The sequence below is a fragment of the Lichenostomus cassidix genome, chromosome 1Aa, assembly GCF_008360975.1.
Source record: "Lichenostomus cassidix isolate B80296 chromosome 1Aa, HeHo_3.0, whole genome shotgun sequence".
NCBI classification, from domain to species: Eukaryota; Metazoa; Chordata; class Aves; order Passeriformes; family Meliphagidae; genus Lichenostomus; species Lichenostomus cassidix.
Genome location: NC_139480.1, coordinates 21,020,250 through 21,092,338, shown reverse-complemented (window position 1 = coordinate 21,092,338; position 72,089 = coordinate 21,020,250). Strand labels below are relative to the sequence as shown.

The window sequence follows — 72,089 nt, the reverse complement described above, 5'->3', positions numbered from 1 at the left end:
TCCGTTTTTCCTTTTTCTTTCCATATCTCTTGCCATGCCTCCAATTGCCATTTTCAAAATTATGGAGGAAGCATGCTCCATCTGTTCTATTTCCTCCTGCTGCCTCTTCCCTTCATTTCAGTGTTTTGCATAGAAGAGGCTTGCTTTTTTCCATGTTTGCTTCAGGACATTTTTCTGTTCAATAACTCTCTCAGGGACACAACCATTGTGATTAAAATGTTATCACCTTGGGCTCAGGGGCTCTCATCAGTGTCAATCCTTTCCGCACATGTATGTCTGCTGAAGTCCACATTTTTATGTGGACATAAAAAGACACCCTGGAACCTTTTTTTTCCCCTCTTTAATCCACATCTGGTATTGCTTGGGTAATGGGAGATGTAAGTACATGAGGTAAGAAAAAGCCAAGCCTAACCCATGAAGACAGTCTGAATCAAGCTTCAAGCTGCTTTTTCCTTCCCACTGGCTCTGAACCAAAACAAAGAGTAAGTAATCTTTTCATGTTATGTCTCACTATTGATGAAGAAATTTTTTTCCTAGCAGACATCACACAATCCCTCAACTAACATCCCTCACTGTGTTTCAGGTAAAGGCTCCTGCCCTTGTGGTCATGATATCAAGCCCCTCAAGATTTGAGCCCCTCAAAATTTGAATCAAACTGAAATTTTTTTGTTGTTATCAGTGGCTATAGCTGGACTATTGTGATTAAGCAATTGCATTGTGAACATTGTGTGCTTGGCTAATCTTTTAAGGGAAATGGAAGACAATCCCAAGCTGAACAGGCTTGTTTGGATGAGAGCCACCAGGAGTGAAGCCAGCAGAACTGAGCAGTAACTGGGGCAAAGGTGATTCTAGCTGTGGGAGATTGTGACCACCAACACATTGACCACCTACTCAAAATGAACCCAACTCAAATGGAGGGAAGAACTGTGCATGCAGACTTATTAGCATGAGTAGTGAGAGATATAATTAGGAAATAGGAGTTTCAGTACTAATTAATGAATGTTATACAATATGTAACCAATGAATGCTTGATGCCTTTGTTAAAATGTATAAATAACATAAAGTTTTGATGGTTGAGGAACCAGCCTTTTGTGAGTTACCTCCCAGCTCTGTACTTGGCACGAACTAAAATAAAAATAGAAATACCTTGTCTTGGTGTGTGAATTGACACTGCACACATGGTTACAAGCCTGTGTTTGGGACAAGAGCTGGAAATGTGATAAACGTAAATGAGAGGCTTCCTTGGTATATAAAGATAAAACTGGAACTTTCCCCATGAATCTAAATAAATGTTCTTCAGCATTTATTTTTCAAAAGAAAAAGATTCTCAGAGCATCCTTAATATAAATTTGCTGCTGTTCTGTATTCTAAAAATTTTTTTTTACAGATTTTATTGGAAAGTAGTTACATAATCACCTGCACCACATATAAAATACGTAACTGTATCTTGAAGGAGAAAATAGATTTGTTCTAGTAATAAAAATTCACTTTCAGAAGAATTTTATAAATAAATACAGTGCAGCATTGTCCTAGGTTGCAATATTGATGTAGTTAAGTATTCTATTACCACCAGCTGTGGGCCATTAGCTGCTATCACCCACTCCGGATGACAGGCAATGGGCCATCCGTTAGCTATTATCACTTGCTAACGACCCACCCCGCATGACAGGCAATGGGCCATCAGGGACCCACCGTGTGACTCATGGACTTATCTCATCCCATTGTGGGATGCTCTGCCCAGGAGGGAGGAACCAGGTGTTCCCACGTGGATATAACCTGGCCCTGGAACTGCCTGAGCTAGCCCTGTCTACTGGGTTCCCAGAGGACGAGAGCTACCACTGGATTTTCAGCTGGAGACCAGACCTTCACAGGATCACCGCCTCAACTGGACTACTTCAGTTGGACTGCTACTACCACCCTAACAGGGTGTTAGGTTGTATCTGACTTTGTCAGTGCTTTTCCTTGTATTATTTCACTTATTTTTAATTTCAATCTTGACTTGTGGTCTCCCACTGGTTTGTTTTCAAACCAATACATATTTTGGCGCCCAACGTGGGGCCCGACCTGGGGAAACTCAGAAATCCTAGCACCATGATGCTCGGCTTATCTATATGGGTACTGTATCTCGCTCTCTATATTTTTCCTCAAATGGGATACTATCTGCCCGTCGTATTGCTCCTGTTGCGACCAGGGAATGGCATGAGAATTGCCCTATTGGTTTATTATGCCTATGGCATGGTTACCTGTGAGGCGATGAACACCATTCGTTATATATACTCGACTTTGTCTGCCTGGCCTAACCTGAGCTGCTTCGTCTGGGATCTTATCAGCAATCGCACCCACCCTCTGGGGCTAGGAGGAGAGAGCGGTTTCTTCCAGCCTTTCAGGTCAGGCACAGCCATTTTTGACAACATTGAGTTCTCTCTGGATGCTAGGGATGGCATAATCTTTTTGTTAGTTCTGTTTTCTTTGACCAGCACCGTTTACCTCATGCTGAAGAACAGAACAATACTTTGTCTTCGTGAGGAGGAGAAACGAAGCAAGTCAGCAGGCAAGAGGAAAAGAACCAAAGGAGCAGTCAATGTCTCAACACAGACCATTGCCGAATCAGAACAGCCAAAGCCAGTAGCGGTTGCCCCCGTCCAGAAAAAGAAATCCAAGAGCAAGTCAGTCCGCACAGCGACTGATGAGGATGCGGCAGGACCATCTCACCAAGCAGAAGAGACAGAGCCAGAGATCATCACTCGCTCTCTATCCCTGGGGGAGCTGCGGGACCTACGGAGGGAATTCACCCGGCAGGCGAATGAGTCCATCTTGACCTGGCTGCTCCGTATCTGGGACGCCGCAGCTACTGACACTATTCTGGATGGAAGTGAGGCCAGACAACTGGGATCCCTGTCTCAGGATGTGGTCATTGACCAGGGGATTGGGAAAACCCAGGAAACTCTCAGCCTCTGGCGGCGATTGCTGCTGAGTGTACGGGACAGATAACTGTGCAAAGAAGACCTCCAGATGCACCAAAGGAAATGGAACACAATAGAACAAGGTATCCGATGCCTGAGGGAATTGGCCGTACTAGAGATCATTTTCTCAGACAACGAGAGATTCCCCAAGAGCCCAGATAATGTCCGGTGCACTTCACAAATGTGGCTAAGATTCGCACGGCTCGGACCAGAGATATACTCTCGTTACCTGGCAACACTGCAGTGGAGGGAAGGCGAAGACCAGGTGGGCGTGTTAACAAACAAACTGAGAATTTACGAGGACACTGTCACCGCTCCACTACGCACTCAGGTCTCATCAGTGGAAACAAACCTGGCCGAGCAAGTCCGGAGCTTGATTGAAGAGAGCCTCCAGAAACTAAGGAAAGAGTTCAAAGAAGGATTTTTCCATGTCACACCGAAACCAACCAGAGTCTCTGCCATCAGGAGCAGACATCCCCCAGCCAGGGAAAGAAGACAAACCCCGCGACGTGACCTCTGGTTTTTCCTTCAAGAGCATGGGGAAGACATGAGGAAGTGGGATAGGAAACCCACCTCCACCTTAGCAGCCCGGGTACGTGAATTGAAAACAGAAACATCCACCTCAAGAAGCTCACCTAAGTACAACACTGCCCCAGTCTCTTGTGGACAGAACTCCAGACAGAATGGAAGCGATAATATGACTGATCCTCTTGAAGGGACCTCAGGAACACATTTACAGGAGAAGAACATCGTGCACCAAAAACAGGATTAGAGGAGCCCTGCCTCTAGCCAGGTAGAGGAAAGGGATAATCGGATCTATTGGACTGTGTGGATCCGATGGCCTGGCACGTCTGACCCACAAAGATACACGGCTTTAGTTGACACCGGCGCTCAGTGCACCCTGATGCCATCCAGGTATGTGGGGACCGAATCCATTTCCATTTCTGGGGTGACAGGAGGATCCCAGCAGCTGACTGTACTGGAAGCTGAAGTGAGTTTAACTGGGACCGAGTGGCAGAAACACCCCATTGTGACTGGTCCAGACGCCCCATGCATCCTCGGCATAGATTATCTCAGGAGTGGATATTTCAAAGACCCAAAGGGACATCGCTGGGCTTTTGGGATAGCAGCCGTAGAGACGGAAGACATAAGACAACTGAATACCCTGCCCGGTCTCTCAGATAACCCGTCTGCTGTAGGACTACTGAGAATTGAAGAACAGCAGGTACCAATTGCTACAGCAACAGTGCACCGCCGGCAATACCGCACTGACAGAGACTCTGTGGCCCCCATCCATAAGATGATTCGGGAACTGGAGAGCCAAGGGGTGGTCAGCAAGGCTCACTCACCCTTTAACAGCCCTATATGGCCAGTGCGTAAGTCCAGTGAAGAATGGAGACTGACGGTGGATTACCGTGGCCTGAATGAAGTCACACCACCACTGAGTGCTGCTGTACCGGACATGTTGGAACTTCAGTATGAGCTGGAATCCAAGGCAGCAAAGTGGTATGCGACCATTGATAGTGCCAATGCCTTTTTCTCCATTCCTCTGGCAGCAGAGTGCAGGCCTCAGTTTGCTTTCACCTGGAGAGGTGTGCAGTACACGTGGAACCGACTGCCCCAGGGGTGGAAGCACAGTCCCACCATCTGCCATGGACTGATCCAGACTGCACTGGAAAAGGGTGAGGCTCCAGAACATCTGCAGTATATTGATGACATCATTGTGTGGGGGGACACAGCAACGGAAGTATTTGGGAAAGGAGAGAAAATCATCAAAATTCTCCTGGAAGCCGGTTTCGCCATCAAGAAGAGCAAAGTCAAGGGACCTGCCCGAGAGATCCAGTTCCTGGGAGTAAAGTGGCAAGACGGACGGCGTCAGATTCCTTCTGAGGTCATCAATAAGATCATCGCAATGTCTCCACCAACTAACAAGAAGGAAACGCAAGCTTTCCTAGGCGCCATAGGCTTTTGGAGAATGCACATCCCTGAGTACAGCCAGATCGTGAGTCCTCTCTACCTCATAACCTGCAAGAAGAATGATTTCCACTGGGGCCCTGAACAGCAGCAAGCCTTCACCCAGATCAAACAGGAGATCGCTCATGCGGTAGCCCTGGGACCAGTCAGGACAGGACCAGAGGTAAAGAATGTGCTTTACTCTGCAGCTGGGAGCCATGGTCTGTCCTGGAGCCTTTGGCAGAAGGTGCCTGGCGAGACCCGAGGTCGACCACTGGGATTCTGGAGTCAAAGTTACAGAGGGTCTGAAGTCAACTACACTCCCACCGAGAAAGAAATCTTGGCAGCTTACGAAGGAGTCCAAGCTGCCTCAGAGGTGATCGGCACAGAAACACAACTTCTCCTTGCACCCCGATTGCCAGTGCTGGGGTGGATGTTCAAGGGAAGGGTTCCCTCTACCCACCATGCCACTGATGCCACGTGGAGCAAATGGATTGCCCTCATCACACAGCGCGCCCGTATTGGAAACCCGAATCGCCCTGGGATTCTGGAAATCATAACAAACTGGCCTGAAGGTGAGACTTTTAAATTATCTTCAGAAGAAGCAGAGGAGAAAGTAGCACGTGCCGAGGAAGCACCCCCGTATAACGAGCTGCCGGAGAGTGAAAGACGCTCTGCCCTCTTCACCGATGGTTCCTGCCGAATTGTAGGCGCAGATCGGAAATGGAAAGCTGCAGTATGGAGCCCCACACGACAAGCTGTACAGGCTACCGAGGGACAAGGTGGATCGAGTCAGGTCGCAGAGCTTAAAGCCATCCAACTGGCTTTGGATATTGCCGAACGAGAGAAATGGCCAAGGCTCTATCTCTACACTGACTCCTGGATGGTAGCCAACGCGCTATGGGGATGGTTAGATCGCTGGAGAAAGGCTAACTGGCAGCGCAGAGGAAAACCCATCTGGGCCGCTGAGATTTGGCAGGACATCGCCGCCCGGGCAGAAAAGCTGACTGTGAAAGTTCGACACGTGGATGCACATGTACCCAAGAGTCGGGCTAATGAAGAGCATCGTAACAACGAGCAGGTGGACCGAGCTGCCAAGGTGGAAGTGTCACAGGTGGATCTGGACTGGCAGCACAAAGGAGAATTATTTCTAGCTCGTTGAGCCCATGATGCCTCTGGTCATCAAGGGAGAGATGCGACATACAGGTGGGCTCGTGACCGAGGGGTGGACTTGACCATGGACAACATCTCACAGGTCATCCACAGCTGTGAGACTTGCGCTGCAATCAAACAGGCCAAGCGGGTGAAGCCTCTGTGGTACGGTGGACGATGGTCAAAGTACAGGTATGGGGAAGTATGGCAAGTTGACTACATCACACTTCCCCAAACCCGCCAAGGAAAGCGCTACGTGTTGACCATGGTGGAAGCAACCACAGGATGGTTAGAGACCTACCCTGTGCCTCATGCTACTGCCCGAAACACCATCTTGGGTCTGGAAAAGCAAGTCCTGTGGAGACATGGTACCCCTGAGAGAATCGAGTCTGACAATGGAACCCATTTCAAGAATGGCCTCATAAGCACCTGGGCTAGAGAACACGGAATTGAATGGATATACCACATCCCCTCTCATGCACCAGCTGCCGGGAAAGTTGAACGGTGCAACGGACTACTTAAGACAACTTTGAAGGCACTTGGCGAGGGAACCTTCAAAAATTGGGAACTGAACTTAGCAAAGGCCACCTGGATGGTTAACACAAGGGGTTCTATCAATCGAGCCGGTCCTGCCGAGTCCGAACCTTTGCACACAGTGGATGGAGATAAAGTCCCTGTGATACACGTAAGAGGTTTTTTAGGAAAGACTGTTTGGATTAGTCCCACCTCAGGCAAAGGCAAGCCCATCCGTGGGGTTGTTTTTGCCCAAAGACCTGGTTATACTTGGTGGGTGATGCAGGCAGATGGGAAAACCCGTTGTGTCCCACAAGGAGACCTTATCTTAAGTGAGAACTGTGTAGATGGTAATAGAATAAGGGGTGGATAATGTCCTAGGTTGCAATATTGATGTAGTTAAGTATTCTATTACCACCAGCTGTGGGCCATTAGCTGCTATCACCCACTCCGGATGACAGACAATGGGCCATCCGTTAGCTATTATCACTTGCTAACGACCCACCCGCATGACAGGCAATGGGCCATCAGGGACCCACCGTGTGACTCATGGACTTATCTCATCCCATTGTGAGATGCTCTGCCGAGGAGGGAGGAGCCAGGTGTTCCCACCTGGATATAACCTGGCCCTGGAACTGCCTGAACTAGCCCTGTCTACTGGGTTCCCAGAGGACCAGAGCTACCACTGGATCTTCAGCTGGAGACTAGACCTTCACAGGATCACCGCTTCAACTGGACTACTTCAGTTGGACTGCTACTACCACCCTAACAGGGTGTTAGGTTGTATCTGACTTTGTCAGTGCTTTTCCTTGTATTATTTCACTTATTTTTAATTTCAATCTTGACTTGTGATCTCCCACTGGTTTGTTTTCAAACCAATACAAGCATGCAGGATCAGCCTTTTGTTTTTTTTAAATGCCTTCTCCAGTACCACAGAGGTGTGTCCTTTATATAGCTCCAGTCTCTGGTCAGCCTAACAATGACCCCTGTTATTAACTGCTTAGCCAAATGTTTTGCCAGTTTGCAAGAGCTGCCAAAACTGTCGTAAGAATTTGTGGAACTCTTGATATAACCTCATACAGACTGATACCCTTCTGTGTAATGGGGTGCTGTTTCAGATAGCCTACCAAATCCCTTCTGAACTCTGTAACTCCAGTCTTTGTTTCACCCTGTGAATTTTGCCAAACCTTCACATGCTGCAGGAGAGAGAAGGGGGCTTTGCACATACTGTGCAGATTGCTTCAGGTGTTCCCATCTGCAGGGTAAGCTTGTATTTTGTGTATCAGCTGTGTGCTTCTCTGAGCTAGCGTACACTTCAGAGGAGAAACAGTGATGAAATACAGAGACAACCTCCTAGCAAGAGTCCCTAGCAGGTAGCTATGGCAGGAGAGTTGCTCAGTGCTCATTATGAGAACTAATCCCACAGGGACTCGCTCTCTGCAGACTAATAACTGTTCCTGTGGCTGAAGTATCACACCAATTAAACACATATTCTTCTCTGGGACTGAGACTACTGCTAGGGAAAAACAACTCTACCACTGCATTTGCTGCTGCAGAGTCCCCTTCCTGATTCCAGAACATCCCAACAGCATGCACACGCATGCAGCAAACAACTAATATTTAAACTAAGTGAAAAAAATTCTGTTAGTCCCTCTATGAGCTTCTGCTCAGCAAGACCTTAAGAAATTGTGTAGAGTAAAAACATTTTGCAAGTTTCACTAACATTAGCAACACAAAGGACAAAGGTTTTGTTTCTTTTTTCCTTCTTTAATTCAACAAAATAGATGCTGCTAAATAAGCACCCATCTGTCTTCATAGTAATAAAAAAGGAGGTCAGATTTAAAGAGCTGCATTTGCCCTTGTGTTTCTTGGAAGACTTCTCTGTCTCTGAGTTGACAGTGCAGCTGTCCACTGAAAATTATGAAGAAAGATTAATAAAAGCTGGGATCTTAAAATGTACAGCAAGTCCTAAAGTTTTTTAAGTAAGCATGGATCATGCTCAGATTAAATAGCTGACACATTTTTGCCTTATGGCTGTAGTAGTTATCAAGTACAAATTGTAAAAAAAGAAATTTAATAGAGGAAACTGAATCAATCTGACTTCAGCCACATCTTGCCACAATTTCTCCTAATCTCCCATGATGATCCAAGAGGCTCGGTAATATAGAGTGTGACTATTATCCAGCAGCAAAAATATTATCACACACTTCAAAGCTACTGGCTGCCTTTCCTCTAACAAAGTCAGAGCTCTAACACACACCCTGAAGAAAACAGGATGGCCCCTTTCAAACTGAGATGATAGAGACAGATGAGGCAGTAAGATGAAACCTGCAGGAGCAGCACATACAGAGCTGCAGTAAATCCAAGCCATAAACAGAATGCCTCCTGTACTCCAAATCTTCCAAGGCCCCTGCACTTTCTGGAAGCATGGCAGCAGCACTGGTGCAACTCTGACCTTGCAGACCTCTAGGGAATCAGAGAAGCAACGATTCCGTTGATTTTAAAGTGACTTACACCGCTGCAGCTACGCTTTGCACATGTTCAGGGAGGAATGAGGCAGCTAGGGAGGCAGCCTGGTCCAGCCTCAGGCATGGCCATCTGATAGGGCTGCCCACACACTGCTGCAGGACTCCCTGTTCAGGAGCAGTTAAGCTTCTGACACCATCACTCACAGTGAAGTGCTCCTGATGGGAGCTGTGCTGAAAACCTGCCTTGTGAACCAGGGGATTAGCAACTACTCTGTGGGTCCCAAAACTGATGTCTTTCACATAGTGTATTAAAACATTTTTAGCTTATTTAAACTAAATCCATGGGGAACTGCATGCTGTGGCTGAGTTTCCAAAATATTAAATTGAAAACCAGTTTAATGCAACACTAGAGCATGATCCAATATTGGTGCACACAGTTAATCAAACTGCTCAGATTAACTCTGTTCTACAGACATGATTCAAGTGTTGATTTTCTTTTTGAGAGCTTAAAAATGGCTACAGATTCTGAAAAACAGACCTTGTAGAAATAAAGAAGTCTTACCTAATGTTTTTGTTCTGAGAACTGAGAGAACTAAATTTGAACAAGGAAAATGGCATTTAAAAATATTTTAAGTGTCACACGTCTGGACTGCAGTAGATGTATTTATATGCATTGTGCTATTAGCACCATTACACAAATGAGCAACTGAGGCACAGGGCAAGACAGATTTGGTTTCAGTTTGGTTTCAGTTAAAACACCTGCATCGAAGTGTCTGAAGTGCAAGATGGCACCTGCTCAGTGTCTGCACTCTCATTACAGCGAGCAGAGAGGTGTAAGGGTCAGAAGAGTGACTGAGTTGGACAAATGCAAGATTCCACTTTGCGCTGCATCCCCCCAGCTGCTCAGTTACACATGGTGTGTTTCTCAGAGAGCACAGCTACCTCTCCTGACCACTGGGCCATGGGGCTGTTGTATGGGACACAATCCCCATGATGTTCCTATAGTTTCTGTACACACTGCTGAGACACCCTGTGCAGACAATCTGCTCTGATGGCCTGGTGACTCTCTGGAGTCACCTTCAAAAAAGCACTAAGAGAGAGCCTGCTTAAGGTTAGACAAGATGCTTCTGTCACACACAGCAGCAGCTTCATTCAGGGCTCTGTCCTCCTCCTAACAACCTGAATTTATTTTACGGCAAAGAAAGGACAAGACGGTGAATGTACAAACAGCTTGACTTCTTACTGTTTTTGAGAAGGCAGAGAAGGAGTATTTGAAGAATAGGCCAAAAGTTAAGAGGCTTAGTGCTGCAAATGGCTTGGGGAAAGACAAAAGGAAGCGTATCATCTAGTTTTGGTGGAAAGCCAGGAACTATGAAAATCTGTAATTATTTCATATTGTATCACTCTTCTTGAGGATTTTAGGATCAACAGAAAGGCTGCTCTGACTGGAAACACAAGGAATGCAACTAACAACTTGATCTACCACAATATTTGATTTCAATCAGGAGGTTGAAATTACAGCCTTTCAGGAAACAAAGATACTTTGTGTCTACAAATAATAGTGTGACAATTCACTTCTGCTTGGCAGAATACACAGGTCTCCCCAAATCCTCCCCACTGCAGCACAGCTGAAGGTTAACTCAGGTAAAACCTACCATCCAGGGCAGGCTTTGAGCCCTGCTCTGAGCTCATTCACAGGTATCATCTCTAGACCGGACAGGCAGCTTGACTAAGGATATATATCCTATACATAAAATGTTGGAATGATGATGATCAGAATGGTTGCTGCCCAAGGTGTGCATGATTTCCTGAGGTTTGTAGCCAGGAGAATGAGCACATACAATGGACCAGGCAACGTGCCCAGCAACAAAGAAAGACTGCAGTATTTTTTTGTTTTCTATGCCAGCAGTGATCTGTGTTGGGCTGATTTCTTGAAGAATGCATCTTGGATTAGCTATCCTTTAACTAGCCACCCACCTCACACAGTGCTCATGAGAGCAATCAGCACGGCGTTTCTCAACTGGTCATTTAGGATCTCTGTTGTTCTTCACCTTAGTACACAGGAAGACCACTTTTTTCCCCAGAGGAATCCACATCAGGACAACTTCTGTTCCCTTGAAATGGCTCATGTGTTAAAGAACAACTGTGTGCTGTAAGCTGCTGAAGGTCTGTGTTAGGCAATTGTGCTGTACTTCTACCACGAGGTTTAGGGGTATTGTTAGTGAGGACAAGAATGACCAAATAGTTATCTAGGCAGGACATTAATGTAGTATGAGTCAGAAGGGTATCCCAGCTTCTGCAGGGCAAGCATAGAAGACATTAAAGCACAAAAGGGGTCATTTAACATTACAGAGTGATTTCATACTCTTTTTCTTCTACCATCTGCAGGCCTGAGCACTGTGAACACAAGTGACAGCAGAGGGGTTGGCTTGCTTTCCAAAAACTACCACACTTCTTACCTGTCTCAGAGATAGCAAGTGGGTTTCAGTAACAATTCTCTAGGGATTAGATACTAGAAGCTACTACAGGTGAAAAAGACTACTACTAAGTAGCAGGTTATCTGCTTTAACCATGGGCCTTTCACATGCATACACATTACCCTCAGGAGATGAACCACAGAAAACATATTTTATGTTAACTGAGTGTACACTGCTCATTTCATTTTGAATTTAAAAATAAAACCATATTCTCTACTGACAGTTGAAGAGCCATAATTCTGAAGAACTGTATTCTGAGGATTATTTCTTCTCTTTTTAAATAAGCACTGTTTTAGTCTAAAGGACTAATCAAACCATAAAAATCCTGTAGTATTATCTAGAAAACAAAGAGAGAAGAAAACGTGCAAGCTTCTCAGCAGTTTGTCAGTCTGTGCTCCTTGGATCCTGAACATCTGGGAAAGACCCATCTACCAATAAAGTGCTCCAAATCCAGCTCAGATGCTCCAGCAGTTGCCTGGTTTTTGACATCAACATCCAGAAGAGCCAATTCTCAATTTTGTTTGCCTGCCAATGTCATTTAAGCAAATACTTTGTATCTGATATATGATACAACCATGATCATATTTCTTAAGCTTCAAACATCAGATTTCATTGTGTCCCCCAAGTGGTACATACAAAAATATAATGTTGTTAACAACTGCTTTTTAAGTCAAACTTGCACTCCTTCATCTACTCCTCAAGTAATAAATTTGGAATTCATATTGCACATGTAACCAAACTCAAGATGATTAAGCTTCAGGGAGGAAAAAACACATACGTGAAGCAATGGCTCAAGAATGTCACTCCAGAGAGATTCCAAAACTCCTTTAGAGCACAAGCAAAAAGGCCTTTAAGTATATTTGTTGATAATAATAGATTTAAAAAAAAACCCCACAATAAATTTAACATATCAAGCTTCCTAATTTCAGGCACTGTTTATAGATGGGTAAATCCTGCAGTTATTACCTAAAACTATGTTTGAGAAAAATTCGAATATCTGATAAATTACAACTCCAATTCATTTTAGCAGGTTACACCAGCAAATACTGTAAAATTCAGCATAAAACAGATTTTGTCAGAATCCCACTAATTACATTTGGGCAATGATCCTATTTCTCAACATCTATCTGAATTGTTTTCCAACCTGTGATTTCAAACAGCCAATGATTTATTTTTTTCAAAGCACAGTATAGCAGACATGCAGTTTGGCAATTAAAAAAAGAAACAAACCAAAAAGGCTCCTTCACATCTGGATAAACATCCTCAAACTTTCCAAGACTGTCTTCGAGAAAAGTGTCAGGCTAGAGTCACTGACAAGGTAGTTAAAACACAGATATTAAACCTCCCCAGTATACATTCCAGCTCTTACTCCCCCATCCTTTCCATCTTCTCACTCCCAAGAAAACTCCAGGCAGTAAACAAATACATAGCAACAGTAGTCCTTACTGCAGTGCTACAGGATAACGCTGGTCCTTTGACAGACAAAGGCTAAGTATCTTCTAGGCTTCCCTAAACCATTTTCACTTTTCTATAAATAAAGCTCCTTATCACTGTACTTAAGCTTCAGGAACTTTAATTAGACGAAGAATTCCTATAATGATTAGATAAAGGCTGTTGCAGCAGGCTGCTAACAGTCTTAAAAGCAGAAGGATCTTTCCTCCTTTTTCCTCTTTACAAGAATCTTACTTGGGAAAGTAAACGTTGTCGAATTAAAATAAAGAAAAAAAGGGAAAAAAAAGAAAAAAAAAAGAAAAGAAAAAAAGAAAAAAAAGAAAAAAGAAAAAAGAGAAAAAAAGAAAAAAGAAAAAAAAGAAAAAAGATAAAGAAAAATGAAAATAGAAAAAAAGAAAAAAGAAAAAAAGAAAAAAGAAGAAAAAAGAAAAAAGAAAAAAAAAGAAAAGAAAAAAGAAAAAAGAAAAAAAGAAAAAAGAAAAACCTCCTTTCAAAAGCATATTTTAACCTTCTGCTTATGAAGTGAAAATAATTATATACCTTAGCTCATCCTGAAATTAACAATTCCAACTTTGCCTCAAACTTAAGGCCTAAAAACTAGGTAAGTACTAAACTTCAAAACAAAGCATACACCAGCTAACGATTTGAAATGCTGGACTCTTCGGATGCTTTAGAGGAGAGAAACAAACTTCTGAAGTGTTCAGAACTCAAACTCTACAACATGCAGGACAATGATTTACACCTGCATAACCAAGGTTAAGTTAGAACATTCACTGACAAGAGTTAACTATTTAGTACTTCTTCTAGAATGTTTATTAATGATCCCATGTTTGTTTGACCTTGAAATGTTGCTGGTTTATTGCACTTGCCTGCAGCAGTAGCTGTTTCCAAGGAAGCTGCTTAGCAGTGGTGAGATCTGCCAGGAGGACAGGGTGTCACATTCTAACTCATTGTGTTTACTCAATAGCACAATCCAATTTTCCAGAGACATGAAACTACTGAGATTTGACAGTGGCTATTTACTGCTTTGTGAACTTGGCCAGGTGACCAAAGTTACTTTTAAAGTGTGCAATTAATCTACAGATCTATTTTAAAACCTGTGCCACAATCAGCACTTAAAAACCACACAGTTTTACATTAGTTGGGTCAAATTAATTTTATTATGCTTCATGATGAATTGCCACCAGTGCAACATCCTATTCACTGTACATTTCAAAAATTCACATACTAAAAATTTCAGTTCGATAAATGGAAAACTGAATGATTGAGAAGTTCTTACGAATTTCATACGTACAAGTGGCTAGCTGATATTGTCTATGCACATAGAGTGTTGAGATACAAAAGCCTCATGCTAGTTTGTTAATTGCTAAGGCTATCTGGACAGTCATTTAACCAGAATATATAAGAGGCCTTCATTACAATGTTTAGCAACAATGCACCAGTATCATGAAATGCTATCTTCTGCTCGGAGTGCAAGTGGCAGAGTGCTGAAGCATGCAGTTATGACTAACTTAACTGCCATCGCAGTCTGTATGCCTGAAATTTATCATGAACAAACACTGCTTTAAAGTAAATATTAACCTGGACACCACAGGTCTGAGTGTTCTTTTTGTATGAAGAAATAGAAAACCCAAAAACTTTCTTTGGCCAGTATCTACAAATCAAAATTTTATTCAATAATGTAACTTCAGAGCTCCTAAAATCCAGAATAGAAGTTTGATTAATGAACTGTGATGCTTAATTATTAACTATATTACAGAAATTCCAATTCTGGGAATATATCAGCTAAACATATCTAGTAAGTAGCATGTTAGGAAAACCTCTAGGCCTCATCTGCTTGATTTTAAAATGCTCTATATGCAATAAAAGTGAGTGAGCAGTGCCAGAAGTTATTGAAAGCCATACAAATATTTTCCTTATACACAAGTTGTTAACTCCACTGCCATTAGCTACACCAGGCTGCACTTGCACTTGATCCAAAGCTCAAGCCATTACAGCAGCAAAGCCAGCAGGAAGTGTTTCCAGCAGCAGAGGCCAATGCGAAAGTTACTGCAAGGAAGTGAGACCACTTGGCAATTTTCTTCTTAAGTTATGTGCTTAAATTACTCTTGGAAGGAAGTTAGCATCCTCTGAATAATTTAACTACAACCTTACCTCTCCCACTACTTTTCAGCAACTTTCTTTTCTTCTCATACAACTAAATTAATTTGCTAAAGACTAGGTTATAACTGGGTTAGAAATCCAAGCCGTATCATGCAGGTCCAGCCTGTCAAGATCAGGTCAACAGTGGGTTTCAGTCAATACAATTCGATAACTTAAATTTTGTTTGATACCCTGACTACAGTCAAAGACCCAGGACACTATGTATTAACTACACTCCAAATGTAACTGACTTAACTAAACATTCTGTGTCAGATAACGTGGTTTTTTAAAAGATTTTCTACCTGAAAATTACAGTAAGTACAGTAATTAATGCTGAAGATATTAATTACCCACATAGCATAGATTAGTATTTCATAATAGGCAGATGTGCCAATGTTTACTGCACTACAAAATACAACTTATATAAATGTGCAAGCTGTGAAATGAAAATCCCATTTTCTGTCCACTTATTCAAATACTATTCTTGTGAATTAGGCTCTTGATCTTCATCACAACCCTCAGTCTTAAAACCAACATATGAAGACAAAATACTGACATAAAGTTCAGTACTTATCCAAAGTGTGTAACTCTGAGTTAATGACTTTCCAACCTAAAGGATGTAGGATTGGTGTTTCAGCATCTGTTGTGTACCATAAAGCAAAGACTGCACAGTAATACCACTTGTGTTTATTAGTACACCAATGTCCTACAAATTTTAAAAAGTAATTAAACTCTATTGAAGCAAGCCTTAAATGCAGCCCTTCAGCCTAAAAATCACAAATAATTGATTTTAAAAATAAATCAAGCTGTAGCGATTGCCAGCCTCCAGTACAGCCCCCAGTAACTTCAACATCTTCGTTCTGAAAGCAAGAGCAGGGAAGAAAAAAAAAAAACCGAAACAACCAAACAAAAAACAACCAACCAAACAAAAAAACCGAACTCCAAAAAACCCTCCAAAACCCTCCCCAAAACCCCAAACCCAAACAAATCAACCGAAAGACTGAACTTGTCTGCATCAAAGTTGCCTTTACCACTATGAAAATGTAAAGCCACCCTGTTTAACTTCAGAAAGAGGTCCCCAGTGGAAGAATTTAATTACTCCTGCTGTTCAATAGCAGTCAGTACTACAGGTAGGGCAAGGTAATTTTCACAACTAGCTGTGCATTTCTGTAGTGCTTTTGTGTTATGTAAAGCATACTGCTAAGATTTGAACTGCAATGTTTTGATGTATTTGAAACCATGCAACAGTATAAACCAGCCTCAACATTCATATAGCATTGCATTTGAAATGAAGGGGCTAAACAAACTAAGAGCTGCATCACTTAAAGAACATAGTGCTATACTAGGCTTTAATAAGAAAATTTAGATACAGAAAAAGTAGGGTATGAAAATAGTGTTTTCCTTCTTGCATTATAACTAAATTACATTAAGGTTTTTGTCAGTCTCACATATTACATTTAAACTCCCTTATTGATGGAATGGAAAGTATTCACATGTACATGATCATCCAGGTGTAAACTTGCACACATTAACAGGGAGTAGCTTTGTAGAGGATTATGACAAACCTTTACAGATTAAATGAGGTATTGCACAGATTAATAAAAAAGCAAAAGGCAACAAAAATATACAGCAAATTGGTAGAACATTTACATGATAATTTTACAGAATCCATAGACAGAAAGCAGTGTTTAGTATATCATTCACCTTAAAAAATATATATATAATAATATATGATCAATCATCCCATTCGTCATCATCCTCAAAGTCTTCTTCATCGTCTTCGTCCTCATCTTCATCTGTAAGACAAGAAAAGCAAGTCACTTGCATGCACAGAATTACCATGATGAAAGTGTGACTGATTTCTGTCACAACTTTCTGAAAAAAGAACAATCAGTTCAAGGTCGTCATGACAATACATTTGGTAATACTCTATTTTAAGACTGCTAGACATGACAGCCAGTTTAGATAGTTACTAGCTGGAAGTTAAATCTAATTTGTTTCTTTTCTTACTCATTTCCCCATGTAGGAAAAACGTATCTTGTTTTGTATTAGGAGAAAAAGAATCAGAAGCTCTCGTTTAACAGTTACTACTTATTACTCTTTCTTAGACAATATGAGAGTTGCCAGCTTGTTCCAGAGTGGGTTTAAACTTCACGAACAGATTAATTTCTGGAATGTAAGAACTACTTCCCCAGGTTTATTACATAAGGGAATTTGTTTACTTTACAAGCAGATAAAGAAACATTCCCCAGAAATAGGTTTGGTAAGCAAAAGACCATTGTGGATACTGGAATACTGTAAGCTGTGTAATGAACATGAACTTCAAAGTCAATGCTTGTTGTGGACTTTTTTCAGCCTTTTGCCTTTTTCATATGTATTGTACATTAAAAAATGCAGCCTGTCAAAATCAACTATTTTTTTGTTAGACAACAGCATTTCCTTCTGATAGGAAAACACTGCATTTAGCTCCCTTCTACTGTTTATGTAAAGTACCAAAACTGGCAATTACTACACTGGCCAGCATATCAACAAACTGTACTGCACTTGGTCAAATGCTCTGCAGACTGCATACCCAGTTTTGGTATCAAGGCAAGCTTTACAAAAAAAATGTATTAACGCCTAAACAGAAGAGATGTACCCAAACAGCTGCATTGCAGCTACTGAACTACATTTATTACAGGCTGGTATTTGAGAAATGCAAATCCTCTTGCAGCCCTAATTTTTCCCAGCACTTAAGCATGGAAAGTTGATTCAGTCCTGGCAGAGGCCTAGTCAAGTGACACTGGATATCTGCTCCTTATCCAGCAGGTGGTAGCCAAAGCCCAGCAGAAGCCACAGCTGGGCTGAATATTGACAAGAGATTAGCTTCAACAAACAGGAGGCATGAAAAGCTTTCTTTCCAAAATATTTTGACAATTTATTTCATCAGACAGCTCGTAAATAAAAACAAGTCAGCTGCAACAAAAAGAAAAAAACTTTATAAGGATATGAACCTTGATTAGTAACTTAGCTGAGGGTTACTTCAAATTGCTACACCCCGGCAATTCAAAGCAGCATGAAGGAACCATTCAGCCCATCACCAGGGCGCTGCCAAGAGCATTCTGCACTGCACTATATTCTGCAATTCCTGCTTTTCTCCAACAGTATTTTACGATAAATAGAAGTGTTAAGTCTTGACAACCTGACACCTGTGAGGTCAGAAAAATTTCCATCAGACGCACCTGAAGAATGAATGGCTTTGCTCCTTTTCTGCATAACTTCCATTAACGCCCCCACAATTCCTGAGGTGGGCGCAGGTGTGGGTGGTGCACTCTCCTGACCATCAGATACCTTGGGGAAAAGGTTACAATAGAAAGATGCAATTAGCAAAACAGAACCTCTGTATTTTGAGACAAATTTCCTTGTAAGATTGTTTTATTTTCTACCAGAAGAAAGTGTGAAACAGCTTGTTCCTTTAGCTCAAAGTGCAAAATCTTTATTAAAAAGAAGTCAACTTTTTACTATATAACAGAACTGTAGATAACCATAACCAAGATTAAATATTTCAGCTTTGATGAAGTGAGCACTCATCTAAAGGAAAGCTTATTAATATGGTTGTACAGGCATAACTTGTGTGACTGCATAACCACTATTTGTTTCATCTTTGGTATATACCACAGAATATTTTACATTGTTTGGGTTTGTTAGGTGATACTGCTTCAGGCTGATAATGCCTTCTGAAGTAATTGACTTTGATAATGCATACCTCTAATGGCAAATAAATATGAACACACCCTCACACTTTTTACAGCAGAAGCCTGAAGTGCAGAGAAACAGAAAAAAAAAAAGGTACCAACATGCAAAATTATTTTAAAGAAATTATTTTTAAGATATTCAGTGAAGTCAGTAAGAAACAGTAATAGCCTGTGCTGCAGCAGGGGCAGCTAAGGCATCTCTCACAGGCAGCACTTGTTCAGCCACCTTCTTACATGCCTCAACATCTGCAGAGTGCAGGTCCATTTTAAGATGGAAATAAAAACAAACTAATAAATCTAGTGTTTGCTTTCCACTAACATTACTCCTGAACTGATCCCCTGCAGTTGTTTAGATTATTTTACTGAATATTCCTGAGAGCAGCAATTTTTCATAGTTGCAATAGTTCTGTACAGCCATGATACTATGGCATCATCATTGTAGGATTCATGCTTAAAGCTTTACTCAAAAGTCAGAAATGAGTTTGAAAGGGTAATTTCATGCACCAATAGTCATCTGTGTCAAATGTATGTTCTTTGCATTTTCTCAGCACTACTGTTTAGTCATCACTTCAGAAACTAAAACTTACAATCCAGCCCCCAAAGCAGAGCGACAATTTACTGTTCACATTGCATTTGCATGTCCCAGAGGGATCTGGATGAGAAACAGTTTTTACTCACAGATTTCAACTGTATACCCTGTCGTATCTGGTCTAGCAGTGCATCTCTTCCTGAGCAGGACACTGGTCGACTGTTCTGTTCTACCTTCTTTAACTGAGCTCCTTCTCTGATTTGATCCAACAGCGCTGCTTTGTTTCCCGCAGGAACGGGAAGCTGGTGATCAACCTCTGAAGGAAGGCCTGGTGGTGGAGGAGGCCCAGGAGGGGGTGGAGGAGGCGGAGGGGGTGGAGGAACAGATGACCCACTTGCTGGTGGCGGTGGGGGCGGAGGAGGGCCGGACGGCGCAGAGGAGGAATGCACTGGTGGTGGTGGAGGATACATGCGGTTTGGAGGGGGCGGGGGCACTGTTGCACCAGGTCTAGATGGAGGAGGAGGTGGAGGTGCCGCTGTGGGAGCTCTTGAAGGAGGGGGAGGTGGTGCCCCTCGGCCCCTTGCAGGGGGAGGAGGAGGGCCCGAGCTATGGGGAGGGGGGGGTGGAGGTGGAGGTGGTCCTCCTCTGCACGGTGGTGGCGGAGGTGGAGCTGAAATGAAACAAAACAACTTTGAATTAATTACCTGCCACTCAATACCCACAAGTCTTTTAGAGACTAGCAGAAAAGGAAAACAGGCTGTGCCCTTGCCTTTTGCAAGGATCTCTGTGCCTGTGCAAATTTTACCAATTCTGGATTAAATTGGATACAGCTGAATATAAGCTATGCCTATATGGCAAACCAAGCTGAACATGCCATCTATGTCAGCTGTGTATTTTTTGAGTCAAACACTGCAGGAAGCAAGTGCAATACATAGGCTGATAAAAATTCAAAAGAATCCTGTATAATTTTGTTGAGCTGGGACAGAACAAAAGAGAAAAACTTTTCAGAAAATACACTTAGAGTGAAATACAGAATTTCCACTTTATAATCTATCCATTATTTTATTAGGTAACTACAGAAGCAAGTATTTTTTTAAGCAATATCTTCTAGTAACAAAAAAACCAGCCCTACTAATGCATTGCAATGCAGCATAAACTGACTCTTCATCTCTTTTACTGAAAATTACTTCCAACCATATTTTTACGGCAGGGACCATTGAAAGGAAACAACTTTAGGGCTACACACAAGATCATTTCTCTGTGAAGTGGCCTTGAAATGCACTTGCTTTGCTAACGGCATTTTAAATAGCACTGTTTCATTTCCTCTTCCATTAAGCATCTAATGGTTTATAGTACTTTAGGTTGTGTGGTTGCTGCACATAACTACTTAATAATCCAGATGTCATCATATAACTAAGAAAACTTATGTTTAATTTTACATCCCTTTATAACCAAAAGGGTATTACACTCAAGAAGATACTTCTTTACCTCTTCTATTATCCCCTTCATGTTACTTGCAACGAAAGCAGACTGGCTGCACTGGTATAGAGAGGGGACATCCCTCAAAATGGAATTTTGGGGAAGCAGGAGTCACTAGCACTCAGTGCCTCCTTCCCTGCTTTAGACAAAGATACCACTCCTAAAATCATGTATTACGTTCTTAAATTCCACGCACTGCTGTTTTTTTCCTACCCCTTCACAAGAACAACACGGAGAGAATCGCCTCTGAAATTTCATCTATTGTCCAAGAGACATGCAGCCAAACATTCTTGATTTTAAAAACTCCCACAATTTTTGGCTGATATGGCTGTAGTTTCCCTTGCGGCCACTGGAGGGCAGTATTACCAAGTGTACCAACAGCCAAGCACTAGACACTCAGCGTGGTCATGGCTCCAGCGTCTGCACTGTGTGGATTCTGAACACAAGGTTTAAGCTTTCCTGCGGGGAAATCGTTTATTTGCATTATATCTAGAGAGATATGCCACATCCAATCTGTTGAAACAGCATTCAGCCTGTCTGCACTCAGCTGAAGTGAAATGAGGGAGGAGCGGCAAGGAGAAAGCACCATTAAGTCATCCTCTCTCCCTTCCTCCTCAAACAGATGGTACAAGCAAAGCAAGAGAATAATTTAGTTTTTTTTTTTTAAATAAATGCACATTAATCTGTACAGTGCTATTAACAAAAAAGTTTGTACAGTCTACTACTGATGGTACTGTCACCAAAACCAGCCACCAGTACCAAATCCAGGGAAAGGGCAGGCTAAACAGGAAAATAACTTCCATCTCAGCAGAACGGCTTGTCTGCAACTCTCTAGTCTGTATCCTAGCAGGGTGAATACATAAGCACAGAAATTCTTGCAATAAACACAGAAATAATGTGTTTCAGTTAAGAAAGAACACTTCAAACAGCAGTCAAGCCTATACGTCAAATAACGCAATTGTGGATAAACCCACTGAAATACCGGAGTATTTATATTGTATCTACCTCTATCAAAAAGCAGAGGTAGACTGTCATCATGCATGTCACAGATGAGACAGTTTTTCCTTTCACTGCATACATGCAAGCGGCCATAATGTGAAGTTAACACATACAAAATAGAAAAATAGGCATTTTAAAAATATTTTTAGCTAGTCATAAGATTTCAAGGCAAGTCTTCTCAATCTAGTTTTACGGTTAGCAATCTGGGATCAATGACTCTGTAAACACTTAAACAGAGTTAAGATTCTACAGAGAAGCTGACAGATTTCTTACTCAGAAAAAAATCATAATTGCAGTTTTGCTTGCAATTTAACTAAGAAGTTTGAATATAATTTTTAGTATTGCAGTCAAACAGGTGCAGACTAAGGTATCATCTAGGAAAGAAATCACACAACAGCATGAATACTTTGAAGCATATGCTTAGATGCCAGCTCAAGTACATACCGCTCCACCGAGGGGGACCTAAGGAATAAAGGTAACAAGTCATTGTACCCTGATTCTGTATCTCTTCAGTCACTGAACTATTTACTCACTGGTTTCAAACTGCTGTAATTTCAACTTGTATGATTTTTCTTGAGAAGTGTTGTAAGCAAATTTTTTGAAAGTTTGATACTGCTGGTTTAATTTTAAACTGATTTGCTATATTCCACTAGATAATCATAGGCTGAGAACACATTTAAAGGTTAGGCAAACAGCAGCTTATTTGAGATTTTTTTGCAGCAGAAGCATGCTCAAATTTAGTATTTTTAATTTCAAATTATGAAAAACCAACTTTAAAAAATAACATAAAATTTGCAGGTCTGTAGCTGTTGCAAGGCTGACTACATAGTGCTGCCAGGGTAAACAGGCACTGTACATTCCTGATAGCCACGTGCTACCACTACAGCTGACAACAGCATTATGGCTTCCAAGATTTTAATTTATTTATAAGATTGAGATTATAAATAAATATTTAACATACACGGTCTGAAAAATCTGTATCAAACATACTGCATAGCTTTGCAGTCAGACTAAGTACTACTGGAAATTACTTTATTGACATAAATATCCTTATTCCTTAGAGACAAGTATTCTCATGGGTCATGCCTGAACATTTTTGCGTACAGTGTATTGAAACATGATCCAGTGCAACTGCAGTGACATGAAATCCAGAGAAGAGAATCAAAAACTGCTCACCATCAACAGTTTCTACTCTAATCCTTAAGACAAAAAATGCCTGTTAATTTTTACATGGAAATGAAAGGAATCCCACCTTGTCTGCGCAGTTCATTTTTAACAGCTTCCACACCTCCTGTTTTCTCAATGAAATCATATATGACCTTTGAAGTTTCTTTGTCTTTTAGCTGAGCCTCTGAAATTCCACACAGATCAAACAGATTTTTCAGTTCTGGGTCTAAGTTGTTCACCTGCAAGTCAGATACATTAGTTTTAAGTAGCTTGAAACATGAAGGTATTTTTAAAATATCATTTGTATTGGGGGGAAAAAAACCCACAAACCGTTGTGGCATACATGTCTCTGTGTTGATTTTTCAAGTTGGAAAGTATTGCTTGAGGGGGGGCAAGTACCCTGCATGAAAAACTGAACGTTTTCAATCTTTTCCCCCCTCAGTCCCAGATCCTGCCCATTCCCTTCTACTCCAACATCTCTCTGTTTACACCACATTACCAAATCCCAATTTATAAATAAAAAGCTAACTGTAAAATAAAATAGTTAACGCAAATCTTTATAATTTATATTAAAAAGCCTCCAAAGTTTAAATCATTGTCTTCAGTAACTTATTAAATTACTTACATCAAAACCTGTGTTTGGATCCCAACCAACATGTCCAATGTGTCTAAAAAAGCAGAAAAGTCCAATTAATCAGCATTAAAAAAATCTTGCTAACTAAAATACAAGGACACCAACTGGAAATTACTACCAGCTTCTAAACAATTCTTAGTCCTCAGTGCCCCACTTGAGAATGGAATTATAAAACTTCTTTACCCCATTTTTTGTCTCATGTCCAGAAGACCAAGTGGAGAATTTATTTCTCCCCTTAGGTTACGGTCTGTGTCAAAACATGAAGGCTTCATGCCACCCTGTGGCGCATAAGGATAATGATGGAAGGACTGCACAGAGATCAAGGAGACGTTTAGCCTTTACACAGCAACTGGACTTTGAGCTATTGCCAAAGTCTTTGGTGCCATGCAGCTGGAAAACATCCCCCTCCCTGTCATCACTGTGTGTTCTCTTATCACTCTTCTCCCATTCAGGTCTTTCAAAAATAAGTCAGGACTGTTTTCAGCTGCCATGTTCCTAACCTTCTAGTAGCCATTTCACGTGGCTACTAAAGTATTATTTTATGTGATGGTATATAACCAGTCAGAACACAGATGAGTTTTGTGCCCCTTGAAGCTACTTTAATGCTACTGCTATTGGATATGGAAGACACAGTCATAACGTTACCAGAACTCCATGTTTTTGATTCTTTTCACCTATGGTCAGTTCTAGAAACAAAACAGTTTTCAGGAAGTTCAACTCAGTTATAAAAAATACCCAGTGAGCTGTTACTTGCCAGTGGAGTTTAGGCTAAGGTTGCCGAATTACAAAGACAGTTTGGCTGCTCAACAGACCTTGTATTCTTGCTTGGGTCTGTTATTACCAACAGCACAAGTTTTCTTCATAAGAATATTCAAGTACAATGATCAGTTATGGTTTTGGTGTAACTATGACCAGTTAAGTACTCAGTATAAGAATTAGGTCTGGTTAAAAGGGACATTATGCCATAAAAAAGGAAAACAGGAAATTGCCCTATTTTACTTAATTAAATACCTTTAACTAACTACCAAAATATGGGATTATTTATTTATTACATAATTAATTAATGCTAAGCTACAGCTTGCTTCACGTGAATTAGACATGCATTTCCTAAGACAGCCTCATAGCTGACTGCAATGTATTAACTGGCTTATGTAAATTGACATTAGTTTACCACTAATACAATCTTACCCACATATTTGTGCACATCTGTGTGACTCAGGATGCTCTTTTAGGAGGCTGTGAGCACACAACTCAGAATTCAGTGGACCTAACTGATACTAAAGTTTTATGCACCATAGTTTTAGCATTATTTCTCATTTATTTTTCATCCTTCAGAATTAGATAAATTACTTCTACACACTGACTAACACATGTTTTTCAGGTCTTTTCAATGCAAATGCATACTTATCAGGTAACCCCAAGTCTTATGCTACTTAGAAGAATGTACACAGTAATAAGTTATATTTATGTTAAGTACAGATTGATTTTTTTTACTGTAAACACTGAAATTCCACATCTAACAGAAGGCATTTAAAAATTTCATCTACTGATTGCAGCTTTGATCTGACATAAACAGTGACCCGTGTTGGTCTTCACCAGTACCACAGCACAAGTGATATACAAGTTATCCTACTGGTATATTTGCCTAACAATAGCAAATGCCAGTTTCCATATGTTTGTACAAAACCACCAGTTAAAGTATCTTACATAGAAAGATGACACATAGCTGCTGCACTGTACAGAAGACTTAAATAGACCTTAAGCCAAAAAGACTTTCCACAGACTTCTTTTATACAGGTTCACCATTTACAATTTAATGTTACATTTAATGATACTAGAACATACCTTTTGTTTGAACTTCATTAAACATTATAGCACCTTACTCTCAGCTTTTCTAGGTCACTATCTGATAGATGTCATAAACAAAGTCTCAAAGTAATTTTATATTTATGCTGCTGCACAACCCCTTCCACAAATTCTGAACAGTCTGACACAGTAATGCAAATTTTGCCCACATATGCTCAAGTCTGCATTAGTAGAGCCACAGTGACCAGCTACCAAGCACTCTTAATTTTTCTTTGTTTCCCTCTTCCCTCTTTCCTGTATTTTTCTGTTTGAGTGACACTAACAGATGCAGCACTTCCCTGATACTCATATCAGTAACAACAAGGTTGATGCCTGAATTTTCTAAGCACAGTCTGGTTAGCGAAGTGCTTTAGTCCACCTCTCCTTTTAAGTTCTGTCCACTATTCCATTCCATAGAGCACTGTCTCAAAACACTGCAGTGGTGTTACTGTAACTGGTAAAGTTGACATTACTTTTATGGAGTTTTATTCTGGGAAAACACATCAGTGTAAGTGATGCACCATACCAGTTCAAAAGAACAAGACATTCACTTGGCTTATAAATCTCACACTGGTTTTCTCATGCTTCACTGAAACTGATCTTTCCTGTAACTAACTCAAGCTTTTTTAAGTTCCTGTTGCTTCAGCAAACTTATTTTTGCTGAACATTTATTTTAATAGGCAGAAAATTATGCCACCAATGAATGTTCAGGAAAGAAACAGTTAACTGAGTCAAGTGATCAAAACCAAGTTTCATGAAAGTGGTACATCATAGCTACTCCAAAAGATTAAAGATACAGAAGAAATGACATTAGGAAAAATTCCGGAAGAATGTATACATGCATGCAGTACTTTCATCACAAGATACAGATCCTAGCCTGCACATCAGAAAAAGTTTGCAAACAGAAAGCCAAAGATGAAATTATGAAATTAAGGCATTTCAGTAATTATGACAAGTCAGGACCCAAATGTGTATTTCACACGACAAAGCACAGCTAAACATGTGCAGGTGTAAAAATAACAGTGTTAAAGAGCTGACCATTGAGGCTGAATATGAGTCTCCACTGAGCTGACAACTTCAGTAAGGCATTTCCATGCAGCTAAATTATTTTCTAAGCTAATTTTGGATAGCAAGTTACTTCTTGTTTACAGCTACAGTTAAATCCTGATCTGTGTATAAGCTAAGCTTCTTTTAAACCCCACAGCATTCCAGCTAGCATTTACTTAGTTCAGGTTATACACATTCAGGACTTAACCATTTTCAAGTATAACTGACACAAAAAAAAAAAAACCCAACCAAAAAAACCCCACAGAACTAAATGCCAACACCCCCCACCTTCTCCCTCCCAACCAACAAAACTCCCATCCATCCAAAACCAAACCCAAACTCAAAAATGTACTTACTGGAAATTAGATGGAGTTCCAATATCTGCCTTTGTCAATCTTCTCTTTTTAGTTTTTCCTTTCTTCTTTTCTTTGGTATATGAAATATTGTTGACTTGTGGAGTATAAAATCTGTTAGTTGTAATTTCTGGATTTTTGATATCAACAGTTGCCATTGGTAGATTTGGGCCTGTAAAGGTAAAGTACAGGATTTTTACTACTCTGTTTCAACAATGCCATATTTAGTCCACAAACTCCGGGCGTTGTTTCTGAGCTGTACAATACTTGTACTCTATCCATAGCTTTACATGCCGCATGCATCCAGATGGGTTCCGGATGTCAGATGCATAAAATAAGTTATTTGATGGAAAAAAAAAGAACTGTTTCTAGAGCAGAGCAACATAAATATTTTCTGAACTACAACTTGTTTTTTGCCACATGCACAGAACACATGGAATGATGAGACCCATTAAGATGCAGCACAGCTACAATCCTAGACAAGACCAAAGATGTGACTTTCAGAAACAGTTAGACCTAAAGAGCCAGCAGGCAGCACACTGAACTGATCTTTCAGGAGACAGAACCTTTGCTTAAAAAGCCCCAAGTGGGAATGCCTTCTGCCATCACACACAGAACCTGAACATCACAACAACTTCAGAAGGCTGATCTGGACACACTACTGTCTTCATATATAGGACAGTATCTGTGGAACTATTCAGGATTTCTTAGGTATTAGTCTTTGACAGGTATTCAAAACAATGAAGTCCCAGATAAGAAACAGCTTGAAGAAACAGTAAAAACAGCACCAGAAATACAATTCGTAATTGTGTTTCATCTATGTTCTCAAACTTTGTCCTTAATTATAAACAATTATGAATTATTCCTCTAGTTATTTAAAATGCATCTGAATTACACTCCTGCCAATTTTAGCATTTTAATATTATGCTACTTGTGTAATACTAGCAAGCAAAAATCCAGAACATGTTCCACTCAGGTTTTTTAGCTCTGACAGAAGATAACTCTTGACATAAGCAAGCAATAGCAGTACTTAAATATTACATGGCAATTTATGCATTTATCATATACATATAGACATATACATACATACACACATACACACAGGTGTATTTTTTAAAAAAAAGGATAAATAATTTCAGTTTTGGAAGAATGAGATTAAGCAGTTAATTTAAAACCAGTTTGGTCAGAAATAGCTTGAAAACATTCCCTACTTCCCTGTCAGTTAGGACTCAGTCTTTAGCAGATGAACTAAAGTAAGACCCAGTCTTACTGGGCAGATGATAAAAAAGTCTAATTAGACTTTGATAAATCTGAACCTTATTTTGACACTATTTTTTCAAAAATGCATTCCGAAAGGACCAACAAGCCTTATGACCACAGTCCAAAATAAAAATCAGAAAGGACAAGTAGACAATACAACAGATAACACAGCTGACATTTGTAGTTGAACAGCTTAGTGGGAAGCACCTAGTACTGGCCAGGACAAGAAACAAGGGAAGAAACATGACACTGGGCTAGACAAAACTCATCCAAAACATGACATCTCTGACATTACTGTAAGAGTCTTAAAGGACAAGATTTAAAACTGCATTGAAACTGCAGGAACAGATTTCTAAAATGTTTTCTGCTAAGCAGAAGTCCTTTGATCTAAAAATGTTATGATCTAAACAACTGTCCCCTGAGAATACCAAAACATAAACTGACTACCTATGACTACACGAAACAATTTGCATTGTTAAAGTTCCCCTTAAAATTGGGCTTTGAATTGACTAATCAGCAAATATTATCAACTGTAAACTTAACAATAAGTTCAGTAAAATCTTCAGAATGAATTGAAAATTACAGTCTTAGTTTCACTGGTACAAAACTAAAAACACTAGGAGGTAATCTTCACTTTAACCACCTATTACATTTTTTGTTATATGCTTCCCATTTTCACCTATTATATTGGTATTTAGAGTTTCAATAACTGTACTGACATTCAAAAAATAAATGGGTACCTTTATAATGCTAGTAAGTTTTTTATGCTCTTCTCTCAATTTCTAAGTCTTTGAAAATGCACCTTTTTGCATGTAAAATTCTGAACTAACCAAACAGAGTCAGTTGTATGTAAAGCAGCAGCCATTTGCAAACTGAAATTTTATTCAGCTGAGCTAAAATTTGATTGATAGCCTGATTCCTTGACAATAATATTCATATGAGAGGTCACAGTAAGCTTAAAGATAAAAATTTTTCTTACCGTCTGGTTTAGACCTTAGATGTCCACGAGGGATAAAAGAACCTTGGAAAGAACTGTACTCTTCTAGAACTGCCATATTTATATCCAGTAAAATTTTTCCCATCATAAGACATGCACCTTCCCCATCAGGTGTAGACAGCTCAATAAATGAAGATGAGAGAGGCATATAGAGCTCATCATTAGGAAGTACCTGACAGTACAGTGGCCTTAAGCATCCACTGTTATCAATATCTGTGACACCCTCAGAAGGGGCTCCAGCAAATGTCGTACAGAACATTTTGAACTGTTAATTCTATTCTGTATTTTATTTTGAGCCTCTCTAGGTACTTGTCCGAGACTACAGACAGCCCTACAAGAAATGCAAACTGTTCTAGTTAACAGCTGAAATAAAATTTTGCCACATGGTTTTTCATGATTCCCTCAAAACCTAATACTCTGACAAATCCTCATTTCATCTCGTACTTCACTAAGAGGTCAGTTCAACCACAATAACTGTTCTTTATTTGCATAGAGACCTAGCTATTACAAATGAGTAGAACACAAATCCCAGGAAATTACAGACTAATACATTTTACATAACTGTTAATGCCAATTTGAGTTTAATCCTGCAATTCTACAAAAAAAAAAAACCTTAAATCCGTATCACTGAAAACGTCATACAAAAGACAGAGTGCTTTTTCCATGCAGCTTCAATGTATGCAGAAAATCCAGACTAACAAGCCCCAGTAAAAAAAAATTCCCCACAGTATTTCAACCATGGGTCATGTGAGTACAGAAATGTGACTGTTCTTGTTATTCAGTTTTAGAGGTAATAATGTATTAACACCCAGCACAACAACAACAAAAAAAAAGCAGGCATTCCATCTTTTCTCCCCAGCAGAATTTCACTGCATATGGAGAGTAAAACAAAAATGATCTGTTATTACAACAGGTGTGGGTTTTTTCCTTCCAGTTGTATGCTGACTGTATGTATCTGCTCCAGTCTTAATCCCAAATACTGAAATGTGAAATCTGTGTAGAGTATAATAACCTGAGGCTATAATCCTTGCCCTGACCACATCTCACCTGCGACTACTGTGGACATGGCCACACAGCTTTTTACCAGCAGAGAAGCCAGGCATTACAGAATTTGACAGAATAAGAAAAGGAAAATTGACAGGTTTTGGAAGAGTACCAGGGAATGTCCCAGGGAAACACTTTACTGAAAAACAGATATGCTGAATCCTTTGAAGTGATTATAAATCTGAAACACTGAGCATAAACCCTATGTCTTCAACAGAATACTCACGATAAATTCAGCATAGGGACAATGACTGCAAGCTTAGTATGAGAGCATTTTTCTCAGAAAAATATTGTTGGCCAAGGTCTTACAGCATGAATTATGGAGAGTATTTTAAGCACAAAAGTTTTTGCAGGCTTAGTTTTCTTAAATCTTATTCTAATCCAGAAGATACTAAACCAATAAATTGTTTGTGTTACAACAGCAACAAAGGCTGAATTTTTCGTGGTAGGTGGCACTACACGGTCAGCACTGCTGTTGTAATTCCCATTTCTACTGCAGATACTGCTATCAGGCATATGCTGTTTAGGTGAGCAGAACAGCTAAAACCTTCTGAAAGCTCAGAAAAGCTGGCAAGACAATTACAGAGAGTATTATTAGGTGTTTCAAAACTTAACAGCCCAGTCAAAGTTGAAGCTATACTAAAAATGCCTGGCCTAAACTGATGGTTGCCTGAATTTTCTCAAAACTTGACATTTATGAACAAGAAAAAGCAATTTTTTGAGAAGTATTACACATGAGGGAGGTTTTACCTGAGTATATAAAAGGAATCAGTAGTTTCCATAATTCAGGATTAGCTATGAATTACGTATTGTGGTGACCTACAGAGATGGCTGAATGACCTGGTTAGTACAAATTTTAAGACTACTACTTCAAGCAATAAGGAAATTTCAGAAGATCAGTTGACAATACCCTTGCTCAAGCAGCAAACTCACAGATGAAGTGATACAACCCATGATTTGGATCACTGACAGAAATATGACAGGAGAAATCACTTTTTAACTTCAGTGTGAATTCAGAAATCAAAACCACCAAACTTGATAATTATTGATGTGCTTGCTTTTCTACGATTTTAGAACAGATGGTAAAAAAGTTCTGTATCAAACTGATACATAGTTTGATTCCTTCCATCAATTTAATAAGAGGATCTCCTGAGGAACCTGTATCTTCATGCTAGTGAGACATATTCCTGAGAGACAAGGAGATTCAAATAATTCTTCACTCAAAAAGAGTTTAACATTGACAAACATATGACATAAAACTAAAAGACTATGTTATGTGGTTAGCCAGGTATACTGAAATTCAATTCTTATGTTCTATTAAATCCATCATCATTATGCCTGCCATTAATACAAATGGACTAACTTTGTACAGTGATCCTATGCATGCCTGTTCTGAAGATCAAGCAGCCCATGCAAAGTACAAAGTTTTCTTCTCAGTTTAAGCTGAAGTGCCCTCTTGTCCTATTTGCAACAAAATATGCTGCTCCAGAAACATTCTTTACAAATGCCAGCTAACCCACAAAATTTTCAAGCCACACTAAACAAATACCAAAGAACAGAAACAAAAAAATCACTGTAAACTCCAGCATACTACTTTTGTCACTATATGACTCTCCTAAACAAATCTGAAACAAAGCTATATATAAACAGTAAGTGACAGCAGACGGAAAAAATAAAACGCAGTATGCATGCAAAGAGCTTACCATTTGGTGGGTCTCGTCTTTTTTCTGTTGAAAAAGAAAAAGAGCTATTTAACCATAGGCATTACAGGAAAAAATCATCCTAAATTTTATTTTCTAGTGAAACATTCAATGACCTTGACCTGAAACTTAGAAATCTATTAATATCTTTAAAGTCTACTTGTGCAGTTGAAAAAAGGTATTACAGAACAAAAAACCCAATCTGAGATAATAAGCACTGATTTCAAGTGTACAAACTAAGCAGGGGCATAAGGCAATAGCTACTGACTTGGTTTCAGGCATTTCAACTATTAAGTAGAGTGAAATATTCAAAAAGCATCTGTTTTAGTACAGCCTATCAAAGTAAGATTTTTGAAGCATCATGCTTTCTGATGTCCACTGAATTAAACTGTTCCTTCATTTTTATCTAAAATGTAATTAGCACTTTTATAGAGTATTGTTCTCTCTCAGAATAGAGGGCAACACACTTCACCTATGTTATCCCACAGATAACTGAAACATGTGGAAAGAACTACAATCTTCCTGATATTAATATGATATTCTATTCATAGCACCACAGTATTTCACAGACCATGAAGAATCTGGCTTGATGATTCAAAATGTAAACATTTCACACCTCAATATTCTCTGCCTATAATAGTGAATTCCCATTTAAAGGAGATTTCCCTCACTTAATATTAATTCCTATCTACCCCCAGTACGCATTTACAGTATTTGTGTATCTGTACACACACATTTAAGAGATCTGGATTTAGTAGCACCCATAAAGGCAAACAGTTTATCATCTCACTACACCAAAAACCACAGAAGGTTACATGCCTCCTTTTCAGTTCTGGGGTGTTTGTAGTCCAACAGGGGCTCCCAAGAGTTGCGTTATAAGAATTTGTAACAGGCATTTCACTTCCCAGTAATCCCCAGAGGAACTGTTAACTTGTTATACTTTTCCAGACTCACAAACATAAAAAAGGAGAAGGTGCCTTCACAGATGGTGCTGACCTTGTCCTAGGAATACTTAAAACCCCAAAAGTATACAATCGGAAGGAAGTATGCAAGTCAAGTCAGCCTCATGTCACTCTGCTGATCTTCAGGCAGAAATAAAGGAATCTGTCAAGACCATCAAACTTTCATGGGAAGATGACCAAAATCCACTGAGAATCAACTTTTGATGAACAAGCCTTCCAAAGACAGACAGCTGATTTTTAAGTCACAGCAGGTTAGTCTCAGGCATAGAGGTGGAGAACCTCTGCAAGAGTGCCTCAGCACAAGGTATCAGGTCTAAGGTGAGGAAAGAAAAAAAAAAGGAACAAAAAGGAAAAAAAAGAAAATAAAAAAAGGAAAAAAAACCAGCTTTTTGGCCAAATACTGTGCTTTCTCTTCCTACAATATTCATTTTAAGAAACCCCATCTCATACTGTCGCCTAGGAATAAAAAAATCAACCCCCAACTCAACCTTTGGACTACTAGAGATTTAATCAACAACTCAGAGAGCAAAGAAGAGTGCAGGACTGGTTGCAAGTCATGTGGCATAGGACAGAAAGATGGCAAAAGCAGGAGGTATTTATAGAAAGTGTTAGGTGGCCTTGAGTCAAATAATGAGAATCCATTACAATTTTGATTAGAATAAACAGTTCAAGAGAAAAAATAGTGGGAAACAAACCAAAACATTTTATACACTTCCGGTAATTTTTACTGGCTAGATTCATTTGTGGCCCAAAGAGACTAGCTCTGTTTTTCTGTGGTTCCCACTGCTGACAAGAAAGTATGAACTTTTGTTCCTGAAGTGCAGATGATCTGACTGGAGAGTGGTAGTTTTTTCAATTTTTAAAGATGAACATGCCTTCTGATCTAAAACAGATGAGTATCGGCAGTTGCGTATGTACAAAAAACACAGCTCCCTTCAATGAGCATTCCTAGAAATGAAAATAAGCTCTGCCAAGACTTGAATCCAATGCAAGCTGAGCAGGTTAGAGATGCCCTTGTCACTCAGGCAGCAAGAACAAAAGCGGTTACCAAAAATGAAATAAAACCCAAAACTAATAAAAAAAACCCCCTGTCCATATGAAGTATCTATCTTGAAACTTATCAAGTCCAATTATGAAGGGACTCAGGAGCTAAGAGCTTGTGGAGGGAAAGAGCAGTTTCATGTAAGGTTAACAGAGCTCCCACCCATGAGCTACAAGCAGTACATAAAAATTAGACAGGAAGCCTCCTACTTCAGAAAGAGCTACTTGCAGTTAAGAACAAGAGACTGCTGCTCTTTGAGGGCTGAGTGCTCAGCATGCAGAGAAGGCACTTGTGTGTGTACACATATTAACATTTCTGAGACAAGATGGTGAAAATAAAAACTAATGGTATCTATGTACAATACCCAAAGCGAGACTGTACTATAGTGACAAGTACTGACAAGAGACACACTGCATTCACCCTGCTTACTGGGGGAACTATTTGGGATTGGTTTAAGAAGTAAATGGAGAGATTATTTAAGTAGATCTACAGACAAAGTAATGAATTATAGCATTTTCTTTCTAACCTAAGGCTAAAAATGTAATTGACAAAAAACCAAACCAGAAACTCAAAACCTCCAAAACCCACAAAACAAAAACCGCAACCCAAATCAAAGTTGATCTAGTTGAAAACCTGCATTATTACAAAGATTAGGACAACAGATCAAGAATTCTTTCTCTGCCTTTGTCCCTCATTTTATTCTCTACTTGGTATTTTGTACATTTGCAAGCTCTTGTTCGTTCTCTATCTGAAGCCAAACTTTCACCTCTCTGGAACTCCATGATGCACTTATTCAGGGGTTGTCTGTATACTGGAGTGCATTTTATGCTGAGTGAGGAAGAGCAGAACACTGTTGTGTCTTCTCTTAGCTGTCAGACAGTATTTTGTGTACTGACTTCAGCACCAAGTCACAGCTTTGTGAGCCAGAACTGCTGTTACTGCTACCTTTCAACAACATAAGTTTTCAATAAGACTCCTAGAGAAGTCTCCTAGCAAGCCCTGAAAGGCGTAATAGGCAGCTAAATAATCACACAGAAAACTGACTTGAGTTGAAAGCATCTCAGGTGGCACTGCTATGAAATGAAACATAGTTCGGAAGGCATGGGAGTAAAAATCCCATTAAACCGGAAAGGCATCAAAACTAGCAGACTATTACCTTTGTGACTGAGAAGTTAAGATGTATTAAGTTGTATTAATATTGAAAATAATATACAACTTTATATTACTTGTATTATATATAAATCTAAGTATAAATTAATGTTTTATATAGGCACTTAGAAATAAGTAAAAGCATAAACATTACCACCATATCAGCTTCAATGTGAACAACTGCAAAACCTATTATTTTAGAACCACAATTAAATAGTCACAATGACAAATACAGAACTCCATCTGGTGGCTTGACTAAGGAATCTCATAACTGTTTTAAACTTGTTTTGAGACTCTTAACAAGGAGAAAGTTGAAGTGTTTTGTTTTGAGGGTACTCTTTTGTTTGTTTCATTTCATTGTCTTTTTTAAATTAAAGTTGTCTTGTAGTTGTAAATGTCTGGGGAGGAAGAGTTGCTTGTTAAAACAATATATGAAGTAACACGAGCTTTAGCACACAAACCAAGATATTAGTTCAAAGAGTAAATCAGATAAACTTATGTGGTCCTGTGAAAAAAAAATCACTATGTGGAAAAAACCCACCGTAAACAGAAGGTTTGACTGAACCACTATTTTCAAACAAAGTTTGCTATGGCCAATAATGCAAACATGCTTCCTCCCAAGTCATGTCTGTGCATTGTAGCTGTGTTATAGACATGTAACAGAGTAAAACTTCAGGAATAGTAGATGCAAAATTATTTTTTCCAATGTGAATGTGAGAAGCTTTATTAATGACACTTGTTAGTGATCCTCCTTCTCATGAAACCGTATAAATTTATTCTGAGCTGAGGGAATCTTAAAGAAGTCATTTAAGCTCCCTCAACAAGTGCTCTGCTCCTGAGTCACCATGCCTTGTTGAAATCCAAGTGAATACACACTGATAATGCACATTCCCAAGAACAGTTGCATGGGCAGCTCCCCAGGACAAGGGTTTTCTCCTTTTACAGTAGTCTACACTGCATTGCTAGTGCAATGCAATTCCAGAATGCATTACACAAATGCACCCTGTAGCTCGCACCCAAGTCCACACTACATCCTGCAGCAAGCCGGAACACATCTATTTGTTCCCAGCCTGTGTTTTGCATCACTTTATCATTCACAGACATATGGTTGTCAAGACAGGCTAGTTGTTTATGGGCTCCCTGGAAAATGACCAAGACAAGATCTGTAGGAAGCCTGAACTCCCTTTAAAGCACTGACCATGTTCCCAAGACATCTTGCAGCTGGCAAAAAGCATGCTGTGCTTCACTATCCTGTGCTGCTAAGGACAGTATAGGCACATTATGTCTTCTGTTCTTGGCCTGAGCCTAGATCACTAGTTCTGAATAAAAGATATTCCTCTACTAACTGCTGGATCAATGCCAACAATTCATTCACATGAACTACTGAACATACCAGATGGTAAAATCTTTGTTACAACCCACTTGGGCTGAATTTAACAAACCAGTTATAAACAGCCCAGGGCTAAAAGAGGGTTTATTCAAATATGAAAACAACTTAGAGAAAGATTTCTAGTTTTCCCAATGTCACCTTACCATTTTTGTTTCCTCTGATCTATATTTTCAACTCATAACCTTGTGGTCTCAGCTTACATTGCGACTTACAGAACAGAACACCAAGGTGAGTTGTTTCAGAAAAATACTAATTTTTGCACAATACAGAAGCATGGTTTAATAGCATAATTACTTCAAAATACGAATATGGCAGTAGTAGCTCCAGTGGCTTCCTGCCTCCCCCCCAAAACAACATAAACAAACCTGAATTTAAGATTAATTTGAATATTTACCAGATTTTCTCTGCCGTCGTCCAAGTAAATCTGTTACTGTTTTGCGGAATAGTTTAGCTTCTTCTTCATTAGCAAAATTAAGACCAACTTGACATGTCTGAAAAACATTAATATTCCGCCACCCATGACTAAGAAAATGTTTTAAAGGCTTTCTTAAATGTCGTCTTACACCTTTCTAAAGGTATAACCAGAAAACAATCATCACTGCAAATCTGAAATCAAGTCTTTGTGAAGTATTGTATCTCAGGAATGTCTGGCTACTAATCAAGTTTCCAGAGATCATGGCTAACAGATATAAGCAAAATCTTGTAGCTTCAAATCAAAGAGGGGAGAGGAAAATTTGTGCTTTAAAAATACACGGTATGTCATAAACATCATCTGCAAGTCAAAATGTAATTTCATTAAAGGAAGTTGAAAATAAAGAACCACATTTTATGCTTCTGTATTACACATTAAATTCTCTAGCTGAGATACCAAAAAAATTCCTTTCATAAATAAGCTTTTATAAATAATTTACAGAATTCATTAATAACCTCAGTTACATTAAAAGAAGATACTGTTCAAACCAAAGGCATTTTAAAATAGGTATTCAAAGACATTGAGACTCACATCTCCAGCAAAGGTATGAAAATATCCTCTAGGACTATTATATACAAAGTTATTGTACAGCTCTTGCTCCCACAATAATTTCCCATCCTGAAAAGAAGAAAACAAAAAATCAGAAGACTGAAAAACTTCAGATGAAATTGCAGAGTTTAACTTATTTTACAATAGAACCTACTAAGAATTGGACACAGCAGAGTAACCATCTCCCTTGCTATTAACCCAACAGAGAAGCTCAATCAAAATCAAAATACACCAGAGCTTGTGGAAGAGCTGTGAAAAAGCCTATTCAACTGTCACTGTGTTCTGTTCAAATTCCTAGATGTTTTCAAAAATCTTCTTTCAAGTTCTACAGCTCTGCAACAGTGATACTGAGAGAAGTAATAGTCACCAGTCACAGGAATACAGCAATGAAACAGCAAAAGCAATAAAGGAGGCTTCCAGCTTCCTGTTCTTACCCCAGGCTTGACTTGAAAACAGTTAACAAAAATAAGAGAATAAAAACTCCTATTTTTAAGAAGTTTTGTGTATTTATATGACATTATAGTTCAGCACCCAAGGCAGAGGGTTCTCACAAAATCTTAAGTCAAGTGGACAAATCACAAAGTCAAATGCAAATGCTAACTGGAAATCCTTAACAAATCTGAGAGACTTCGAGCACTGAATGCTGACAGATAAGGAGCAGTTTCCTGGCTGCAGAGACAACGGGAAGCTATCCAAAGTCTCAGCACAGTCAGTAGGACTTACATTTCTCAGCATAATTTTTGTTATGAAAACACATCTTGGACACTTCATTCTCAGTTCCCACACTCTTGAGTGGAATATTATAATGGGACAAAGATCTTCAGTATGAGTGTATACATTGTGGAGGAGGAATGAAAGAAAAAGCCACCAAAACCCTCCAAAAAAGTCAGAACACACAACTTGTTTATCCTGTAGTTCTCACATGCACCACCATACTGATCAAGATTGTTTCCACTCATACAGAAGGACATGCAAAGGAGTGACACCTGCTAGAATTTTGAAAGCTACCCATATCAGTAACACTGTACTAATTTCCACTAATGTGACTGGCCAGACCTATAGAGGACAGCTTCTGAGAGCTGTAAAAAATTTGAATCTGATATTTTACCCACTAAAGATAACATATATGAAATTGTCTAAATTTACAATACCTGAGAAAGTTGCAATTGCCCATCAATATGCACTGCAATTGCACTGCTTAAAACACAGCCACTTAAGAATTTCCAAGTGCATAGCTACAACCTGTACTCATTGAATTCAAAATGGAGAGTGAATACAACCAAACTTAAGTCTGAAAAAGAAAAAAGATGCTTACCTTAATGTCAAATATTCTGATAAAATAAGACCTCTGTGGATTGTCCTTTACAAGGCAAGCTACACCACAACATTTCTTTGACCACATGGCATTGCGATCTGCTGCATATATCTGAACAACGGCTGAAGACATGGTCTAAAAAGAAAAGGTAGCAATTAATTTTGATGAAAAACTCATAAATTCTATAATTGATCCTTTCCCAAAGCATCTCCTAATTTTGTTCCTTGTTCTATGCAGCAACTTTGCTGTTTTCCCAGGTAGTTAACACCATTAAGTTCAAATGACCTCAAATCACTCCTATGCTTTAAATTTTCGCTTCTGTGCAAGATTTAGACACCTTAAGAACCCAAATGAACTCTTCATTCTTTTCCACGAAAATCAGCAAATAGATTCTGCCTGTAAGAAGCAGATCAGTAACAATGGTGGTCACACAGAGAAACACTACAATGCAAGGAAATTTCTGTTCAGTACTTCAAACTGGATACAAACACAATATTCAAGCTGGAACTGCAAATTACACAGTGCCTGGACACACTCCTGGGAGCTGGAATTCAACTAGAATACATTGCTTAATTTTTCAAGTGGTTTCTGGCACAGTTTTAACCTATGCCAACTAGCAAACTCTGAAAATTCCTGGGCATGGTTTGAGAATTCACATGAGCTAGGCTCATTCCCAGTTGGCAACCAGAAATTGTCCTGTTTTCGAACTGAGAGATTTTAATAAGAGATTAAGATTATTCCACACCAGATTGCTTCAGTCACTGGGAACATTCTTGAGCGTATTTTCTAGTATATATGTATCCTAGCTTAAGAGTCCTATGAGGAAAGGAAAATGGAAGCCTTCAAAGAATATTTATTTGCAGCCAAGTCATAAGGACATAAAACTTAAAAGATTTGTAATGGGGCAGACCAGAAGCTATCTAGCCTAGGATATACTCTCCAGCAGCACCAGATGTCAAGAGAAGGTAAGAACACAAGAGTACACCATTGCAACTATGGAAGCATATCCCCAGGAACTGCCAGGCTGGAGCTCAAAGCTCCCCAGGCCAGCATGTGTATTTTTGCACATACTGCATTTTTCCTTTGTGAATTTGTCTAATCACTCTTCAGACCCCCATGAAATTCTGAGCATAACAACACTGGACAGGATTGTGTTTCACAGTTTACTTCTGCACTGTGTGAATTATCAGCTCATTTTATCTAGACTTTTGCCACCTACTATTTTCAGCTGATTGTCCCTCCTTACTCTTACACTAGGAGATGGTGTTAATGGCTTCATAGTTGTTTCTTAATGCTGCACATGTTTTTATAGATATTTGCCACACTTCTTTGGCCTTTAAGTTCTCTTTAGGAAGTTTAGGAAGCAAAACCAGTTTTAAGTCATTCTTGTACCAAGAAACAAAGATTATGCTACATGTTACCCTCATCACTCTTACACAGATATTAACTAGTTCCACTATGTCCTTCTTTGAATGGGGATGAGACTTATCCTTACCTTATATGAATACAGTTTGTTAGCCCTTTGAACATAGTAATAGTTTTCTGGTTTGTTCTCTACTTATTTCACTATCAGTCAAGAAGTTTTATTTCCTTTTTCACTATTAAATACTAAGCAGATGTTTTCCTAGATCTGTTGTAATTCCAAGACCCTTATGGATGAATTATGCTTAATCTGAGTAATGGGCTCCCTACTTTGCCTTCTTCAACACTGACTACTTGCCAAAACAGCAAACATCTAGAATGCAGGCATGCCTTCTCACATTGTAACATAATCTACTAAATATCATTATCACCACAATCACACTTTTCAAATGGTTTAAAAACCCAAAAGAATAGCCTAAGATTCACTGGATTTTTTTTTAATAAAAAAACTTCCAGCTTTGTTAAAATAAGAGTCAAAGTAATATAGCCAGACTGGCAGCTATGCCTTAAGGAAGCTAAATAACCTTTGCCCAAGAACTGTGATGCTAACTTTCACAAGTCAAGATACAGTGCTGTTCCTCTTTGCAGCCACCTTGCCAGAAGTTGTCACATAGACTACTAATCTTGCTGGTAACCTACAGAAGAAGTTAAAGCATGATTGTCTGCTGAAAAGAGCACTTTGTAGTTGCCTCCTCAAATGATCTACAGCTAAGTGTGGAGTAAAACTTCTCTCCCTATAATCTACAGAGTCATATGCATGATTTAATCATAACTGCACTTGTCAAGTGGGACCCAAGAATTAGCCATACTACCACAACAAAACAGTTATAGCTGCAGCTTAACGTCAGCTAAGAGATCCCATTTTCCTCTCTATGTTGCAAACAGGCAATGACCTAATCTTAGGCACAGCTGGCCAGATTGTGCTCAAAACCTCTGCTTCTAACACCCTTCCCCCCCCCCATTTCTCCAATATTGTCTAATTGTTAAATCGACAACCTTGGAGACACAAGACAACACACAGGAACAAAGATGGGCCATTCTTCTTATTTAACCACAGCAACTATTTTGCCACCCCTGTAAGAAACCTTCTTCACATTCTAAAACAAGTCCAGCTGCACTAACCTCTACCCAAGAGGTCTACTCACAGAAATGGGTGGTCTTGGCAGGAATTATACAACTTAAATTTAAGGCACAGGAGACAGTGATCTGTGTCAAGACAGGGCTCCCTATGCATCGTTTACTATCACATGTAACAGCAAAAGCACCAACTGGATTATCTGGGTAAACCAGTAATTGTCATAACTCGATAAGAGCTGCTTATAAAATCTTGAACCAACACCTACCCCATGAGTACAGAGAAGAATATTACACAGTGTGTGTCCTCATTCTGCATACTCATGACATATTTAATGTATACTTGGTTACCCTATGAGTAGAGCTTGATTTACAAGTTAGAAAACAATTTCACCGAATCTAAAGTAGGTTTTGTTTTGAGGTCTACCAAGTTTAGTATTCAATTGCATTTTAACTTACTCATTAGTATTGTACAAATTCCTAGTGGTGACAAGCTGCAATGAGGCTTTTGCGTATCAGAATATATAGTTACAAATTCTGCTGTCACACCACTCAGCTTTTTTGTATTAGAAGGACAATACAGAAAAAAAAAATACAAACTGTATTTTTGTGAGGGAGGAAGGACAATAAAATCCAACTCCTTTTACTCCATCCACTGTTCATTTTCATTATGTAGAGCAGTGGTGCCAAACTTCCTGCTATTCAGCTTCAGGAAAAAAGATGGTAGAAATATTTATTAACCACACAATTTGGAAATTTAGACTTATCAGCAAAATCTAAAACTTGAGAAAATAAAACTTCATCTACTGCTCTTCAATATGAATCCTAGCCACATAAATACAATTTAAAAAGTTCAACTTTAATTGCATAATTGCAGCATCTGAGAATATTTACACAAATATCACAATCTGAGTATTCTACTGCATTTACTGAGTGAGTATTCACTGTCTATTTTGAAGCCAATTAATATACCCAGCTCAGTTTCTCACAGCATTCTTGAACATTGCATTTAAAAGTATGTGTTCTTTTTATGTAACTATTTCTTCACAGTTGGTCACACTGCTGATTCAACATAATGAGTGTATTTGTTTCCGACCTACAGTAAGTTACTTTGTTACTACTATGTTTTCAGGAAGAGAATTTTGAAGTTGTCACTTCTGCATTTCATGAGATTTTTGGTGAGGACCTTGTCCTTTTTATATAGCCATGTATTTGAAACCAACCCCGCTCAGTTCCCTTTACTTTTTCCACAGTCAACCTCCAGCTGGAGGACATACCAATGATTCCAGGAACTTGTCACACCCTTCACGCTGATGAGCTACGAAGCAGTAAGTCTGGTGTTGTCAGCTGTACACTGGCTGTCTCACTGGAAGAGCTGGTCCTACCCTTCAACACACATCCTGCAGGATACGTGGTATCAACAAAAGGCTCATTAAAACACCTTCTGCCTGCAAAACTTAGCCACAATCGGTCATCACACATTTGTAAAACATGATCACAGCAGCCACTGACAGTTTCCAACTGGGCAGCAGACAGCTGTGCACTTTGATCAGCTTCTAGTGTGAACATTTGCTGCAGTGGCCTGTCAAATTAATGACTTGCTGTAACTCAAGTGTTTCTCCAAAAACAGTGAAGCAAGCCAACACAGACAGTGGCACATCTCATTACAAGAAAGAATCATCACAATAGATGGCTTATGGCTGACAGACATTAAAACATAGTGGGCCAAAAGTCACAACAAAGAATAGCAGCAAGATTAAAGCTGTAAGATATTCAGCCACCTCAGTATACACAAGAACAGAAAGCAAGACCCATTGGGATGGTCTTTCGCAGTGTTTACATACAGCTGACAACAGGTTGTGGTGGATCAAAAAAAAAAAACAAACAAAAAAAAAAAAGGATCAAAGACTCATAAAATGTCTTTGGTTGGACGTGATCTCTGTAAGTCTTCCAGGCCAACCTCCTACTCACAAAAAGGGTAATTAAAAGCCTAGAGTTCATTTGCTGAAGATCCTTTCCAGTTAAGTTTAAGGGCTACAAAATCACCTCTGTGCTTAATCACTCCCATTTTGGTACTTGTAAAAAAGCATCTAGATTTCATAAATTCCTCTAGTGGTCCAGTATTGTTATGTGTTACATGTTGCCAGTACTACTGAAGACACACTGACAGTAACTTTCAACCTTTTCCCAATTTTAAGAATGATGTTTTTTTCCCATAAGGGTGCAGAAAGAACCCTGCATACACTTATAAGTTAATCACACATGGCTTGTTTTTTTTTAAGTTATCTTTCCCAGCAGAAGTGTCTTACAAATAAAATCAGGAAAAAAAGAAAAAGAAGAAAAGAGAGAAAAAAAAATACTTTGTCCTGTAATGCAAGAATGTAAGCAGTAGCAGTTGTTTCCAAGCAGAGTAACCCCTGAAAAAATAAACCAGCATGCTTGTACAATGGCTGTTGCTTCTTCAGGAAGTCTGAAGACTTTTGGCCACAAAGTCATGGTGAACTCAATTAGATACTTTTACATTTCTGCAGGGAAAAAGCAAGCTATGGTGAATAGTTGTGTGCGATCCAAGCCCTGTAAGAACAGAAATCAGTATTTCTGTTTTCTTTTCCATAAAGTAGGTATCTGGAAACATTGTGCTAATCGATACTAAAGCTGCTGAGAAGGTACCCATCACAGGTGTTTTTAAGACATGTTACAGTGGAAATCCTCATTATGGCTGAGCCAACATGCTGCAGCTGACCAGATGACGCTGGGTGCTCCTGGGTCACACATTTCTTCTTAGATACAAGACCAGGGAAATAGCCCGCAGTTTGCTTCTAGCATGACTGTTCACAAATAAAGGGCTGTAGCCATCCACTGACATTACAACAGCAGTAATAGCTTTCCCCAGAGAGCAGGATTCAGCAACACAGGCATGCTAACATCAAGTACCTCTTGACTGTGGAAATGCTTAGTAAGGTCTGCTCTAATCTTGACCACGAGAATGGCAGGAAGCTTCAGTATCAAAGCAATCTCTAATAGCCTAGCATTAGCTGAGTTATGGAAGAAGACACGGAAACAATACCATTAAGACTCATGAATGAGGAAAGACAAGAAGCAGAAGTGAGACTGTGCTCTACAGAAAATTGAGCCGCACTCACACAAAATTAGGCCATTAGATAAAATTCAGTGGCTGACATTTTTTTCTCTAGATTACAAATATCCTGAAGGAAAAAAGCAAATAAAATGTAGCACTGACTAATCAAGCAGAGACAGCACTTGAAATCTTAGTTTTTTTCTAAAAAAAAAGCTTATGGTTAAGCAATTACACTTTTAAATGTTGGTATGTTAATAAATTCATGCTATTCAATGCAAATAAAATTGTAATTAGACAGTGACAATAATTCCCTGTTGCTCTGCAATTGCCTTATCTTCAGTATCATAAATATATGGAGCTTCCAAAACCACTTCTGCAGTGCTCAACACAGCTATGCATTTTATCTCTTCAATCAATTCAGAAACATAAAACCTCCTGTAGGGACCAGGCACCTCAATTTCCAACCCTTTCTCAAGGGAAGACTTTGGTGCTCTACACAATCAAGCTCTACTTGCTCTTTCTGGCAGTTTGATTTCCATTCTGCACAGTGGTCCTGCTTCAAGAAAAAAATGTAACGTTTTTCTTGGCATTGAGGAGTCTCCTACCATGCGAGAACAGTGTGTTCCCTTCTGGCTAGAAGGGCTTATAACCCACTTCCAGGGAGAATGTTCTCTCCACCATGTACTCCTACAGAAGGCATGCACTGCAATCTCATCTCATGGTAATTTTAAATGCCCGCCACTACCGAAATGACCCCAAGGTAATTAGGCCACATAAAAAACATACAATTTCAATTTCAATTTCAATTTCCCTAACAATTTCAACATTTTAAGTAGCAGAGGGATATGCTAAAGTAGAGAAAAAGTTTTCCTAGCACTTTTGCAGAAACTTAGAAGAGTTTAATTAGGTTCAGAATCCTACAATATTTATTAGCCTTGGATAGTAGGTAAGCCAACCTTTTTAAGCGTGTCTAGTATGATGGTATAGGTGCAATTCAGGCCCAACAGCAAAAAATATGAACACAAATTAACATCACCACCAAATTTTGAAGGCCTCAGTAAGTATTCACAAGTGTCAACTTGCAATTACTTTTCAGTTATAGACAGGAAGGGATTGAGATAGGAAGAAACCGGAGAGAGAAAAGACTGGTGATGCTGAAGGCAGACTGCTCTTGCTTACTGCTGACACCTTCATCTGAAGGACTGCAAGGATTACGTCCCCAGAGGACAGAGTAAGTACAACAGACACATGTAACTGTCTTTTTAGGCTTTCTCCCCCTAAGAACAGTGTATCAGCTTATTTATGGTTACTGCATCTTGTGCAAAGAAAGTGTGATGATACCCTCTTGATAGCATGCACACATATGCGTGCTTTTCTGTTGCTAAAAATACTCTTCAAGAACTCTACAATATTTTGACTGCAAAATTAGACTTTCATCAGCCAGCTTTGCAACTCTCAGACTGGTTTATAATTTATGTTTTCACACCAGGTTGCCTCCACAATCTTCACAACTGAGTCTAAATATGGGAGTCTTCATCCACTGGGGATTTGCCTACTACTTTATTTTTATTTTGGACAAACAGTGATCACTTCAATTTTTAAAGCTATTACAGCTCCTAAAGATATAGTTAACAAATTACTAATAATATCCTCTTTAAAGACAAGTTTATATTACAAAAAAGCTACCTTCAGATGTTACCGACATGATTTAAAACTAATTTCCCACAGAAAGAAGACATACAGAACTTCAGAAGTTTGCCGCCAGATTTCAGTAAGTTAAGCAGCTGGAAACAATCTTCTAATTTTTGCGCCATTTACAGGACATTCTTTTCAAAAGACTGCTTGTTCCAAAGACAGAAAAACTAAAGCAAGACTTCACATTATTTGACAGAACTGACATAAGAAAGCCTTTTGTAAATATCCAGTGACATGAGTAAAACTTTATTTGGTGCAAGTTGAAAAATTACTCAAATGAAGACACTGAGGCCTCACCAGTTCTATCACTTGTTATATATGCTACATATGTTATGCAGCATATAATAGAAATTATATGCTACAATTACCAACAGCATTCAATTTTAAACTTAAAGCTTGTTTTTCATTTCTTAATTTCCCATGAATACCCACTGATTTAAGAATGCCACGTGCATAGATGCTAGGAAAACAGTAATTTTTTCCACCTATACACAAAGCTAGGCTATTAGAAATAAAGTCACTCTGTAAGAGATGCTGCCTTTTGTTATTTGAAGGGAGAAGGAAGAAAGGCATTTTTTCAGACATAGCAAAAAGCCACTTTAGGTATTTACTACCATTTCTGAAACATGAGAAGACAGTGCTACACAACACACAGCCAAAATATTTAAGGAATTAAAGAGACCAAAACCAATTAAAAAAGAAAAAAAAATTTAATACCCAAGAACAGATTCCCTGCCTTGGCTGCGCCCTCATAAGCAAACAGGTCAGCTGCAATATCCTCACTGAAGATCTTTTACTGATGTGGAGAAGGTACCAGTGATCATTAAATGATCTTACAACAAAAAAAAAGGGGTGAAACAAGGGACCTCTATTTAATAAATAGAAGCCATAAAAGTGCTTGTCTGAACTTAAGTCTGCTGTTGTCCAGTAAGGAGATCCTTCACTCCTAATCCTTAGTCAGCCAGTTACAGACAACTCACATTTTTCCAAGTGTCTTCAGACACAAATTCATTTGCACTTCCAGTACCTCCCACAACCCCCCAGTTCAGTTAGAACTAGCCAACTTCTTTTCAAAGCACTCATTGCTCAACGGTGGATCACAGGAGACCAACAATTAAGATGTGGGTAAACAGCATAGCATATAAAGCCTAATCAAACAGCACATGATTAAGAGCGACATGCTTTTATCAGACAAAGCATGAAGATATTTTTAAATCCTACAACCTCAGTCAGGACAGCACATGGTAGACTTCAACCCTCCTGAGATATGACTTAACCATAACCACAAGTATGCTGCAGATTATAATATTCCACACTATCTCAGTTTAGCAGATCATTTACCAGCTGACATACACAACCTGGAGCTTCCACTGGTGAGCAAACTGAAAACCGTCACTTCCTGTTTACCTACACAGCATGACTCGCTGAGCTGCACCTCACTAAATGCTGCTCAAACCTTGGCTGGCCACAAAACAGCACACACACGGCAAAACAGTTATTTCTATTCTGGAGTTTCAGTTGTTAGTTACTTTCAGAAAAAGAGAGTGTACTGCATACAAGCTTTCCGTAAATTTATCACTGTCTACTGCCATGGAACAAAAAATTCTTACTACAGAAGATACTTTGTCTTGCAGTTCCCCTCCCATCTCCAGCCTCCCTCAGATTCAAAGCATATAAAATTGTTCTTGCCAAAGCTCAGAGAATTTTTAGATGAAATGCTGAAGTCTACCTTTAGATTTTAATCCATTTCAAATTTATCAAGACCCCCAGGACTAGGATGAATGTTACACAAACGCTTTGAGTGCTTTGAGAATTCAGACCCATTTTTTTACAGTTAGATCCACTGCAGTTCCTTCTCAACCCACTCAATGATATACGTATTATGTTCACAAGTAAAAATCTGTAGAACAGCAGTTAAATTGATCAAGGAAAGGATGTGAAGCATAAACCTCATGAATCATCCCAGCTTTGCAACACTCATTAATGAGCCCTTGAAAATGCCATTCAGCATCCACCGGTACTCCCAGGTCCAGATTAAAACAAGCAAACAAACAAACAAACAGTATTTGTTTTGCAGAGATGATGTTCAGGTGAACTTTATTTATGAATTTATGACATTTGCACTTAAAGACAAAATAATATGGAATTTTGACTTTTGATACTTACGGAAGATTGAAATAAAACAGCTTGAATTGTTTTTAAAGAAAAGAACTCTTTTATAAGAACACATTAATTACATGCCAACATAAAACAAAGAACTCCCTTCAAAATATTAAATATGAGAAAAGGCTATTAAAAGTAAAACCTCTCTGAATAATAGCCAGCAACTGGTCTCGCAATTGTGTATACAACTTGTGTCCTGTCTTGTAAAGCAGACTCAATCCACTTATATAAAGGTACTTAGAGATGCAACCCCCCCTCACACTTTCACCGTGCCACAATTCAACATGTATTAATTCCTCCTTCAGCAGTTCACATTTGAACAGAAGAGTTATGGCAATTCTAGTCAGATACAAGAAATCATAACTGTATGTAAGACTTCTTTTTTTTTATATATGCCAGCAACTGAGTCTGCTATGAATAGTTATTCCCAAGTTTTAAAAAGCAAATATACGATGGTGAAAAAGAAAAGGCATGAGTATGTCGTAGTTCTATGATCCCTTGCCATATTCCAAGTTTACAGCAGGGATAAAACATTGGACACCAGCTGAATGCCCAGGAGACTGTGGGTTTTCGTTTTGTTCTGGCAACAGGAAGTTCCATGTTTGTGTTTATTTCTTCCCTGTGCCTCAGTTTCCTCATCTGTAACATGCAAGGGAGACACTGACTCTACCTCTGTTACGTGGTTTGAGAACTACCGATGAAAAAGTATTATGCTGTCACAGAAAGTATTTTTGGAGGGTGTGGCATATGCGTCAACATTATCTTCTCTGCTAATAGCAAAGGTTAAGACAGGTTAATTTCCACATCTGTTTTAGATAAGGAAACTGAGATATGCTTTTACCACGGGGGATGCCCCTTGAGTCTAGTGACATTTATTATACCTAACAGTTTCAATTATCACTGCCCATAGGGGCTCCTTTGCAGGTACCACCACTACATTTACCAATGTGCTGTGGAGGCCAAGACACTGAAATTCACCTGTGTGTAAACAAACTAGCAGTTTGGAAGCAGTGTCACAGAATGCTGGTCTTAGATGGCCAACTGTATGTTGATGTCAGGCTTACAATTTAAGTCACCTTTTAGACAAACCATGGCTGTAAATTCATTGTAACTAATTTACTAATGCTTTTGTAAGTCACCATCACTCTTATTTTTTTACACAGTACATTTAATTCATGATTCTTAAGATGGAAGACTAAAGACTACAAGACATGACTCAAAACTTCCCATGTACCTAGAATTTCTCAGTGGTCCATTCCATGATAACCCTTGAGCAATGATAACCCATGAAGTCTCAGTAGATAAAGACTGAAAAAAATGTTAGACAATGTGCCACAAAAAAAAAAGGTAGTCTTGAAAACTAGGCACTCTATCCTAGTTCTGACACAGCCCTTCAGTAAGGGCCGTCTCATCACCCCCATATATCTAGGTTCATTTACAAAGGACTAAGACTACACTGGAAAATGCTAGGGAGAATTTAGTTTAGCTTTTGGCATTGCTACTTGATCCCCTAAACTCCCCTAAGAGGTGAAAAGTCCACTGCAGCATGGCCTCTGCAGCTCAAGATCTGTGTTTAAATTCTCAGGTCAGGTATTACAAACCTTCAATTTCTACTACTTAAGAAAAGCCCCCACTAAAAAAGAATGTGTGTTTTTCTTACACTCTCCCCTTGATAATCTAAATGAGTAGTACAAAGGTAGTATTTGAGTAGTTTATTGATGGGAAAAAACCTTAAGGAAAAGTCCCAACCTTAAGGAAAGAATTGCTGAGTTTGCAATATTAATTTTCCAGGATAAAAAAAGAAATTAAGACAACTGAGCTCTGCCAAGTTAGGACTTAATAAAAAGTTCAGATTAAGAATGATTTTGAAACTCAGATATAAACCACGGGGCTGCCAGTTTCCTTTCTGAATTTATTACCCACTATCTGAAGATAAATGCATAGAGGGCTGCTGAGTAGGAAACCTCCTTCTTTAAAGCCAAGATTCTTCCATAATTCCTTAAGGTGCCAGAATGTTTTTTTATAATGAAGTTGCCTGCTTTACTGGACACACCTAGAAAAGCAAAACCTGTAAAGAATCTGCTTATATAAAGTTAATGATAAAGTGTTTATTTATACAATAAAGATGTTGTAGAAAGAGGGCAGTGGGATGTATTTTTCCACTGCATTTAACACTTTCATGTCCATTTTCAGTCTAAAAAAGACTTTAAAATATCACACAGTATTTATTTTTTTGTTCAGTGCAGAGCTGGTAGTGCAAGTTCATATAGCAAAAAAACCAGATACAGTGATATTGTTCTCAATTATTAATTCTTAAATATTAATGTCTAAATGACCAGAACAAAACCATCTCCTCTTCATTTGAAGTCAGTTAGCTCCCTGTAACTACTGTGTTGCTGTTCATAACTTGTGAACATTGTTCAACAGCAATTACTTATATGCTACATGAAAAGTTAAGTGCACCCACATGACTTTACAAGTAATATAAAAATTATTTCACTCTACTTAAACAGTACTAGTAGTACTCGACTCATGTGACAAACAAATCTTACAATATAAAAAATCAGTATTTATTAGACCAATATAAGAGTTTAGAATCTGCATATAACTTACATGGACACAGTAGTTTAAGATATTGCAACAACCCTTAGGACAGAAAATATTTGTTTCAAAGAACATCTAAAAGAAACATTTGGTCTGAAATTGACCTTTAATATTTTTGGTACTGTCTGAATTAGTAAAACACAGCAAAATCAGCCAAAATATTAACTTAAATGAAAAAGATCTTAAAATAGCTTTGCTTGTGACCACAGTGAAGTTGAAACACTGACAAGCATCAATCTGTATTGCACTACAGTCCAATTAGCCAGTATTATTATCCTAATCAAGCACCAAATCTGAAGCACTACATGCCTCAGTTTCTGAACTACTTTTCTGCAAGTCTCCAAGTCTCTTCTGGTGCTGACAGAGGCTAACATGCTCAATGTTACTGGCTCCTGCTGCTTGGGAGAATTGGCAACTGCCTTCCTCAAGTTTTTGTCACTATTCTGAAAACCTCCACTTACGCAATAAATGATGGTGTTTTTATGACAGCATAAAATCAGCAGGTATACTGTCACACCATACTAACATAGTAAAAATGTACATCAATGCTAGTTATAACCATTGAGCATATAACAGTTATTAGTGATACCATGATTATTTTTTTTTCAGATGTGTAACACTTTTGGAAACAAGATAATCCTCTGTAAGCGCACTGATGCGCCTTCAATCCCAGTGACTGAAAGAAGGTATCCCTTGTCAAAGCAGACTTTGGATTTCCAGTTTTTGTATGGATATTCCCTTTCTCTGCGATCAACTAACTACAGCAATCGCTCTGAGCACCTGAACAGCCTCAATCTGTTAGTACAGAAACAGACAGCCCTTGATGTTGAGTGTATGAAAGATAATACCACCCCTGTGAGCATACAATTTAGACAAAACAAGTTACCTCTTTAAGACAGCGCTCAAGAAAAATTACACCCTAACTGAAAGACTTTACATGAATATAGAAATAGGGCACCTCTCCCAGTTTCCTGGAATAAATTATCACAGGTTTGGGACCTACATAATAGCAATACATTGGTAGAAGTCCAGTATGGTTGATTTTATGAACATCAGATTTAAGTCTGTATAACTGAGTCTTCAAAAGATCTATGAGATAAACTGCCAGAAGCTTAAACATTGTGGTACAATCACTTCCTGCAGGAAGATGGTGATGGAGAATGCTAGTAACACAGCTGGACCTTGAGAAAGTCTGGGGGGGACGGAGGAATCAAAAAACCTTGATTTCCTGATAGCCTAGTATCCACTCCTGGGCACACAGAGCAGATTTACAGAATAAACTGAAGGCTAGCCAGCTTCACTGAAGGAAGTGTCCCATTGAATATCTGTTACTCAAAAGTGCATCCTTCAGAAGAAGGCCACTGCCATCCACCACGTTATGTGCACTATGATACACAGCTTGAGAGTTTTTTATTAGCTTATGTGGAACTAAAATCTCTGAATCTGCCAATGCCTACATAAAAGCTTCAGTTCTGCAACCAACACAACAGTCCTCTGAAGGATTTCAGAGTCTAAGAAGTGACATGCCAGTAAGCTCACTTGAAGACTAGGTTAGTCTGACAAACCAGGCACCATGCTGCACTTAATGAAGTGCCCAGAGCATCTAGATTCAAACACAGCCTTGATGATGCATGGTGGACATCCATATTTATGGCTGATTTGTTTATTTGGAATAACCCAACTACGTAACACCCTTAGCTAATTCAGACTTGCATCACAGTGATATTTTTTTGTACGCAGTGACCTTGGAAAAGTTATTTCCAGTCATATGGATATTGGTCCTGCACTATTTCATTGCTAAAACAATTATTACAGCCAGAACTGACATGTAAGTCACCATCCTGAAATAAAGACAAAAGCACTCAGCTTATAAATCCATGGAAGATTGTTATCTCCCTTCTGCTCTGAACCAAACACTACCTGTCATAGAAGAGAACTGCTTGTACAGCACCAAGCCTCATCAGTGGACCAGTTCCTGCCAGTGCTGACTTAGAAAAGTGACACCAGGAAACAAATACGGCTTGAAGAGAGAGAGGGAAAAACCAGACACTCGAGAGGAAAAAATGATAAAATAAAAACTACAGGGAAGTGTTTACAGAACCGAGGCATGCAAACACTATCTAACAGATTGTGTGGACACAGAAGACAGAACTGAAAAGTTTCCGGAGCTTGTACCTTTATACCCCAGACAAGAACCAGTGGTTAAGGTGACATACCGGAGCAGACAGAATACGTGATGATTAAACTATCACTAATTACACTACTTCACACCCTAGAATAGTCTCTGGAGCTCAATCAGGAAACAAATTACTTAATCTGAACTGATGAAAAACTGCTAAACACTCCAAACTGCAGCTTCAGGTAAGATTGCAAGAGAACTCAGCACATCCCTGGAGGCTCTAAAGACGGACGGAACTTTTCTTAAATTACTTGCAAACTACTCATCAGAAAAGCAACTTCAGACAGGAATACATTTTCTTGGCAGCCCATCGCTCTGCAAACAAGAAGTGAAAGAAATGCAGCAGCATTTAATGTCATCCCTGCTGTACCTCATATACTCTGTAGAAGCACAACTACAAGTTAGCTACATCTCCTTACCAGAAGGCAAAATCTTTTTCTTCCTCCTGAAATCAGAGAACAGAAACCTTATGAGCTTGTGTTCACAGTATCAGTATCAAATAGACTTGATAATTTGTCCACTGCAGCAGATTGTTACATGCACAGGCACACTTTCATCTGCTGGAAACTTCTAGGCACCTGCATTTTCTCAGGTTTCCCAAAGCAATTTCTAGGAGCAGAAAGACAATATTGAATTTTGCTGCTGGCAGCGAAACCAGGTTTGACTTGAACTTTATGTCAAAGCAGACAGTTATGTGCACAGCAGCAGAGCTGATGCTTATTCTGTGATGTACGTGCTACTGACAACACTAGAGCAGACAGCTCACATCTCCCCATCCCCAGCACCAGAGCTGCTTTTGTCTCCTGGCAGCTTTCACTGGTTGTGATGATATTGGTTACTAAGACCAGGGCCACTTTCTGGGTATGATGGAAGTGGTGCAGAATGCACACATGCACAGAGGAACAAACTCTTTCCCCAACATAAGACAAATCAGTGATGATGACCCTACCCCATACTATGTATCAGGAGATGTGTTTACACCATTCTAATCTCAAACCCACACTCATCATTAATTTAAGCAACTACTAGACTAGCACTCAAACTGTGCCAGGAAGCGTGCCAACAAACTGAACACCACAGACAGTCACAGAATAGTGCCTGAGTTCATGCTACTGCCCTGCTCAGGTCTGTCAGCCATCAGTATCTTAAGCACAGCTGGCTGACAGACCAGAGGTGAGAAAATCCTTCTGCCACTAAGCTTAAATGTTATCAGGGACATAAAGGTATGGTCCAGACAGGTATGGCCAGTGTGAGAGTTGGACTCCTTGGTTACACACGGTGAAGGCTGGAGCAGCAGCATGAACACTTACTTTTTCAATAAAAAAGTTCATAAACAATATGAAGAGATGGCAGAGAAACAAATAGGATTTGTCATTTACAGGCAGGAAAGCAAACAGGTGTTCAAAGTGGCTGTTTAGGAAAAATCTCAATGAAGAACTGAAGCATTCAAAGCAAGACTTCCTAAATGACACAAAAAGATGAAGTTAAAACCATGACATGGAGTGAGATCTACATATCAGCACAACACTTAGCACCAAATCCATCTCCATGCATCCTATGAAACAAAACTGTAACACAACTATGTTGCATCTACATGATTGAACTAAGGCAAGGAAGGGCATGCTCTGAGCAGAGACAACAGTTGTATTATCATTCTCTCAAGTATAGAAATACTGGCACTTGAATATGATATGGACAAATCTCTTAAAAACACAACTATGTTTTTAAATTAAGAAATGGTTTGTTGAATCACTACTGAGTTCTAGACAGCAAGCGCAACCAGCATTTTCTGTTGCAATCCCACTTAAAATTTAAAGCAATACAAGGTTTTAGAATTCCAGCTACAGAAACTGAGCACAGTGCTAACAGTACAGTGTAACAAAAAGAGCCCAACATTGTGTAAGAAAGGTCAAAAATACAATACCTACTGTATGGCTAAAAAATATTGGTTGACGTACCATCACACAAAATTAGGCCCAAACTCTGTATTTTTTGAATGTTAATTGTCAGGTTGCTAAAAATATAAATGCATGTCCAGTTATAGAACGAATTTCACACCTGAGATACTCTTAACTAAAACCCAAATCAAATTAAGAAAAAAATAGCCCTGCATTTAATTTGTTAGTAACTACTGCTTCCTTCTCTGCAAATGCAAGGGGAAGCTTTTGCCTGTGGTATTGCACAGAACATACACCACTACAGGATGTTCATAGTTTTCTTCCTCTTTTCAGTTAACCACAAAAATCAAGCGCAGTTTTACAGAGAGAAGCCTATTTGGATGCCTTTGTGTCATCCAAATGAACTATTTGGATGCCTATTCAGTGTCATAAGCCAAGTGATGTTTCTGTTTGCTTTGGCTGACTGAGGGGGAGTAAAGGGAAAAAATGCCTGCTTAGAAAGAATGACCACATCTTAGCTGTGCTCAGAGAGAGCTGTCACATGGCTAGAGGAGCAGGAAATAACTTACAGTTCAGTCAAAGCAGGACTAAGCCTTTCTGTGGTTTCAAATCTGCGCCTGTAGAGTTGCTGAAGCTGTATCTTTTAGTATACAGTTTTCTTAATATAGCAGCTTACAAACTGGAGAGTCAGGTCCTCCCTGGAGAATCAGCAGTGGAGGGTGGAGCAGTGCAAGAAGCCTGAGGAAACCATAGTCCCGTTTTTGCGTACCCTTCTCATATCCACTAAAAGTTCTCTTCCCTATAAAAACATTAACAATGACTTTGGCCAGTGAAGATAAAACAGGTGAGAAATGTGTAATGGCCAGGTCTCAGGCTCAAGGGCACTACATGCCTGCAGGAGCAAACAGCTGGCTGGCAGACACTGCCTCCTCTCCTCATGTCTTTCCTTATGCAGTGCTCTGCTGAGTTACAATACAAGTCATGTCTATCTCAGCACTGGGTATGGGGAGGACTACATGTCTGAAGAGACACAAAGTTCATCCTCAAGAACAACGCAGTTGTGGAATTGAGAAGTAGGGGAAATAAGGGAGTGGAGGGGAGAACAGTAAAGAAGAGAGTCAGTTCTACACGGAGATCTTTCTGCAGATTATGGATGCAGGAGATGAAGGGAGAAAGGATGATTCTGGATGCACTTGAGGTACAAAGGGGAAAGATGAAGTAAAAGGAGGAAACCCTGTAACAGGGACAGGACCAAAAACTTGCTAAAAAAGACAGAAGATCATGTGTATTAACACAATACATGGAGAACATGATGAAAGTAGAGACACAAGATTTGGAGGGCAGAGATCACTATGCAGGACTTCAAGGTATATCAGCAGGATGGGACTTACAAAAGAAATAATGGTTAAATTAATTCCTAAAATATAATTGCCTACTTTACAGATTCTACACAGAAACTAAAATTCTCCTAAAGTCAATAAATTACTGCTTCTGTTATAAAACATACTAAGGTGATTGTAAAAAATCTCTCACTGTTCTTTATCCCTAACACAGAAAAATATTAACACAACAAATTAACACTGATTTCTTATCTACAAATCACACACAATTAATCTCTTGGCTGTCACCTTGAGAGGGGAGAAAACATTTAAATTTACTGCCAAATTCCCGTTTTCAAATATTCTTGTTCTTCAACCTAGACTGCAAGGCAAGTATTAGGACTTGTTACTTAATCTCAGCAAGTGCTGGCTAACTTTTGGAAAAGCCATCAATAATCATCAATAATACTTGAAGTAAATGCATTTTTTAAAAGGATTTGCAATCTCAGAGGCAAGAGTTGTCTTTGCATAATTAAGAGTTTAAATAATTAAATACAGTTTTCCAAGCTGTTCAAGAAAGCAAAAGTCACATTTTCTTTTGCTAGATCAATGTTTATAAAATTGCAGCCACGGTACCTTCCCATACAAAACATGCTTATATGGGAGCATATCTGTGCTCACTAAATACATGACCCTGATGCTGTATAGTGACTAATGAACAAGGGGACATAAAGGCAAAATAACACATTTGCATTGAAGGGAAAGGAGATGAATGCAGGGGAATTCCGAATTATACAGAGTTTTGAAGGGGAAAATGGTGTGTGAAACTGAGTTATAGAAATAGAAACACTTAGAACCTTAGTGTGATCTTTCAGCTTTAAGCTAGACACATTGGAAAACTGAAAAATATATTAACACTGTTTCTCGGAAAACCTAAAAAGAAAATGCTGCCGTAAGAGTGAGGATTTTAAGGACAGCTAAATAAACACTAGAGGGAAAACAGCCTCACCAAGGTGGGGATGCATGTATGAAAGCAAGTGCCTAAAGTGAGAAGCAATCTGCAAATCTGTCAGTGTGTCGTGGAGCTCTGCAGCAACAGTTTCCTTGCCAGCAATGATCATCTCCACAGAACATTATGTCTACAGGAATTTAGTAATTCATTTAATGAACTTATTCCAGAATCACATATTCTTAACACAGACATTCTAATTTGACATGCCTAAAGTGTCATTCACTACACAAAGACATGTCAGCAAAACTGTCTACCTTTAACTCATGGGTATCTGAGAAAACACTACTAAATTTTAAGAATTAAGCAAGTGAGCAGCTTTCTAAGAAAGCATCCCTATGATTGTTTGAACTACATCTTTTCTTTTTCCATCTTTTCTGGACCTTCTAGAACACTGCTCCTGTCATGTGATGATCACAGCACACTTCAGGATCTTCAAATTTAACTGCAATTGCCCCTGAAGGTAACTGCACACCTACTGTTCCCATTTTATTGATTATCCAGGCATAAACATGTCTGGAAGCCACAAAAGTTAGTGTGGCAATGTACCCAAGCAAATACCTTGAGAAACTAAACTATCTTCTACAGCATGAGTCATGTCCCAGTAAAGAGGGCTGTTTAAAACCACCCATGAACATACCCTTCTAGTTCTACTAAATCCATTTTGCATGATTTACTGTTACAAGAAAAACAAACTAGCCAATAAAATCCCTCTGTGTGTCAGTAATACGTCAGCCTTTCTTGAGGAAACTGTACCCTAGCCATACCAATAAGCAACTCTGTCTAGTGCCTGTGACACATTTTTGTTACTTCCTGTATTTTATTATCTAGGTATTAGGTAATGAAACCATAAGTCTCCTGTTCTACACTAAGTTTTGTTTTTGTACTACAAAGATTCCTCAAGAGACAAGCCTATGAAACATGTTCAGTGGAGGAGAGGACACCATAAATCTTACCACACAGCTTTAAGTCAAAAACAAATTTTCTCAGCAAACTGAGCATTTAAAAGCCCCACAAGCCCCATCTACTCTGCAGACAGTTCTGCCTATAAAAGGTCAGTGACAGGACTGGGCCTTTTTTCACATTGGTTAATGAAATAGGTAAAAAGCTCCTAAGTGGCATTCATCACATACAAGTATCTTCCAACACTTCACCCATTCCAGCACTAAGCTAGAAGCTGCCAATGGGCAATTGCTGCCACTGCTGGCACCTGCAGCCACTATCAATGACAGCAACAGACGACTTCTTAATGCTGGTACTACTAAAAGTAGAGCAATAAGGGTCATAAGAAGTTCTAAAGAAAAAACAGGTGAGTTTTTTCAGACAGAAGTACCAGAACTTCTTAAAAAAAATAAAAATAATTAAAGATCTAAAATTAGAGCACTTCCCACTATCATGTTTTTAGCCCAAAACTGCATAGTCTTACACCCTTCACTTGCAACAAATTTGGCTTGCAATAATTCTTTCAGAGCCCCAGAAGAAATAACCAGAGAGAAAAACATTCTAGTGATAAAAAAATCCAAATAATATTTACAAGCAGATAATGCTGAGAAATCACATCAATATTCCATTAAAGGAAGAACAATGTAGTCTTTATACATACATACTGGCATGAAATAGCAAACTCAATCTTTACCTTCTAATAAGAAACTACCTCTTCCTTGGGTGCTCCCCTAAGCAAGGGCTATTTGGACATCTTGGTGAAAATCTTGTAGTCAAAACATGACTGTCCATCTGAATCCTACATAAAAACTTTGTCCTCTTCTAAATTCCTCAATGACTCTTAGCTGTGAAAAACCAGCAAGTTGCAACACAACAGCTTGTGACTTTGTGACTACAAATTGTTTTCATCCTGTTGTGTATGTTACACCATAGGATTCCAGAGCACTTATCAGGAGCATGATTGGCACACTTTCTGATTGACACACCATCTGATTAACCACAGAGATGCTGAGAGACTTTTGGCATTTGACTGCCCCCAAAACAGATAAAATATATCTACAAAGATGCTCAGAAGAGAATGCAATAACTGAAGCATTAACAGTGAGGTATTGCTTCCAGTTCTACCTTACTAGATCACCCTTCATTCAGTAACACATAATGCTTCACAACAGAGGTACAGAGCAACTAAAACTTGTAGCAGGACTCACTCCACATATCAAGACACAATTTGTCCAGTATGTGAGGTACAAGCATGGCCAGGAGAGATGTAACCACCACAGTCACTGAAGCAAAGACAAAAACTTCTATTAACTGAGTTTCTAATGTAAAGTATGTTGAATAGGAGATTTAGATAACTGACAGTGAGGTTTATTGATAATTATGTGATTTTAACACCTAAATTTCTTTTACTCCTTAACCATATCCCACACTTTGTGAATTGATGCTTTGTCTCAAATACATACAGCCATACAGCTATTAGATGCAGTGCCTTGTAGACTGTTCCCAAGTGGTCTCAAAACACTTCTCATCCATGGGTAAATAAGCTAAGGCAGTGAACTATGCTGTAAAGGTGTTAATAGCAAGCAGTGAGGAAAATGAGCATGAGAAATACACTATGATAAGGATGATTGTTGAGCCACTTACTCTGAAGAGTCTGATGTGATCCATTACTGTGAAAATCAGTTTTGTAGGCACAGGTTTGGTTTAAAGGAACTGTCAAAATCCAATGTCATTCCCTCTACAATGGAAGATTATCACTGACAAGTTGTTCAGGGAACTCACTCTAGTGGACACTAGTGAGGTGTCTAAAGATACTACATGTCTTCTGTAGAACAGGACAAGTCTCAAAAGAAATCCAGGCGTAACTCTCAATACTCTTCTGTTCCACAAGACCCTATGCTTCACACTTAATCTTTTCCCTCCACATCTCATTTAAAAACAAATGCAAAGATGAAAGAATCACCACTGAACTAATGACTAGTTCTCCCTGTTTGTATAGGAGATAAGTCCTTCTTAAACTGCAAGGTTGATGTTTTCTGGATGCACAGACTGCAGCAAAAAGTTGGACTGAGGAGTCCCAACACTTCTCAGACATTACTCAGACCCGTAATCCACCTTCATGTCTTATTTCATGCTGTTTTCATACACACAAGTAATCTTACAAGTCCTTTTCTGACAAAACATTTACTTCTTATCAATTAAGAGCTATAACTGCCATTCAAGTTTTTATTTTGTTTTATCTCAACTATTACTGCAATTTGTCCTTTGGCTCTGATATACAAACTTACTCTGGTCACATGCACTTTTAAAAGCAGCCAAAACTATTTTCTTAGTTAGCTTACTGCTGTGTCACTTCTCTTTCTGCATTCTTCATCAGTTCCTGTTTACCATATCAACCATGGCAAGATCTTATAAATAACAACATATTCCTAGCCTTATTCACTACACCTTATCCAAGTCCTCCTTCTAAGCAGTATAAAATATCCATACTCCATTTTACCTACTTCTAGTGCTAACAAGTACATACCTCTCATGATTCCTTTCTTTCCTAAAGCCTCTCAAAAATTATTTCTACAGAATAAATTAGTTTCATTACTGACATCTCTGACCAATATTAATAATGCAAATTATAAAAGTTACTTCTTTATTACAAATTATAAATGGGACATCTAGCATTTGCTTTTTCTCACAAAACTCGTTATCTAAATTTATGATCTGTAACTAACTAGACTTCAGCAAAAACTTCTAAGATGGGCATAACCATAAAAAAATTAACATGCACAAAACTAATCTCATAGCTCCCCTTAGTATAAGTGTACATATAGTTTTTCTTCTACATTGTGATAAAAAAAGTTACTGAAAACTTCTTTGACATAGCAAATTTTACACCTGACCAAGATAACAAAGGCCAAAACCTGAATGAAAATTAGTTACATGCCTAAACAATGAAAGTGCTAAAGGGCTACCTTATGCTGGATACATACTGCAAGTAGTTCTACATCTGGATTCCTATTTCAGCCAATGTAACTATAGCTGCAGCTTAGACTATTAGCCAGTAGCTTGGTTTTGAAAGCATGATCTGTCATGGGCAAAAGGCATTTTAATTGCATTTAGATTCAGGTAAACATTTTATACCTCAACAAGTGGAGGAGGAAAGAAAAAAAAGTAAAAACAAAACAAAAAAAATCAATTACCCTCTATATGAACACTTGCTTAATAGTGAGATTCTTGAAGTACCAGTAGTAGTTTGCAAAACGGCATCAACCTCAGCAACACACATAGTGATGGTGTTTCACCACTTTCCCCCTGCCAGGAAATTTTTCTATCATTACTTAAGATGCCATTGGAACTATGTCCATTTCCGAGTTCACAGACTGTGAGTACTCAATCGAAATTATACTACTTGATACATTCCTCTGCTTTTCCATAGAACAAAAAATCAGGTAGCTGAATGCTCACTGTTATTTCAAAATAGCTGCCTTGTTATCAGTCAGAACAGTCAAAGGAAAGACGGAAATAAATCAGATCCAGAGCACCACATGCTCTCTTAAGTAAGCCCTTCAGGCCTGATAGCAGCACTATGCCTTCCATAAGAGCTCTATAAATTATTACTACCAAGACTATCTAGGATCATAGCTTAATGGCTCGATTGTTCCTCTGGTGTTCATTGTAATAGTGATCTAAACACGAGGTATAGTCAAACAAAACCTAAAATTATGTCAATGTGGCTGATGCACAACACATCCAGTAGCCTCTCCATGACTCATAGTGACAGAAACACCACCTGTAGCAGCCAGGCATCCCAGACACTTCAGCTGATTGCAAGAGCAAGCATTTAGCATCCTACAAAACTGAAAATTTTCCTTTCTTAAAAAGCAGCATTTACAGCCTGAAGCTTCACTAATGAGTAATTCAAACATCGATATTACGAGATCAAATATCATGTACATTACAGCAAAAAGGCATTTATCAGCATAGCATGTTGAGTCAAGCTAGAAGGTTAAGAGCACCAAGAGTCCTACTGGACTCCAACAGATACTCTGGTTTTAAGCTAGGCAGCCGAAGCTGTTACCATCTCCAGGTGCTCATTCTACTTCTCTGGTTAAGACAGCGCCCTCCAAGGGCCAAAAATATTCAATCTGTTCATTTGTTTCTGAATTTCTGGCTCATGTCACACAGTAAGCCAAAAACAGCCTGGTTAAATGTCTCTAGACCGTGAATATTCAAGTCCTCAAGACTGAGCAGAGAAACTCAACTGTACTAAAATAAGCCTATGATTAACTCAGAGAGTATAAAGGGCTGGGGAAATGGGGAAAGAACAGACCACAATTATTAGAACCTCAACTAGAAAGTCATCCAATATTCAGTGTAAATCAGAAGAATGTATAATTTCAAGCTAGCCATAAATGCCATGACACCTAGATCCTGTGATTATATTTACCTCCACTCTGCTTTCAACATACTATTTATGCAGAGAAGTTGGGAACTTAACTAGGTAAGTTTTACAGTTGAGTATAACAAAAATTAAAACTGCATTTACTTGATGAGAAAAAAATCAAGTTATAGAAAAGCAAACTGGAAATCTATTTACTCATACATTCATGCACTATTTTGTATACTTAGAGGAAAGTTGGAGCTGATTTTTTTCTTTCTTAGCAAAAAAGCTGAAGATATAAAATGTGTGCCTGAAACTAACTGAGGCATTTCTACAAATCTATACTTTTCAAAACATATACTTTGGGGTCATACCTTCTGACACACTTAACTTAGTTACTGTGACAGCATCTATCTAACCCACCCCAATATAAATATTCTCTACTTCCTGTTCAGTTACCGCATCTTATGTTTTCCTTGCAGCAGTCAGCTTGATCAACAATAGCATTTCAAAGTCCAGAGCTATGTGGAATCAGTATGACTACACGGATGTCTTGCTTTAAGTCAGAGTTTTAAGTTCATGAAACACCCTGCAAGCTTTACAGCAAGTGCCTAACAGTATTTTAGGTACTGGACACAAAGCACCAGAACACAGTCAAAAGTCATAATTTACAATTATTTCCAAAAAGCAGCACTGTTTTGAAAAACACGATTTTTTTTAAAAGCAACATCGTTTCTAATGAAAGTAGTCATCTTTTGAAGCCTTCAAATAGTTCTTTAATACAGACAAGTAATTTTAGTACAGTTTTACGTTAGCATGCAAAAAGGTATTCTAAAAACAGACTTATTGATCTAGAAATAGGGAAATATGCAGCATGTGAATCGCATTTGAGTCGCATTTGACTACACGAACCTGTTTTTTAGCCTAAGAAAAGTACAGACTAAACCCAAGAGAGGCCTAGCACTGATACGAGCCTTCCTACAACTTCGTCAACACTGCTTTGTCTGCACCGCTGGTGCACCTGGGGTCCGTCCCAGCCTCGTCGAGCTAAATAGAACTTGTGCCCCCGGAGCGCCGCGGCTGCTCCTTTGCGGCCGGTTCCCCTGCGGCGCACGGGTCGGCTGCAGGGCACAGGGAGCCCCGCCGGCCCCCTGAGCTCCGTACGCCGACGGACAGCGAGGCGCAGAAGGACGGCGCCCACACCGGCACCCGAGGCGGTCTCGGAGCCGCCCAGCGCGCCCGGCTTCGGAGGGAGCGAGGCCGGGCCCGGAGCTCAGGGCCGGCAGCCCGCCGGACCGGGCCGGCCGAGGGGCCGCTGCCGCCGCCGTTCATTGCCCTCCGCCCTGCGCCGCGGGAGAGCCGGGCGGGCAGCGAGGCCTGCGAGGGCCGCCCCGCTCCCGACGCCGGGACGGGGCAGCGGAGCAGGATGAAACTTCCGCAGCCTCAACTTCCCAGCGCCCGGCCGGGCTGTCCTCACGCGCCCCCGCCCGCCCCGGGCCCCGACCCGCCGCGCCCGGGTGGGGCGGCTGGGGGTGCCCCGCTCCCCTCGCCCCCCGGGCCGGGACTCACCACGCATTTCTTGCCGAGGAAGCCGAAGAGGCTCTCATTCTCCTGCGGGGTGAGCAGCAGCGAGCCCACGTTGTTGACCCGCCGCGGGGGCTGCTGCTGCGGGGCGCCGCTCATGGCCGGGGCCGGCCCGGCGCTGCCCTCGCCGCCCTGCGACCGATGGCGCCCGCGGCCCCTTCCTCCTCCGCCGCCGCCGCGGCCTCACAGCAGCCGCATCGCGGAGCCTCCCGCGCGGGGCCGGGCAAGGAGGGAGGCGAAGAGGGGCGGCGGGGAGGGTGCCGGCGCGGGGGACGGCCGGGAAAGGGGGTGCCGGGCAGGCGGGGAACGGTGCAGGCGCGCCGGAGCCGCTCCGCGCCGGGGCCGATCCCGATCGCTCCCGCCCCTAAACTTCCAACTCCGGCCCGGCCCCGGCGGCCGCGCGATCCAACATGGCAGCGGGGGCGGGCGAGACCACGGCGCGCGGCAGCCAAGGGGGAGCCCGGCGAGCGCGCGGCCGCCGCGACCATGCGCCGTGCGGGGGGAGGGGAGGGCGTCGCCTTCCTTCCCGCCCCCTCGGTACCTGCCGGGCCGGGCGGCGCTGGGCAGGGGCGGGCGGCGGGGGAGAGGAGGAGGAGGAGGAGAATGATCAGAGCACGAAGAAGGACGATTAGAAGACGACGATAAGGAGGAGCGGTCGCCGTGGGGGGCAGCGGCAGCCGGTGCTGCGGGCCGAGTTGGTGGGGAGCCCCAGTCCGGGGAATCGCCCGGAGCGCGAAGGGACCCCGACTGCATCGCCTGAGCGCGGCGAGTCCGGGCCGCCCGCGGGGATGCGGGAACCAGCGTGTGCTGGGAGCCCTTCAGTTGTCAGTGGAAACCGATGTAATTTGTGACTCAGAAGTCTTCTCGCGTTTTATGGCAGAGAGGAAGCTTGTTGGCCGCGCGGATTGCCCAGCCGGGTGTCATTGTGCGCAGCCAGCGGGGAGGCCGGGGGGCTGTCACCCACCCACCGCTTAACGCTGCCTGCACAGCCTGCGCTGAAACTCCTCAAAACAGGAGTAGGTATTCCAGGCTCTCCAGGGGCCAGCTGCTGAGGAGAAATCACATATACAATCAACAGCCTTTGTCAGCCAGATTTCCCCCTTCTCTCCATGTGACAGCAACTAGCTCGCTGAAGGTTGAAGACCTTTCAAAACCCAAAGACCCAAAGCAAAGCATTGCTGCTTATACCCAGCTTTCAGCTGTGCAGAAGAAATACTCACATTGCTCACATGCAAAGGTGAAAACCAGATGTCAAAGTGAGCACCTTGCTAGCTTTCTGTGGTTTTAGGTGAAGAGTGTGTTGGCATCTCATCCTGTGATAAATTAATTGTCCACGTGGAAGGTGCTAAAGCAATCCCCCCAGTCGTAATTTACTGTGCATTGTAGAGAAGAACTGAGGAAGTACAAGCGGAAATGAACTAGGGAAGACAGGAGGAAAAACTGGGAACACAAGTCTTTATACAATGCTGTACTGACTTCATATCTTCCAAAAGATCAGGCAGGGGACAGATGGCAGCCCCTTCTGCTCTACTTACAGGCCCTTTTGCCTGTACTTTAGAGCCTGCAACTGTGTCCAAAAGTGTAAGGAAGGGAGAATACAGAAGAAAATCCTGATGTTACACCACAAAAATAGTTTGAAATGCATGCATATACAGGACTCCTCAATCTGCATGTCTCTCAGAAGTGACTTGAGTCTTATTGTAAAGGAAAACCAGTAGGAACCAGTGTTTCTAAAGCCCTTCTCAGCAATCCTAGGTTCTTCAGTTTTACACACTTTCTGTAAAGTACACATTTTCTGTGTAACTATGTGTGTATTTTAGTGGAATGAGAAATATTTTAGCTATAGAATATTGGCAGCATTTCTTTCATTGCAAATGTATGTAAAAAGATAAAACACTTGGAAGCACTTTACAAGACGGTATTTTGTGGGATTTTTGGTGAGGTTTTTTGGAGTTTGGGGGGGTTTGTTTTTTGGGCTTTTTTGAGGGGGGCGGATTTATTTCATAAACCAATTATGGTATGGCCAAAGCCATTTTGAGGAATTTTGCATGCTTCTCTTGCTGGTAGTGTAAACAGCCAGAAATATAATAGACTTTCAATGGATATATGCTGGTACTGTCCTCACCTTCTAATCACTTGTGTTCCTTGATTATTTTTTCTCTCTAAAAGTTTGGTGTTTGTTCCTGTGTAGATCCTGCCATTCAAAGAGACTTCTGTGTGTTACAGGTGATACATTTTGCTTCATACTGCTCTTTTCAGACCAGCTGGCTGGTAGCTATTCTTAAGGGCCTTTTAACCTTCAGGCTCTATTGTTAGGATTTTGTTTGCTTCTTTAATAAGGGTAGGCAGGAAAGAGAAGAAGTCTATTTTTAGCCTCTGTGTTTCATTAATTATGCAAAAGCTGTTTCTGTTTTTACATCATGGCTAAGCAGTGAGTCCTGAAGAGAAGGGGAAATACCATTATCTGGTGATATGTCCCAGGAATCCACTGGAAATGGATTTTTGCCTTTGATATTTATGTTTGCAGTAATTTCAGCAAAAACCTACTATTTCTGCATAAAACATCCACTTTGAAGCAAAGCTCTCTCAAGGAAAGCCACCTGGTAGAGTGTCTGTATTTTGAAGAAATAGGAGTGTTCTTGCAGACTTAGGGAAATTGCTGTTTATTGGAGGTTGTCCTCTGAATTCCTCACTGCACTCCTTGGGGTTCAAACTTTGTCACCCATTGCTGATCTCTGTGAGCTTTATGGGATACTGTTCTTCTTTCATATTTTTCCATTTTAAGAGACCAGCTCATAGCAGCAAGGTTATTGGAAATTGCATAATGTGTATCAATATAAGCAAGTGTCATGATTTTAAAGATCTGTATTATAAATACTTATTTAATAAATAGATTTTGTTATCCTTGTCAGACTTAACTTTGACAGAAAATTGAATTTTGTCTTTAAATGTGAACCTCTACAGTAATAGTTCATGCTTTGAGTTTCACAGTTTAAATATTCACATGATTTCAGAAGTAACATTCTGCAACTGAAAATGGAGTAAGAATGTGAGGAGAACTTTCTACCTAAAGTTCATTTTTCTAGTGCTATGAATCATACCCTAAAATTTTTATTAACGACTGAAAATATATATAAATACAAATTAAAAAAAAAAAGTTATCCAAGGATTTATCATTTTTTTAGTAGCATCATTGCATTTCCCAAATCTTGATCTTGGCACAGTCCTGATTTTAGGTCACAGTTTGTTTTTCTTGCTTTCCATAAAATGGAGAGACAGTTGATCATACCAAAGAACAAGCAAGGGTAACAGAGAATATGCCTTTCCATAGGAAAAAAAATTCCTACCATCTCTTCCATCTCATGTTATTCGCAGTGACAAGTGGAACGGTCTGGGACAATGCAAACCTCGCTGTAGCAACCACAAGAGCATGACTGGGGAAGATCAGGAGTGAGAGCATATGATTACTGTGACCCCACAGGAGGGGTATGCCAACAGGGCAGCCTGGGAATGAACAAAAGGGAGGAAGGCTGCCTTTCCCTCAATACCCTTTTTGGTTGGGCCTATAGAAAACACCAGTCTTCTCACTGCAAAACCGCTTGTGGTAACTGAAAATTAGGAACTGCCTTTCTGGTTGGAAGTGGGTTTGCATCTGTTAAGACACAAGTTTTCTCTTTTGATTAAATCACGTTTTTCTCAACAGAGACCTCACTGAAGAGGATTTGGTTTGCACCATTACTGAATCGATGTCAAGTAACATGCTAGTTATTTTACTGCTAATAGCCTCATTCACTTTTACTCTCTGTGTACTGAGCCTTTAAAAGTTTAGTAATTGTAGCCCTGAGAGGTACCCCTCTCTGGAGGTAACTGAGTCATCTGTTAAGTTTTAGGGTTCATTTCAGATTCAGTCACTGCATTTTCTTTCTCAGAGATGTTGCATTATCTGTTTCAGGTAATGACTAGTCTAGAAGAAAGAGGATCAAATCTATGGTGGTTTTTTTTCTCTGTATATTAAATTTGTATGCTGTATCCTTCTGTTTCAATAACAGAAGGATATGAATTAGCAACAAAAGTTGCAAAAGATGACCATTACATTTTGTTTTAACTGGTCAGTAAAGCCTCTGCTCATTCCATGTGGGTGTGAAACTGTGTCAGTAGGAAGAAGCCTCTCCCATGGTGGGCAGGCCGTGCAGCAGAGTGGCCTTGCCGCAAGAGTGAGCAGACTGCAGCCTGAGAACCAATGCTGTGGGACAATAAGTTCTTTCATTCCGTGCACGAATCCCATCTAGGTGCCAGCTAGAACTTTTCTCTTCCTGTAGTGCCCATTGCATATATAATTTTGTGTGATGTGTTTTCTAGTCCTCATTTTTGACATCAAACTGTTCGCTTGAAGACAAGTAATTTGTTCCCTTCCAGCTTACTCAGCAAAGAATAACACTGATTTTACTTTGGATATAGAACTATAGTTTCAAATTATGAGGAGATCTAGCTCTTTTCAAGAGCCCCTCAGCAATTCCTTTGTGGCCTGAAGCATCAGACTGTATCACTCTCCTTTTCAAGACTGTGAGGAAGATGGACCAAAACCAAACTGGAATTTGAGGCATCCTCTCTCTCATCTTACTTATTGATCATTGCCTGCAGCAACTGTGCAACAGTTCTATAGCTGCTCTGCAAAGTAGAGGAAAACAGCTCTCTTTCCCCAGCCCAGGTAGCATCTTGCCTTGCATCAGAGCTTGCCTTCAAAATTGTGTGGCACAGGGTTTGTTGAAACACTCCTTTTACTCTCTTTGGTTGGTTTATACCTCAGCAGTGGTATGACTTCTTGAGTTTTACACTCAGCAATAGCCATGAGTGGAGTAAATAAGTTACTCTTGATTTATTCGCAGGTATTAAAAGGAGTATTTATTCTTTCCTATAAGTTTCCTGACAATATTTGAATTCATTGTAATGAAATCCTCTTTCAGCCATTAGTCAGCTGCCATGGAGCTCAAGAACTTCACCAGTTAAAAAAAGCAAAACATGTTCATTCTTTACTGTGATCTGCAAATCCGTTGTTAGAGCACATTTCCTTAACAACAAAAATCTTTCTCTGGCTTTGAAATGTCAGTTCTTATTTGCAGCGTGACTGACCTCCCACCCTGATCAGCCTGGTTCTGACCAGGAAGCCTCATCTTTACTGAGAAGCACAGGCAAGTGCATTCAAAATCCACCCTTTTTACTGTAAGTGCTAAGAATGAACTACATACTTGCCCTCTAAAATCTGCCTTGAGGTCAGTAGTTACTCCCAATAGGTCAATGAGCAACTGGCAAATACGTAATCCAACTCAACAGCAATTCCTTTTTGGGTCCAGATGGATGACTTAATAACTTTTGTATATATTTTTTTTTTTAAATTTTTCTTTTTTTCTTTACTTCTCTATCTGGCACATAAGAACCGTAAGGAATAGGCATGAACTACACCTTTGTTCTCTGTTGAGGTTGTGCTGGGGCTCACACCTTACTGCAGCCCTGTGGTGTGTCAGGGCTACCTGTGTCCTGCCAGTCCTGCCCTGCTGCTGCTGCTGCTGCTCTCCAGGAGGCCAAAGACTGAATACTGTCAAAGGACAGATTTGGGTCCAGACCTGGGGCTTCTCTGTTGCATCAGACTGTCTCTGGTGCCTCTTTAATTGTCTTGTTTCTGTGTGGGTTTTGCCAGTTGATGCAAATATTTTGGGGGAGGGGGAAAAGACAGAGCAGTCTTTATGCATCAGTGTTCTTGCAGGTGTATGGCTCCATCTCATAAAGCAAGATTGAGAACATGTGTATCTTGATCAGCCTGATTTTTGTGTTTGGGGAGGTTACTTATATAAGCTCCAGGCCAACTAGAGCAACTGGTACAGTGAATTACATTGTTTTTATAGGAAAAAGAGAATATACTAAAAAATCTAAAGGTTTAACAAATATATGCTGTAGGAGTTTTAACATATCTAAACAAAATAAAATTGGACATGCTTCAAACTTGCTTGAGAAGATGGATGAAAACTACCAATTTTATTTTTTTAAAACTACTAGGTGCTGTCAATTGACTGTCGCTTAGTTCATATGACCCATCAATAAAAAAATCTGTACTCCATCCAGTTTTTTCACCTCTGAGAGAATTAAGTGTAAAAGTAGTTCTTTGTTTTTGATTGCATTCTAGTAAGTAAAACAGTTAAATTTCTTTAACACCTTCAGAATATCTGGAGCTTAGCACAGACAGCCAAGTTATTTTAATTGGTACATTCCTGGCTACCCTATTATTACTTTCAATTAAGGACTCTTCCCATGGTATGTTAGGATGGCACATACAAATTACATCAGTGCTTTATGTGGATATCTACTTTGCTCATGCTCACCAACTCTGCCTGAAGGAGAAGTTGTCCAATAAGAACTAACCTACCTGTTTTTTTCTTTTTATAACTAAAATACTGGTGTATGTGTAGCATAGCATTGCCTGGAGCCCTGTAAAGTTTTGGTGCCCAACTGCCTTTTAAACACATACAAGAACCCAGTGGCTGATCTGGAAGGAGGAAATGTTAAACTTGGAGAACATCCACAGCAGTCCACCTCCTAAAACTAATCAGCCTTTAACAAATACTGATTCTGTGTGCTACAGCCTGAAGTAATGAAATTTAGTTTAGTTTCTATACTTGGTGGCAAATAAATTTTCAAAGATGTGTAATTTTTTTTTTTTTTGTGGATGCCATAGTTCTTCAAGCTTATTACATGCATTAAAACTATGTCTATGTATATATGACAGCCTCAGACCTACCAGTTTGAAATGTAGATTTGGTTTTGCAGTGTTTGCTGCAACATTATAACATGTAGCGCTGACTTGTTTTGTCCAGTTAGCTTTCTCGACCTTGAATTTTCTCATGTCGATTTAAAAGATGAAACCAAGCATTTTTTATTTAAAATACTCGCACAATAATTACAGTACAACGAGTTGCTGTTCAATAACTAGGACCCTACAGCACAGCTAATAAGGCTTTCTGAGAACATACTTGCCAGTGCTATAGCAGCTCTTTCACAGAGGTCATGGCGGGGAGCCAGAGGAGGTTGGTAGACAGCTAGGCAACCAGAAAAGAACAAGTTTGTCAGCGTGTTCAGCTGATTAACGTGCGGATAATTTTCCATAAGCATAGCCTGCAGTGTTTGCTTAAGGTGGGGGGTTTAATTTTTCACTAAACTTCCTAAAAGCTAAGCCATTTTTAACTGTGGTAGAAAGTAATTTGTTCAATTCAAATGGAATAAGGCTCTGTTAAATTTTTATGCTATTTTAACTCTGCCTAGATATTGCGGTAGGCTGAGGTATGATATTTCATTTATAGGCAATATAAGATTATTCCCATAAAGATGTGTTATGACAATTATTTTTAATAGGTGGTTTTATTTCTACTAGTTACAGTGATCAACTCAGGCTAAGAAAACATGAGAAACATTAGTGGGAGAAGAGGCAGCCTTTAGTTATGATGTTCTCCTGCTTGTGAATGTCATCTGGATTGTCAGCATGTAACAGGAAACAAATTAACTTGCTTTTCTAGGTTGCTCGTTGTTATAAATGTAGCATAACTCTGTGGGAATATGTGTGGTCCTGTAAGTTTTATGGTGCTCTGTGACCCAGAATCTCTGTTCAAATATAACTGAATCATAGTTCCAATCTCTAAAGCAGGTTTAGGTGTGTTCAACTGCTGCACTGAATCTACACTTCTTGCTGTGGCTTTCTCCATGTGCAAGGTCAGGGCTGAAAAGAGAGTATTACGCAGGCCTGTGTCATACAGAGACTTCCTTCACACTGAAATAACCCTGTGTTTGCCTAAGGAATGGTATAAAGCAAATAAATGCATGAACTCTAAACCTTCAAAAGAGAAGACAAAAATCAATTAACATTTACACTTAAAAAATGATGAAATAATAAACTCACTCAATTCTTAATATTGT

General features: G+C 39.8%; 1 protein-coding gene across 2 annotated transcripts; it reads right to left on the bottom strand.

The window, feature by feature from the left end:
* Window positions 1–14,108: 14,108 nt before the first annotated feature.
* WASL (WASP like actin nucleation promoting factor) lies at window positions 14,109–64,636 on the bottom strand. 2 transcript variants are annotated; one of them, XM_085042039.1, is made up of 11 exons: window positions 64,116–64,630; window positions 38,788–38,922; window positions 37,455–37,541; window positions 36,846–36,942; window positions 31,912–31,935; window positions 26,911–27,079; window positions 23,654–23,696; window positions 23,114–23,267; window positions 19,533–20,053; window positions 18,342–18,450; window positions 14,109–16,916 (listed from the first exon to the last, which is right to left on the bottom strand). In XM_085042039.1, the coding sequence occupies exons 1-11, from the start codon at window positions 64,227–64,229 to the stop codon at window positions 16,855–16,857; spliced, it is 1,515 nt and encodes a 504-aa protein (XP_084898165.1). In that variant the 5' UTR covers window positions 64,230–64,630; the 3' UTR covers window positions 14,109–16,854. The 2 variants fall into 2 exon arrangements, with proteins under 2 accessions (XP_084898165.1, XP_084898174.1); XM_085042048.1 differs by lacking the exon at window positions 31,912–31,935 and having other exon boundaries at window positions 64,116–64,636.
* Between the last annotated feature and the right edge of the window lie 7,453 nt (window positions 64,637–72,089).

Excerpts from the sequence above, each read along its gene's own strand:
- WASL (XM_085042039.1), bottom strand. The coding sequence starts at position 64,229 with ATGAGCGGCGCCCCGCAGCAGCAGCCCCCGCGGCGGGTCAACAACGTG. Across the intron at positions 31,936-36,845 it reads ACGACGGCAGAGAAAATCTG|AAAAAAGACGAGACCCACCA; the intron begins GTAAATATTCAA and ends CTTTTTCAACAG. Across the intron at positions 20,054-23,113 it reads AAATGAACTGCGCAGACAAG|CTCCACCTCCGCCACCACCG; the intron begins GTGGGATTCCTT and ends GTTTCATTTCAG.